Source organism: Lissotriton vulgaris, chromosome 8 (assembly GCF_964263255.1).
Source record: "Lissotriton vulgaris chromosome 8, aLisVul1.2, whole genome shotgun sequence".
NCBI classification, from domain to species: domain Eukaryota; kingdom Metazoa; phylum Chordata; class Amphibia; order Caudata; family Salamandridae; genus Lissotriton; species Lissotriton vulgaris.
In genome coordinates this window covers 596,519,792-596,591,880 of record NC_141696.1, presented here as the reverse complement: position 1 = coordinate 596,591,880, position 72,089 = coordinate 596,519,792, and the positions used below count along the sequence as shown (strand labels likewise).

The following is a 72,089-nucleotide window of genomic DNA, read 5'->3' as shown; positions in this document are numbered from 1 at the left end:
ATCTGCCTGAGCAGACACCCCAACTGTGGGAGTGTAGCCAAGCTTAAGGGCACTTCAAAAAGCAGTTGACACACAACACAACAAACAGCCATGTACCTACCCCCTCCTTCTGCTCTCTCTCCTGCAACTGCCATCGAGGTCTAGGAACACCACCACCAGGACACGGAGCATGTGGGGGTTCCGGCGACGGCGTCCACCATGCTGACGTGGAGGTGACAACTTCAGCTGGACCCGGGCAATACGCCGGGACAAGCACCGGATGTCCTGCCCCCTCTTTTGCATGTTCCTCAGGTGCCAGCGAGGGCCCCCTGCAGACCTGACAGCCCTGACGATGACCTGACAGATTTCCCCCTTCTCGTAGGGTGTGACCTGTCAGGAAGACACAGTAAGACAACATCACTACACCTGCTCCATGTCCCAGAGACACATACTTGCACATCTTTGATAATGTTAACAGGGCATTGGATGCTGACAGGACTTGCATCATTGTCCATGTGAATTTGGCCTGTGTGCAAGCCCCAATGCACTACATGGCATTGAAAGCCAACACATGGTGTAACGGGTGCAACACACTCACTGATCATGGCACACACTGGACAGCACATGCAACAGCAGGGTGTCGGACAGCACGTGCCAAGCAGTCACATATCCCAATCCACTGACGAACCTTCAGCAGACCAGACAGCCCCACCCTGGCTCAGATCACTCGCCAGTCACTGACAACAGTGGATACAACCTTCCCTCTGCACATGTGCCACTTGCCTGTGGGGTGTCACAGGTGTCGTGCTAGTTTAGCAAGTCAGGCACACAGCACTGCTTACTTGTCACATCAGATGGGGAGAGCTGCTGCATATGCCATGCAGCTGTGGTGCAACACATCACATTGACACTCACCAACATGACAAGGCACATTCACACACATCAATGTACATGAGGTTGTACACATCATTTGGACAATCTCACCACAGGTCCCCTCAAGTCATAAAAATCTGTGAGCACAGTCACCTGTCACTCTGGGGAGACCACTGTTCCACCTCAGGACATTTGTAAATAAAGCCACCAAGGTTTGCCACGACTGAATGTGTCATTCACTATGCAGTGAATGTCACAGTAAGCACAATGCAAGTGAGGAGTAAGGGTGGGCGTAGTTCGCGAAGTAGCGCTACGCGAAGCAACGCGAAGTGCACTTCGCACTACGCGAACTTCACGTAGCACTACGCGAGCTGCGTAGTAGCAGGTTCGCACTGTGCAAGATGCGTTTTCAATGATTGCACAGTGCGGACAAGCATCCGGCACTGTGCAATCATTGAAAACGGCATCTTGCACAGTGCGAGCTGTAGTTTTCTGCTGCTCGAGTAGATTATTACTCGAGAGGCAGCTTTCTCAACGCGAACTTGTAGTTTCTCATTGAGAGCGGTCGGGATGTCATTTTGCTTGCTCGTGGTCGCGAACATGACGTTCAGGACCGTGAACAAGCAAAAAATGAGCGCTGCACTACGCTACGCTGCACTACGCATCTTCGCACTGTGCTACGTGCAGCTCGTGTAGTGTGAAGTTGCGCAAACTTCGCAAACTCCGCGAGCGTAGCGTAGTGCTTCGCCCAGGGTTAGTGAGGAGTGAACACACTTGAACTACATCATGGTCTGCATGAGAGACATCAGCATGTACACCCTCTGGGACTCACTCAAACCACATTGCATGTCTGTGTCACCTGGACACAATGCCTGTTGTGACACTCACACAACAGGTGCACAGTCAAAGGTATTGGAGTCAGCACTCACCTGCTCCTCTGGTCTCCCATACAGCTTCGGGTACTGTGGGAGGAGGCTGTCCAGCAGGGTCTGGTTCTCATCCGCTGAGAATGCCTGGGCCCTCTCCGCAGTACGTGCCATGGTAGCCAGAGGATGAAGAGACAGCAGCAGTGTGGTCCACTCCAATGTTGTACAGGCCAGTGCCCTCTCAGGGGTTCATGCTGCCTTAAATCAGTGCTGCTGAGGGCCATTCAGTTTGAGGAGTACAGAGTGATAGGTCAGATTCGTTTGCATCGTACATTTCCTCCTATCCCTTTAAACATACGGCTCTGACACGCATTTGCATCGTTCAAAATTTGAGCTTCAGCTCAACAATCATTTTGCAACATTGTATTTTTTGGGCCAACTGACTTTTGCAGGACACCTGTTGGACACATTGCTACTCAAAACTCAGTATCCATGACACCCAGGATGCATTCAGGGCCTACTACTCGTCCCCTATGTGTCCCCTAAGTAATTTTGAGATCCACACATGTGACAGTGCATTTCACGCGCTCGCGTATGGCACCATTACAATAGTGATACGATGCGCACACACACACAAAAAGTAGGGGTACGGTGCGTTTCACACGCTGATGCGAAGGCAGGTGTACGGTGCATTTCACACGCTGATGCGAATGCAGAGGTACGCTTTGTTTCACACGCTGATGTGAATGCAGGGGTACGGTGCGTTTCACACGCTGATGCAAATGCAGGGGTATGGTGCATTTCACACACTGATGTAAATGCAGGGGTACGGTGCGTTTCACACACTGATACAAATGCAGGGGTACGGTGCGTTTCACACGCTGATGCAAATGCAGGGGTATGGAGCGTTTCACACGCTGATGCGAATGCAGGGGTACGGTGCAATTCACACACTGATGCAAATGCAGGGGTACGGTGCGTTTCACACGCGGATGCGAATGCAGGGGTACGGTGCGTTTCACACACTTGCGTATGGCACCATTACAATATTGATACGAGGCACACACACAGCAGGGATGTAGAGGTACGGTTTGCACAAGGATGTCTATCAAGTACTTGTCATTGCATACTTTCATGTGCAGGCCCTAGGTGTGGCAGCCAGAGATGTAGCACAGGGCATCTAATCTTGTTGCACAATCGATGTGTGATGACCTGTGGACACATGCTATGTGTGATGGGGCACTATGTGGCACACATCACCTTGACTCTTGTAACATGTGTATCATTAGTCCTATTTTGTCATGCACAGCAACACTGGGATGGCACAGTCATCACTACCGGCACCTGTCTCCTCATGCCAGGGACTGGGGCACTTTGTCAACTGACATGTCACGCTCAGCATAACCCTATGTGACTATTTCAGGTGTGTGTCATGTGTAATATTCAGCTTGCTGTTTGTGTTCCGTAAGATGCATCTGCTGTTGGTGCATCAGACATCATATTTCCCCAGGCACACATGTCTGTGTCGTATCAATGGCTGTGTTGTTTTATTGTCATGTGTACACCTTAATTGAAATGTGTTTGATATGTACATTTGACATTCCATGTGACCTGTGCGTGTGCCTTGCGGTCAGCTGTCTGGATGGGATGACATCCTTCCACTGCAAGTATGGTGATGTGTGTCGCTCCCGTGATATCGCGGGCTGTTCACTCAGACCGGCCCAGCAGCTCATTTCAGGGCATGTCATGTTGATTTGTCAATCAACAGGCGTATCTGGCTTTTCATAGAAGTGCCAGCAAGCTGGCATATATTTCCGGGATGTATTGCACTTGCCAGACTCCATAGTGACCTGATGTCTAGTAGCAGTTTTGCATGTGCTATGTACATTGCCATTTATGTTGGCTGACTTTCAATCTTCATTAATCTCAAATATGTCCTGCAGGGCACCACCTGTACCAAGGCCATTCCCAGACTTGGCTACCATGAGGGAACGTGCCTGCATCCGACGTTACAGATTCACTCAACAGTTGATTCAGGAGTTGACGAACAAGCTGGCACCACATCTCCAACCGCAACACAGGTATCCTACTGCACTGACCCCCAAGATAAAGGTGACGGCAGCCCTACATTTTTTTGCTACAGGTATGTTTCAATTAACCATAGCTGATGTTGGTGGAATGTCACAGACGATGTTCAGCCATGTCCTGGGTGATGTTTTGGCAGCCATGTTGGAGCACATTGATGAATTCATCAAATTTCCTACTCCTGAAGAGTTGAGAGATGTCAAGGGTGATTTCTATGCCCTGGGAGCGATGCCACATGTCATTGGGTCCATTGATGGGACACATGTGGCCTTGCGCCACCACAGGCACAGGAGCAGGCTTACTGCAACCGTAAACATTACCATTCAATAAATGCCCTTGTGGTGTGTCTTGCTAACATGCTGATTTCCCACGTTTGTGCACGTCTTCCAGGATGTCTTGTTGGTGGGTAAACTCTGTTTGTCCTGTGTGTTTCAGTATCTTTTGCTCTGACGGCATCTCCTGACCCACTTATTTACATGATGTATCTATGTAGGGGACTCGGGTTATCCCAACATGCCATGGCTAATGACACCTCTCCGTAACCCAAGAACAGCTGCAGATCAGCGGTACAATAATGCACACGGACAGACCAGGTGAGTGATTGAGAGGATGTTTGGCCTCCTGAAGAGCCGATTCCGGTGCCTCGATAAGACCGCCGGATCCCTCCCATATGCACCGGACAAGGTCTGTAAGATCTTCATCGTGTGCTGCATGCTGCACAACATGCCAGTTGAGAAGGCAGTGCCACTCATCCTGGATCCCGAGGAGCAGGAACATCCACCCGTTGAGGATCAAGGGCTTGGTCACGATGCAAGTGATGAGGAGGAGGAGGATGATATCCGGAGGCAGCTCATACGTAACTTCTTCTCATAATTGTGAGTCACTGGGTATGAGTGAGCAAGCTTGTAGCATTGATTGGCATGTGTTGCAATGTCTGGGTCCAGCTGACTGTATGCAAAGTGACTTTGATGTGTGTTCTGATGTGTCACTCGAGTGCTGATGTCATGCCACACAGTAATGCGCAATGACTTTCTATGACATTCGCATGTGTCCTACATTGTTCATGTTTTATAACTGCCCATGTCTGCTGCAAACATTCTTACCGGTGACCTCTTGTGTGTCTGTCATTTCCAGGTTGCTGTGCCTGTTGTCTGCTCATGTCATCTTTGTCCTCTTGCTATTCCTCATGATGATTGCAACGTGGGCTGAATCAGCGTTCCATGAACGGACATGTGTAAATGTCAGTTTAGGTAAGAGATCCAAACAGGCTTTTTGGTGTTGGTACGCTTTGGGAATGTGGGAGAACTGTTTCTGTGCTTGTTGTAGTACCATGCATTCATGTCTCATCACCATGGATCAAATAACATGTAGCAACATCCCATGACAAGACACTCACCCTTCTTGGCAGTCATCTGTAGTGGAGTGTGGACTGTGGTGAAGGCATCAATGTGTGTAAACCTTGCCCCTGACACATTACAGATGCCACAGGTTGAGATTGTGTGGGACATTACAACAACGGCCTCTATGGGGAATTGCAGCCTCTCTGTGTGCAGCAGGATGTGTTTTGCTCATTCCCCTTAATCTTGTGCGCCATTACATTTGGATTTCCAACATCCATGTTGTGAAGGTGGGGGCCAGCGTATGTCCCACATGTTTTGTCAACTGTCCTGTGAGTCTGTTCCTAAGGATGTATTGCCCTTTGTGCCAGTATGTCATGTCACTGTCACATTGCTTCCTCAGGGCCGGTGGAGAACACTGCGGTGCAAGCCTTCTCAGTAAGTGGATGAGAAATTACATTTTCCATGAAGAAAAGAACGTGGCGCTGATGACGTCACGACGTTGCGGGGAAGCGAATGTAAATGCATCAGTGGCACCAGTCGGGTGCCGTTAATTCTAGTATTCTCTTGTGGCGTGCTGCATATCCGGGACACGGTAGGGGGGCTTTTGCACCATCGCTCCTGGTTACTCTCTGTTGAGTTCCGACCCAGCAGCTTGCTGCGTTTGGCATTTCAAAGCCCAGTTGGACGAGCTGATGACTGGCTCTTGCAGGGCTTCCTTGTGTTTACCTAATTCCCTCCCTTGTTGGACGAACTTCTTAAGGCTCTTGCGGGGGCTGGGTAATTTCCCTTCTTGACCCTCACTGATTACCTGGGAGAACTACAGATTGTCTGCTTTGTGTGAGACGCGTAGCAGCGCATTTGAATTTCTGTTTATTGGAATTTATTCATACACTGTGAATTTCTGGGTTACCGCAAAACTCAAATTGCGTTGAAGCAGCCTGCAGAGCGTTATACCCCCTTCATATCGCTGCAATACTCTGCTACCTTTTATGTTTCTTCTGTGATCCCTGTGCTAGTTGCACAATCCTTGGAACAGGATCATAATTTTGGCCATTTCTTTTGCATTTGGCCAACATTATCTTTGGTGTGTTATGGTGTTTCATCACCTTTCCATGTGCTATGAATTCATGTGGATTGTTCATCTCTGTATTCACAGCAGGGGCTTGTAGAGCTCGTCCTGAAGAAAGCTCAAATTCCCCAGTAACGTGGCTCTTAAAACTTTTTTGGGTATGTTGTTAACTGCTGAATAAATACATGGAAACATATAAAACAGCCTTCTTTGTAAGTGAGTAGTAATGTCCTTGTTTGATCCTCAGATCCAGTAGCACTTTCATTACTGTGATCCCAACTAGGATACAGTGGCTGTTGTTTTCCTTTACAGGTATTACTGTTACAGTATAGGTCCTGAGGTATTCTGTGATTCAGTGACAAGAAGTGTTGAATCCTTATGCTTGTTTACCTTTATTTCAGATCTCCCTCCCTGCTGTTCCCTTCCTTTCCTTCCCTCGCCTGATCACCCTTTTGAGTCTGTTATTTCTACTCAGACCAAGGGGCTATCGGGAGATGGACCCCTTTGAGCATCGCACGTTTCCAAGGATTCAAGGCCCTGACAGTCACAGGCAGTCATGTGCCGATTGTTCAACAGCAATACAGGTAGACTCATTACATGACTGTTATTTTCTGCAGAGCAATGCCACTGGCCATAGACATTGGCTCATGCAGCATGGCCTCAACACATACTTGATCCATTTGTCTAGTAAATGTGTTCACCACAGTACAATGTGCCTCATCTCTGTCACCACAGATCTCTTGACACTTTGCATGCGTCATCTATGGCATAATTGTCAAAGATTGTGCATATGGGTGTATGTGTACTTTGGCAACATGCATGCAGTTCTTCATGGATAATGATCCCTATTGCGCATGAAGTACTTGGTTGTGTATGTATTTGTGCAGGTTGCTACCCACAACGGGCATTCAACACCTACTGTCGCTGTGTGCCCTGGTCGCAGCTTGGCCTTTTGGAGCCTGATCCTGTGCCAGTCATTTTTTGTGATTGTTCATCCATTTTCTTTGAGTGACCCATGAGTAACCAGACACTCCTTCCTTTCCATACACCTGTTACACTGTGCCTTTCTAACCTCCTTGTCTTTGTGTGCTAGTTTTGTCCTAGTTTCTCACCCCTTCCTCCGTCAGGTGTTCACGCATTCCTGCTGCTGCCTCCCCTGCGGCACTGCCTCATCGAGTGCCCTGATTCTGCAAACCACACGCCTCCCAGATGCTCCTCCCTCCCTCTACCCATTCTCAATGCAGGCAGCAGCTTGTCTGTGCCACTGTTACACCAACGCCGTGCCAAAGGCAGGACCGTCAGCACCCGTCAGCGCCTGCAACGTGCACAGTGCAAGACCCTCTGGTCCTTGCATGAGCCACGTAACACAACAGACTCATGCTCCAGCCACCCTCCAAGCAATGAACACCTGACAATCAACCACCTTCTATCAGGCAACCTCTAAGCGCACACACAACAGCTTCTCATGCGGGGTGTGCAACTCCTACTGGCTACACCGCGCTGACCTGCCTACCAGACCATGTCCGTACAACCAGGTCATGTGCCTCCTACTCCACACCTGCTCCATCCACCAGCACTCCATTGGACTCTGTTAACTCCTCATCACAACAGCCCCACATATCGCCTTCATTACAGTAACTTGGTTGAACGCATCCTCAGCAAACAACTTCAACATTGCCATCACAGGAGGATACAAGATCACCCGCAGGGACTGCACCAAAAATCCAGGAGAATGATTTGCAATTCATTTAGAAGTACACCCTCAGAGTCACATACAACACCAAGGACACACTCAGCATTGTCAAGCACCTGCACTTCAGGTTTCACACCAACCCCCTGATCACCCTCAGAATAACACTCATCTACAGATCTCCAGGCCTACACCCACAATTCCGCTAAGCCATCAACAACTACATCAGCACACAGGCCCTCACCTCCACAGACTAGATGTGGCTGGAGGACAGCAACTTCTGGCTGGAGGACAACCATACCACCATCCTTCATTGGTACATCAACATTTGCATCCAGTTCTCCGACAAGCAACACACAGCCCCACACTCCGCTACAGATCCCCCAAAGATGCTTGATGTAAGTCACCATAGACGAGCTGTGTGGCACCCTCACCCAGGACACTTCAACCAACACCACTGCCACACCCTGCAACCTCACACACTGGTTCAGCGACTGATCCAACACTCTTACCACATTGGCGGACTTTCCTGTGAAGCACAACAACAGTTAAGCCACCTGGGACAAGGCAGACCTACTGGACTCATACAGATCTAGCCAGACTCTTGTGCAAACCTTGCGAAACAAACACCCATCAGTTCTCTTTCCTCCCTGAAAACCGCCACACACAGACATCACCATATCATCAGCAAGGACAAGAGGACATCCTTCAGGTAGGGCCTAGGCACCAACACACACGACATCAAGGAGCTTATCGGCATCGTGAGTGAACTATCTAACCCCAGCTCTCCATCCAGAAGACATCCCACCCTTGCAAGGCCAAGGTTATCACTCGCAACATTCTTCCACTGCAAGCTCATGGACATACACGACAGCCTCACCACACTGAGTCAGACAGCGCTATTATCTGCGGGACATACCCCCCTCAGGTTCTGGACTCCCGTCAGCAGCAAAGACACCACCCAGGTCATGTGCACCATCCACTCCGGCTCTCCATCAGGACCCTTCTCACACAACATCTCAATCATAACATACCCCATCCTTGAAGCCCACCTCCGGCACGTCATGAATGTCTCCTTTGAGTACGCCACATTCCATGGGAGTTGGAGGCATGCAGAGACCCAGGCTCTTCCTAAACAATGGACGGCAGTACCTCAGGATCTCCTGGAACATCACCCTACTTCCTTACCCGGCAAATGTCATCAAGAAGACAGTCAAGGAGCAACTGACCAACTCCCTCCAAGCAAACACCTCCAGGCAACCCGCCCCAGTCCATCTTCCACAGTAATCACACCACTGCAACTTCCCTCATTGCCACCACCAACAACATCTTGGACCCTGCTCAACAATGGTGACACCACCACCCTCACCCCCCTCGACCTCTCAACAGCATTCTACACCATGTGCTACCACACTGTCAGATCACACATCTCCAACAGTGGGATCCAGAGGAGGGCCCAGGATTAAATCGCCAAGTACCTCACCAGCAAGGCCCAGGGAGTCCGCCTCCCACCTTCACCACGTAGTACACTGGGGTCACCTGGCCCATGCCCCAGGGCTCATCTCTCAGCGTGACGATCTTCTATGTCTCCATGACCCCCCTCTCCACCATCACATGCGCACACGACCTCATCATCATGTCCTATGCCATTGATACCCAGCTGCTCCTCACCCTCACCATAGACCCAGCCACTGCCAGATCCAACATTCAAGAAGCCATGAGGTCCGTTGACAAATGGATGAACATCAGCCACCTGAGGCTGGACTTGGACAAGACTGAGGTCATCATCTGAGGATTGTCCCCTTATGGCTGGGACAACTCCTTGTGTACCACCGGCCTGGGCAGCGCACCAGCACCAATTGGCCACGCATGCAAGCTAGTGTTCATCGTAGACTCCTCCCTCAAAATAACCATGCAACTCAACACCATCTCTACCCCATGCTGCAACACCCTCTGCATGCTGCAAATGATCTGAAGATAGATCCACTCCAAGGCAAGACAGACAGTCACCCAGGTCCACGACACCAGCCGGGTCAACTACGGCAATGCCTTCTATGCAGGAACAACAGCCAAACTCCAGGAGGTGTGGTACTGTAATTCCGGACCCTGCTGTTCCACCGGTACCGAGGTCCAAACACTCGTATCACAAAATATCGTCGTACCATGACGACTTTGGTATCAACGGACCGGTAATGATTAGGACATTATCCCTATGTATTTGCGTCATGATTGAGTGACGCTAGCACCCTTAAATCGTGGTTTCCGTTCCGAACCGTCAGACTCCATTTTGTAAACGGCATCAATCTTATGACTTGCCCTCATATAGTCAATCGATCAGGCCGAGTTTGATCCGGAAGGACACGTCCACCATAGCTGACTTCCCCATGACCTGGCCGAGCTGACTCCACTGCCTCCAGCCAAACCTGTTTTGACAGCTCCTAGCCCAGTGGCCGAGTAAGATATCATCAAGGGTCAACATGCCATAAACCATTCACTACATACAGACCATGTTTTCCATACACATACACCTGCCCATGATTCTTGTTTATGACCAGTTTTACGATGGGAGGGTGCCCGACCTTATTGGTGTTTCATCGATATCTGATGGGAATTTTGGGTCTGGCAGGGTAATCCATCACGATCCGGACATCTAAAATATGTGCTGACCAGCATGACTTCGCTCTTTGTATTATTGTAGAAATATGTGTATAACCATATCATAAACTCAAGAATTCTTGCCCGCAGCTGTTATTTCTGTATATAAGGAGAAGGCTGGTTCTGTAAAAACGAACAGTCTCCTGAGAACTTACAGCCTGTGCTGTTGTAATTCTAGGACACATGTTACTTGGTTGCAACCAATAAAACTCGATCTCTGACTTCACCTAGAAGACTCTTGGTTTCTGTGGTCCGGAACAGGGAGAACTCAGAGGTCTTCGGGTGTGATCCCCTGGCACCACCGGGTCTCTAAAAACCCGGCACCTCAGTTGGCGCCCAACTCGAGGCAATATCAAGCGGTGACGGTCCAAGCCAGATGTTCGTTAGGAGCTTTGTGTGAAAATTCCGGAGGACGGCCAGCCACTTCAGCGACCCCTGCATGTCGACGTGGTTCCGAAGGTCTTTGCTGCGAGGTTCCCCGCTTCCCGACGGCTACGAAGGATTGACTATCGCCCTGTTTTGGACCCAGTGATCCTTGGTAGAGCGAAACGATAGAAGAGTCTTCTGGTGACATCACCGATCTTCAATATTCAGTTAAGTATAAGTGGAGCGTCTCCTAGTCCTTAGTTTGGTTCTTAGTTTTGGTATCCTTGAGATACGGTTTTGTTTGGTACTTGCAAGCACCAAAACCGAGGGATTCGTGTATTCACGACATTATCATAATTAGATAATCCCTTGAAGTTTGAAGCTAGACTAGTGAGCAAAGATGCCTGGTCTTAGCAGACTTGGAAACTTGTTTTGTCTTGGTTGTAGTAAGGACTCCCGATTAGAGGATTCGTGTCCGGTTCCTCCGATTGGAACTCCAACATACGAGCTCTATATAAAGCACGGTGTAGGTCCTATCACGTACAACGAAGTGTGGATAAAATACACCCGCAAGGATGGTGTTTTAAAATGGCCCCAATATGGTAGTTTTGACTCTGAAGTATTAGACAACCTCGAGGTCAAACTGTTTAAGAAGAAAGCCCGGCCGGCGATGTTTGACTCTTTTCGCTTATGGCGCAAAGAAGCCAAACAGAAAGAAATAAAATTAGCAAAGAGAAATAGAAGAGGCATGTCAATGGTGCAAGCCGCCGTTGCATACAGGGATAATGAGGAAGAACAAGAAAGTGAACGAATGCTTAGGAGCAAGAAACTAGCAGTGGATAAATGCTACCCGATGTTGCCCCATGAGGGACAAGATTCAAAGGGAACACCCGAGAAAGATCCATTAATGTCCCATTTATTGAATTCACCACCCCCATATACATCGAGTATCGTTGGACCCCCGAGGCGTATTGTTATACCGCGCCCCGGCGCACGAAAAGCAGCTCTTGCACAAACACCAGCTCCTCTTCAGCTGGTTCCTACTTCTCCGGCGCAGCCTTCTCAAGGGCTGCCGCCTTTGCTACATACTCCATCTACTTCTACAACTTTGCCTACCGCTCCACCTGTTTATCCTGATACTACTTCTGCTACTGCTTCCACTTCCTCTGCTATTGCCTCGACTTCCTCTTTACATCAGCCTGTATTTTCTGGCGCATCTGCCTCGCCGCAAGCTTCTCCTTCTGTCAGACAGAGAGTGGCAAGTACTGTCACTGGTCTATTCTCACCCTTCTTTGGGTCGCCTAAAACGACCCCTAAAACGGGACGTAGACAGTTGCGTAGTCAACTGCCCGACTACGAGGAAAGAGAAGTACTAAATGAGTTAGCACGCAAATGGGTTACTGACACTGCTAAATATGATGTTCAGTCCGTTATGGAAGTTTTCCGTCAGTGGGATGCGCCCACTCAGAGATACGTATTTGAAGAGATGTGTGTATATCTTTGTGAGGATTTGGAGACAAACGATCCCAAGCGCAAAATGCAGGAATTATTCCGCATGCGTTTTAAGTTCTATGAAGGTATGATTGTAGGTGCCGACGTTGAAAAAGCAATAGATCTGTTGTTATCCTATAGGAGTAAGGGAAATGTCTCTAAATCACTGTATGAAGATGACGTGTCAGATAGGAAAAAGGCGCAACAGTACCCCATGAGAGAGGTTCCTCCAGTATGGAGGGAAGGTGATGCGAATGTAAATCCACCGATTCTGCCGCATTTTCAGCATGTATGGGTACATGTCCCCTGGAAAAGATCTGAAGTTTTAGCACTCAAACAGACACTACCTGATCCACTTAAAAACCCAGCTGGGTACTACAAGGAATTATCACAGACTGCCAGCTCATGTATAATGAATTTAGCAGATGTAGACATGCTGTTTGGGAATGTTGTTCCGCAACCTTTATGGAGTAAGATTCGTCATACAGATCATGATCAAGAACTAGGTGATTCATGGGCTAACATTACTGCTACCGATACTAGACAAGTCGGCGGTTCTAAACCAGAGCCTTTAATAGCAGAACTTCCCGGTAGGATTATCGCGTACATGAAGACGTTAATGCCTGAATTATGTGTAAATTGGGACAAGCTATCCGCATGCAAGCAAAAGAAAGATGAGAATGTGTCTGACTTTTTCACGAGATTTGAGGAGACCTTCGTCGACCACAGTGGTCAGGATATGGCTACCGAGGGTGGCCAAAGATTGTTTGTAGACAAATTTGTACATAATCTGCTTCCTGAACTGTGCAATAAATTGAAAGATTCAGAGAGTGCTTGGGCTGTTTCCACTTCAGCGCAGATTTTAGCCACAGCCCAGTACTACGAAAATAGACGCAAAGACGAACTAGATAAGGCAGACAAAAAGACTAAAGACCTAAAAACTAAAGTTCTTCTCCAGCAAGCCTATCCGCCTCGCACTCCTAGTCAGCCCAATTATCAGCAACCACAGCAGTATTCGAGAAACGCGCAAGGAAATGAGTTTTCCCATCAGCGTTCTCCGTATGGCCCGAATCAATGTGCCTATTGTAAAGAAGAGGGTCATTTCAAAAGTAATTGTCCAGCTCTTGCGCGACGTTTAAACGGTGTTTCCGGCGCAAGAGGTAGAGGTGCTCAACAGGCTCCAAGAGGTAGGGGCCGTGGAAATTTCTCCCAGAGTACCATTTCTTTTCCGCCTCAAAAATCCATGAATAGCTTTGACCAACAGAATAATGCGTCTTCCAGGTCAGCTCAGTACTATGCAGATGACTATTACGCAGAAAACGAGAATGAGGGTAATAATTGCTAGGACAGCCATGGACAAAGAGAGGGAGTTGTTTCAGTTCCAGTAGATCAGAATGGACCTTACGTCGAGGTGATTACATCCGGAGTGTCGGAACCATTTCTGCTGGAAACTGGTGCTACAAAAAGTTCTATTATGCACTCAAAACTTCCTGGCGCACCTTTGTCTGGCAAAATAAATGTATCAGTAGGTTTTTCCGGCGCCCCTGTTAGATACCCGATTTCCAGTCCCATGCCCCTTTCTGTTGGCCCATGCGAATTAGAAGCACCCCTCATTCTTACAACAGGTTGTGGCGAAAACTTGTTAGGTTTGGATTTGTTAAAGAGATTATATGCGACTTTGTACTGCTCCCCTTCGGGAGTACAGCTTACTGTAGGAGGAAAAGTTATTTCTCCAATGTATTTGGTAAAGGAGAATATTCCAACCGAATTGTCATCTCTTCCGTATGAACTTTGGGCGAATGGCACTAATGATGTAGGTCATTTGGAGATAGCCCCGTATGTCATAACATTGAAAGCTAACGTCAGGTTACCACGCATTCCCCAATATAGAATATCAAACGAATGTGAAAAGGCTTTGTTAGCGATCATTTACGATCTGATCGAGAAACAGGCAACATTTGTAACAGTCCTGTTTTGCCTGTCTTAAAGCGTACCGATCCTTCACAGCCCCCTGTGTACAGATTTGTGATCGATCTCAGGGAAGTGAATAAGATCGTTGTACCACAGTTTCCAGTCGTCCCCGACATTACTGCCTTATTGACAATGGTTCCAGCTTCAGCCACTTGGTTTTCGGTGATTGACCTGAAGAACTCCTTCTTCAGAATCCCGATTGCCGAGGAGAGCAGAGACATTTTTGGCTTCAATTTAGGAGGACGAAGTTTCCGCTTTAAACGCGCTCCTCAGGGCTACTGTGAAAGTCCATCAATATTCAGTCAGGCTCTGAAAACACAACTAGACACGATTGTTCTGCAGGATGGTGCAACTTTAATTCAGTATGTGGACGATCTACTGATCACTGCAAACACCGAAGAAGTTTGCAAACAAGCGACATTGTCAGTGTTACATCATTTATGTGACATGAAGCACAAAGTCTCTTTTTCCAAATTACAATTTTGCCGACAAGAAGTAACCTACTTAGGTCACATCTTATCGAAGGAGGGAAGGAGACTGACCCCAGAAAGAATACAGGCAATTGCCGAACTGAGTGTCCCAAGGACGCAAAGAGAAGTGCGTGCCTTCTTGGGCATTACATCGTACTGTAGACAATGGATACCGAACTTCTCACTATTGGCCAAACCTTTGCTGGCATTAATGCGTAAAGACACACCTAATCCTTTGCCTTGGTCTGAAGATTGTCAGACGAGTTTCCATAAGTTGCGTGAGGCATTATGTTCGGCTCCTGTGTTGGGCAACCCCGACTACAGCAAGCCTTTTACATTATATGTCCATGAGAAGGAAGGTTGCGCATTATCAGTCTTGACGCAACACTTTGGGGACAAACAACGCCCATGTGCGTATTTCTCTGCGACTCTAGATCCTGTAGCTAAGGCATTACCAAGTTGCTTGAGGGCCACCGCTGCAGCAGCTGTCTGTATTCGACAGTCTGCTGGGTTAGTCATGAATAATAATCTGATCGTTATGGTCCCACATGCAGTAGATATCCTATTAGACAGGACGAAAACACAACATCTAACTAGCGCTCGACTATCCAGCTATGAATTGACATTATTAGCAAGTCACATTCACATAAAGAGGTGTGATACACTCAACCCTGCTACGTTATTACCCATTCCAGTAGAGACAAATGAGGTTGAAAAGCATGATTGCTGCTTTAGGACAGAGGAAGAGACAAAAGGGAGAGTAGACTTGCAGGACACTCCCCTCCCTGAATGTTATGATGCGTTATGGGTTGATGGTTCATGTTTCAAGTTGCCAAATGGTGATACGACTGCAGCATATGCCGTGACAACATTACACACGATTGTAGAGACAGCTCGCATCCCCCACAATTCCGCGCAAGCAGCAGAGTTAGTCGCACTCACAAGAGCGTGTGCGTTGGCGAAAGGAAAACGAGTGAATGTGTATACTGATAGCCAGTACGCCTTTGGCGTAGCCCACAGTTTTGGAAGATTGTGGCGAGAACGTGGGTTCCTGACGTCACATGGTGCAAAAATTCAACACGGCCAGCTAGTACACGACCTTCTCGAGTCACTGACCTTGCCCCTACAAGTTGCGATTGTGAAGTGCAGTGCACACAGAAAGATTCAGGATGATGTTGGTCGAGGGAATGCATTTGCCGATGAGGTCGCGAAAGAGACTGCAAGGAACACAATGAGTCGGATGTATGTTGTAGGTCCTGCTAGATGGACCCCTGATGTGGGTATGTGTGAGGATACCATTGAAAGCGTAAAATCTATACAAGCTGATGCTACTGAAAAAGAGGTGAATGAATGGAGAGAAAGCAAGGGTAGATTAGATGCGAATGGTTGTTGGGTCGAACTGTCAGAACATCAGCGATGGATGTTACCTAACGCCCATGTGCTCGCAGTGGTGACGATGGCCCATGGAATGGCGCACATCAGTGTGAAAGGAATATGTAAGCTGTTGGCCCCAGTATGGCAGAATAGTGGTATCCCAAAATGTGCAGAGAATCTGGTCAGAAATTGTATGGTGTGTTTGAAGCACAATCCCGGTAGGGGAACCCCAACCCCAGTTGGTCATTTTGCGCCTCCAACGTACCCGTTCGAGGTCTTGCAGCTCGATTTTATTCACATGGAGAGGTGCAATAACCTGAAATATGTCCTTGTTGTCGTTTGCGCTTTCTCCAGGTGGGTAGAAGCGTATCCCCTTAAGGACAACACTGCATTGTCAACTGCCAAAGCCCTTGTCAAGGAATTCTTCCCTAGATTTGGCATGCCTAGAATTGTCTGGAGTGATAACGGAAGTGAATTTGTGGGACGAGTGATGAAGAGAGTGTGTGAGTGTCTAGGCATCCACCAGAAATTCCACGCTGCAAATCAACCCCAATCGGCAGGATTGGTAGAGTGCTATAATGGCACGTTAAAATTGAAATTGGCCAAGATCCAAGCCAGCACAGGTCTCAAGTGGCCAGACGCCCTGCCTTTAGCACTCCTGTCTACCAGGATGATTGTCCATTCTAGACTGGGACTTAGCCCATACGAGATCGTGTTCGGGCGCCCAGCAAATATATGGGGAGTACCGAGGCCCAGAAAGCTCAGTGAGATAGAGTACCCTGCACTGTTTGACTATTTGCACGAATTGACAACTAAACTGCATGCTTTACATCAACAGGTCCACAGCTCCTCTCCACCGGCGTCTGATGATCCAGGCCACGCCATCGAACCTGGCTCCTGGATCCTAGTTCGGAACTTCAGGCGAACAAAGAACGAGGAGCCTCGCTGGACCGGACCTTTCCAGGTCTTGCTATCTACCCGCTCTGCAGTACGTGTCCACGGAAAGAAACACTGGGTACACGGCGCCCATTGCAAGAGGGTCCCGCTGCCCCTTCCATACGACCGGTGGGTCCAGCAAGGAGTCGCTGACTCCGAGACAGAGTTCATACCTCGCTTTGTCCCCTTCAGCAATGCACGATTAAAAGGAACGGGTACCGACAAAGAGAGCGATTGTATTTTGCAAGGATCTGTGCCACCGTCAATGCAGTTGGACACTACAGAACCTGAAACATTGTTTGAAGATCACACCGTACATGGGAAAGAACGATATAATCTGAGGCCAAGACCAAGGAACTGACATAATCGAATTAGTGCGATCTTCCTTTTCCCCATGAACTATTTTTGATTTTACAGCTCTCTCGCCCAGGGAACTAGCTCATTTTTGATTTTCGAACCGCCATCCGGTTCTGCTGCTAGGGCCGCGGTTGAAGTCTGAGAAGTGCAGCCGGGGACGCCTAGGTCAACGGTTCTGGTCGGTCTGAGGGAATTACCCCGGACTGGAGCGAGCGCACATCTTGGCAGAAGCAACCTCCCACCGCGGGCAGCAACCAGAGGATGGAGTTTCCAAGGGTAGAGAGACCTGCTAGACACGTGAACTTTAACAAGAAAATATGTACTGTAATGGCTAGCAAGAAATTCTTGATAATATGTATTTTGATGATATGTAGCATAACAATGTTCTTGATTGGTTATACTTTATCCACGTTTCAAGTCACCTTTGTAAACAACACTCAGCCAACACCTCCTCCAACTGTTTCTTTACACTCCTTTCACCCTCTTCCTGAACACGAGTCTGCCAGAAGACTAGAGTTTGTAAATAACTCCTTCATCCAGCTCCTACACCAGCACCAGACTATAATGAACACATCAAATTGCTGGATCTGTGGACTCATGCCGCACACGACAGATAAGGGTATCCCTTACTTCGTCCTGCCATTCAGCTATGACGGTTCTTTGTGGGCTTTCCAGACCATGTTCCTGTTCTCCCTTGAACCATACGTTCAAGGGGAAAACTCAAATAACAAGGCACTAGTGGCAGGAATCAAAAATATGAGTAGAGATATTGACACGGTCAGAGCAACTCCCAAGGATGAGTTTACCCCATACAGTAGGTGGAACATCACCAAGTATGGGATTTCCTTAAGTGAGGGCCAGAAATCGAAGAAATCCTCCTCAGTCTGGATAGTGCCCCACCGAGGTCACTTATGTCTGCAAGGTATTGGCAGGGATCCCAAAGCACAGTTGGGGAAGAGCGTATGCACGGAAACATATGTGTTTGCCTCCCGAACTTCCCCTCCATTCTTGGCGGCTAAAGGCACCTATTTCGTCTGCCATGACAAAGCCTATACATGGTTGCCCCCTGACTTCTCGGGCACATGCTTTATCTCGTTTCTGCTGCCACCTACCTACACGGCCGGGGCAGATTACCATCGGACAAGGACAGTTAGGGGTGTCGTGAGTCACACGACACTGCGGGTCAAGAGTTTGGAGACTTCGCAAAGGGTTTTCTGCCATTTTGGGGGCCTATGGTGAACAGCAGGAACATTCGACAATTAACGAGGATAGTTGAGTCCGCCGTGACTGAAACGGCCGGTGCCCTTAGCAACTTGACAGCTGAGCTTCAGTCGGATCGACTTATGACCCTTCAGAACAGGGTTGCCCTAGACGTCATACTTGCAGACCGTGGTGGTGTATGTAGAGTGATCCAATCTAGTTGCTGCATTTTCATCCCTGACAATGCTCCGACAGTGTACAAGCAAGGCCATCTCCAAATTACACAAAATCTCTGATTCCCTTCACGTGGAGAAAGGGGATTGGTCCCTGCTAGGGTGGTTCTGGGAACTGATCTCTGCCTGGGGATGGAAAACTCTGATCTTCATCGGGATGATCTTAGCCGTTCTGTTTATGTTCTGCCTGTTTGTACAGTGCGCTCCTGCAATATGTGGCCTCTGCGCTACTTCATGTGTAAGGAAGCCTGTATCAAGGGACGAATTGAGCAACAGAATGATGCTACAGCAGCATCTCCATGAATTCATCAATACAGATTTGGACTCAGATTAGCATGAGTTATTGCCTAATATGAGGGCAAAAGGAGGGTCTGTGGTACTGTAATTCCGGACCCTGCTGTTCCACCGGTACCGAGGTCCAAACACTCGTATCACAAAATATCGTCGTACCATGACGACTTTGGTATCAACGGACCGGTAATGATTAGGACATTATCCCTATGTATTTGCGTCATGATTGAGTGACGCTAGCACCCTTAAATCGTGGTTTCCGTTCCGAACCCTCAGACTCCATTTTGTAAACGGCATCAATCTTATGACTTGCCCTCATATAGTCAATCGATTAGGCCGAGTTTGATCCGAAAGGACACGTCCACCGTAGCTGACTTCCCCATGTCCTGGCCGAGCTGACTCCACTGCCTCCAGCCAAACCTGTTTTGACAGCTCCTAGCCCAGTGGCCGAGTAAGATATCATCAAGGGTCAACATGCCATAAACCATTCACTACATACAGACCATGTTTTCCATACACATACACCTGCCCATGATTCTTGTTTATGACCAGTTTTACGATGGGAGGGTGCCCGACCTTATTGGTGTTTCATCGATATCTGATGGGAATTCTGGGTCTGGCAGGGTAATCCATCACGATTCGGACATCTAAAATATGTGCTGACCAGCATGACTTCGCTCTTTGTATTATTGTAGAAATATGTGTATAACCATATCATAAACTCAAGAATTCTTGCCCGCAGCTGTTATTTCTGTATATAAGGAGAAGGCTGGTTCTGTAAAAACGAACAGTCTCCTGAGAACTTACAGCCCGTGCTGTTGTAATTCTAGGACACATGTTACTTGGTTGCAACCAATAAAACTCGATCTCTGACTTCACCTAGAAGACTCTTGGTTTCTGTGGTCCGGAACAGGGAGAACTCAGAGGTCTTCGGGTGTGATCCCCTGGCACCACCGGGTCTCTAAAAACCCGGCACCTCAGAGGACTTGTACACATCCAGGGTGCATCCGCACACCTCATCCTCAACCTACCCTGCCACAGCCACATTACCGTCCACCTGAGATACCTACAATGGCTCACTGTCAACTGCAGGATCACCTTCAGACTCCTCAGCCACACTCAGGAGGCACTCCACAACCCCAGACCCAAAAACGACCTTGGACGTCTCTCATCCAACACCCCATTGCCCCAACTCCGTCCTGCCAATCTTGCCCTGGCCACCATTCATCACATCCACAGAACAACTGCATGTGGGAGATAGTTCTCCCACCTCGCCAAACAGACCTGGGATTCCCTCCCCGGGCACCTCCACATGACCAATGACCTCTACGCCTTCATGATTCTCTTCCAAACCTGTCGGTCCGAGCAGTATGTCAAGCCCCCCCCAGCAGCTTGTAACCATCATGTGTGAGTTTTGTGCTCCATGTATGTATTTGATGATACATTGTGACCTATGTGTATCCTCGACCAGACTCAGATCCCAGTGTATAGATGGCTTGAGTTTGTTCCACACTCAGGCTTACTTGACATGTCCCCACACATATGTTGTTGACTCATGCTAAATGACTGCAACAACAATTTTCCTTGTGATTATTTTGTTTATTTATCTGTCAAGTGCGTGATTCGTGAGTAAGTAATAGGTGCTGTTCAATAATCCAGAGAATCCAAAGTTCACAGAGGGAGATGTGATGCCTTTCAGTTGGAGTCACCAGAGTCCAGACCACAGTGCTTGCAATCATTGATCAGACTGCAACCAGCAAGCCCATGTGGCAGAGTAGGACAGTCAATGAGGTGATGCTGTTGCACACAAAGTCCAGGTGCCAGACCAGGTGACCTGAGAGATGCGCGTGGCCCGCTGCCTCTCACTGTCTTTTCTGTGGATGACCCACCTTCCTTGGGGGACCCTCATATGCAGGCCTTGACGATGCATGGGATACTCCGTCGGATGATTCCTCCTCCTCCCTCCCTGTGCCTGGTGGCGGTCTTCGCCTAGAAATATCTTGCCTGGTGAGACAGGGAGGGTGCTCCATGTTGTCTGCGATCCGACGGAGTGAATGGCTTATGTCCCTTTCCACCGCCAGGAGCTCAGCCAGTCTTGCCTCCATCCGTCCTTGGTGTTCTTGTTGACTGGCGTGTTGCTCGACCTGCAGGTTTTTGATTTCTGTGAGGGCCCTCACTACCTGGTTGATCTCCCTGGTGTCTCGCTGGTATGCCTCCATGATGTTGCGTAGTTCAGACATACCAGGCTCTACAGCTGGCTGGTCAGGTTCTCGCCTCCGCCTGCTGCCACTCCCACCACCCCTGCCAACACAAGCCTGGCCTGCCATTGTGGGCACATCGGGTCGACGGGACCCCTGAGGGATGGCAGTGGTGGTTTTGTTTGCCACCTCCTGGGTACCCGGCGAACCTTGTCCCTCATTGTTAGACTGGCTCAGTTGTTCACTGTGGGCAGGGCTCCTAGATGTCTGTTTGGATGTGGCAGGAATGGTGGTGGTGGTTGGCGCAGATGTTCCAGGTGTTGCACGGGTTTGGGCACCAGAGGTGCCAGGTTGGTCGGGGTCATCCGTGGAGTGGTGAGAGGTGTTGCTGTCGGTGGGATTAGGGTCCTGCGGAGCCTGGGATTTTGAATCATCATCCCCATTGTTGGGGTAGATTCCGCACATTGCCCTGTGGGTGTGAGAGACAGACAATGTTAAAGCCATTTAATGCAACATCCATTTTTCATACACATTGTAGTTGGCACTGTTCCACCTGGTAGTTGTCTATGCTTTGGATTGTCCTCAATGTTCACTTGTGGATGGGTATGTTGTGAGGTCAGATTGATATGTGCTCCAGAGTCATTGACATGTGGGGACATATTTACAATAACTGGCACATCCCTGCATATCAGCAGGGATTTGACAGTCATTGTGCACCACAGATCCCCCACCGTGTATGCAACACATTTACAATGCAGAGCACCATGGGGGAAAAACGGCACAGCTGCGTCACGCATCTGTGCCGTAGAAGTGGTGCATTGCTGGAGTTGCGTCGCCAGCACAATGCAGCTCCAGCAATGCTCTGTGGGGCCCTATCTGCACAATGCTGCGTCAATCCTTACGCCTGCTTCAAGCATGCGCAGGGTTTTGACGCAGCATGGGCTTAAAAGTGACTGAGTGAAATCTTGAAATCTTGGGAGGCGTTCCTGTGCCGGAACGCCCATCCACCCCCCTCCCCCTGCGCCAGAACACCTACTTCTGGCACAGGGCTTTAGAACATGACACATCTCCCAGATGCGTCACCTTGTAAATACCCAGCACCATGGTGCTACTTTTGTGCCGCCGCTGCTTCACTAAGGTAATGCAATGACGCAGTGAAAGAGCCGCAAGGGGCTTGTCAATCTGCGCCGTGCATTTTTTGCTTGGATGCTTCAGCAGATCTGTCTTGGTTTTGTTGTGTTACATGCCTATTGTGACAGTGGGGCACTCGATTACCTGACCCAGGAGGGTATGTTTGTGTAAGGGGTGTGTGTGACAGGCTGTGCTGGTAGTTGGAGTCTGAGTTGGCACTGGGCCTCCCTTGTGGTGTAGCTGTCCCCCATGGAGCATGCTGCCATGACAGTGGTTATGAGTTCCTGTCCAAGATATCTGACCTTGTTGTCTTGTTGATTGTGTTTGCACTGGTCACAGGAGGGCCTTGTGCTGCCTACACCAGGGCCCAGTGTCAGCTATCTTGTCAGCACTTTCCCACTCGCTGTGCATTGAGCATGGTGCATGGGTGTGTACCTGGGCCATATGAGATGAGGGCAATTGGGGATGGGCGTCCACAGAAATGTTTCTAGGTGTGGGCACATTTTTAACTTCATCACCATCCCCCTTGCACCCTTCTCCCCACTGCCTTGCACACTTCTCCCCCTCCCCCTTGTACCCTGCTCCCCCTATACCTTGCACCTTTCTCCCCCTCCGCCTTGCACCCTTCTCCCTCTCCGCATTGCACCCTTCTTCCCCTCTGACTTGCACCTTTGTTTGCCTTGCACCCTTCTCCCCTCTGCCTTGCACCCTTCTCCCCTCTGCCTTGCACCCTTCTCTACCTTGCACCCTTCTCCCCTCCACTTTGCACCCTACTTCCCCTCCGACTTGCACCCTTCTCTACCTTGCACCCTTCTCCACTCTGCCTTGCACCCTTCTCACCTCTGCCTTGCACCCTTCTCCCCTCTGCCTTGCACCCTTCTCTACCGTGACCCTTCTCTCCTCCGCCTTGCACCCTTCTTCCCCTCCGACTTGCACCCTTCTCTACCTTGAACCCTTCTCCAGTCTGCCTTGCACCCTTCTCCCCTCTGCCTTGCATCCTTCTCTACCTTGCACCCTTCTCCCCTCCGCCTTGTACCCTTCTCCCCTCCGCCTTGCATCCTTCTCCCTTCTGCCTTGCACCCTTCTTGCCCTCTGCCTTGCACCCTTCTCGGCCTCACCCTTGCACCCTTCACACCCAATGGAGGGGGCTGACACATGGAGCAAGGGCACCATTTCAATAGCATGATGGACTTAGTCCGGCCCTGACTGAGCCCACACTAGACGCACTGGCGATTCAAGGGGGGGGAAGAGCCCCCCTTGCCCCCCCTGCGGATGCCCATGCAACTGGGTCTTATTTGGAGTCCCACAATGCATTTTGTGACACCCACCCTCCCAGCATACCGGACATCCCTTTTTTGGTCTGTGCTTCCTGTAGCATGGGACATAGCAAGGCTTTGCTTTCTCAATCGGGCATACACATGTTAGTGGCATTAGCATTGTTTTTGGATGTAGTTCAGGGCGGTGGGCGCTTGGGGGTTGGTGCTGGCATTTTTTGTACTTGGGGTGTGGATGCCATTACCCCCATGTTACATGAGTTGTTTTTGTACTCACCAGGCTCTACTACTCCTTCAATTCCATGTACTCCTACCGGTGGTAGCAGGGCCATCACCTTCTCCTCCCAGGGCTGGTACTGTACTGGTCTGCGGGGACCACCACTTTCAGTGTGCTGGCTCTGTGCGTACTGTTCGTCCATTTTCCGCTTGATCATCCTCCGCAGATTGTACCACCTGGCTTGGCACTCCTTCCTTGTACGTCGGATGGGTGCAACAGAATTCACCCTATTGACTATCTTCACCCACAGGTGGGTTTTCTCAGCTATGCTGGTCCATCTGACCAATGTGCCAAACAGCTGTGGCTCGACTCTGATGACTTCATCTACAAGGATCTCCATCCCCTCCTTTGTGAACTTTGAATTCTTCTGTGCGGACATGGTTTGGGGTCACCATGTGCATGGATGTGGGTGTGTGGGTCTGAATGTGAAGGGGGTATGTGTGAAGGTGGATGTGTGCAGTTGGTGGTATGTTGTCAGTGTCTCTTGCAAATTGGGTCTGTTGCAAAGGATCATGGTTTGTGTGTGTGGGCCCTTTTTATTGGTCCATTTGTGGGTGGGACTTAGTTTGAATTTTTGGTGGGTGTGTTATAAGGGGTGGTTCTGAGTTAGCCCCTCTGTTTGCCTGTTTGGATCTGCTCAGGACATTAATTTCCATCGCTTGTACACTGGAGACGTGTTTTGTGGTGTTGTGTGACTCGTTTTCACCCTCCTTGTGCTGTTTTACAGTGTCCTTGTGGTTCAGTACGGCTCGTTTACTTGTATTTGCTTCTGTTTATTTGTGTGTACAACGGAACGTTCTCGCGGTACGTGTCGTTTTCAACCTCCTTGTGCTGTTTTAAGGGGTTTGCGTGCACTTCGTTCAGTGTTGATTCGTCTCGTATTTGATTTTGTGGCTCGCTCATACGGGACTTTTTTATGGGGTTCGCGTGCGCTTCGTTCAGTGTGGATTCGTCTCGAATTTGATTTTGTGGCTCACTCATAAGCGACGTTTTTACGGGGTTTGTGTGCGCTTCGTTCACTGTAGGCTCGCTCATACCCGACGTTTACCGTACAAATCGCAGCTCATACGCAACATTTTCCGTGCAAATCGCAGTCTGATTCCCCGGTCTGGATCGTACTTGTCGGGTTGTACAGCATGTTTACGATTCGTATGGTTCACTTTCAGGGTCCGTATTGTACGGATTTCCCCTTGCTTTTCGTACGGTTCCCAACAATTCAGTCGTATATTTTTCGTACGAATCGTACTATGCGATTCCGACGGAATTGTACGATGCGTATGGAAATGGCTACGGATTGGATTTGTCGTACGGATTAGTTTACCAAATCGTAATCGGCCCCAAAAGGTTGTTTTTGGCTACTGAGCCATGTCATTGACCCTGCCACTTCACTAATAACTGTTTAACATCCAAATACAGTAATATGCAATTGAAAGGTGACCAGTCGATATTTGTGAAGGACCTTCCTCAGGAGGACAAGATGTGCTGCTGCGTTTTTAGTTAATTTTGATCTGGTTGAGCTAGAAACAAATTCGTTTTTGGTAAAATTTGAAAATTATGCAGTTGATGTGGAATTATGTGACCAATGCGGCAAACTCACAATTATGCATAAGAGCTCATGGCCACAAAATCACATTATTCAGAGGCCCTGAACCGAGAAGTAAAGTGATTGCCTAGATTTATGTAGTTTGGTCAAGTGGGAAAGGTGGAGTTTGAGCCAGTTTTCCTGGTCACCCACTGTGCTATTAAGCCACTAAAATCTCCTTCTTCCTCACATTAAGAAGCATGCTTGGATTTAATTATTTCGGGAGTTAAGTTAATACACTGACTTCATTAAAAAAATTCATCGCATGTGAAATTGTGATGTAAAAGGTTTTTGAGGGAAAAGATTAGTGTTGGGGAAGGCCAGACGCTTTTTTTATGTTCTTATCACTGCCTTTCCAAGACTTACAAAATACATTTTTTATTTCAGAAGGGGCTCATACTCCATAGAAGGTTATTTTATAGATTACCCAAATATTCCTCATCCCACAGAAGTTTCTCACAGGTTTCGAATACATCAATGGGAGACATGAAAAGTGGAATTGGGCTGCAGAGAGAAGAGCTGAGTTTATGTACAAATTGAGAGGCAGATTTACTTTGAATTCATGCAATGCAATCCAGCAAGGCAAGTTGCAGTGTTTTGTTGCGTGGATGAGAGAGAGCTGATTAGCACCATATCTACTAAGATATGGTACTCTTTAGCTCTCTCTGTGAATTGTTACACTTGAGGCTGTTTAGAGCCAAAGCAGACCCCCTTGTACCATGGTGGAAGGTTGTCTGTGTTACAGGCAAGATTGTTTTTGTGCAGGAAGGTATATAATAAACGTTTCTCCTCATTACGCCTCACTTTGGAAGCATTGCATTTAGATGCATACCCATATTTACTAGCTATAGTTAATCTGGGAATGAGCCCACATCTATAAGGAGATGCATGGGAACACCCATGAAATGCCTTCCCAATGTAAAGTAATGCAAGGCAACTCTATGTGCTTAATTGTGTTAATTTTTTTAAAATTCTGTTTATTGTTTTTCAATCATACAAAGAACATCAGGAGCATCATTAAGAACAGTAATTAGTACATTATCGGCTTGTTTGCATCCCTAGTACTCATAGCATTAGTCCTCATCACGTAACATTTCAAGGTATATCATTATATCAGCAGAACATCAAGAGGCAAATGGGAGTGCATCAGTGCAGTACACAACAGTCTCAAAAACAGGCTGTCTCCATTACATCATTTTCGTGTCATTGCTTGCATATACGGTAATGTAGCCCATACTAGAATGCAAATTATTTAGGTCACAGTTGGCCTCTCTATTGTGCACAGTGGAAGACCCTCCCACCGTTTGTGTATACTCCGGACCTGTTAGTGCGTAGGTATTTCTGTGTCGGGCGTTGAGGTCCCACTTGGGTGTGCTAGTAGGTAACATGTTAAGGGGGCCCAAATATCCCTGGGCCTAGAGGCACTAGGTAGCAGTTCAGCGTATATGGTGAGTCGTTCTTGGCAAACCATTAAATCGTCATTCCAGCCCTTAAATTTGTGTGCCCGTCCCCTGTCCCATCGGCAGGCCACCCGCCTCTTAGCCATGAGTAGTGCAAGGGCGACATACTTGTGATGTCCGCCTTTATTGGTTTGACGTAGCCGAGCAGAGCTATCAATGGTGTGGGCTCCATGCGCGTGTTTGTCATCAGTGCCAGAGCATCAAAGACGTGCCCCCAAAATTCATTCACTCCCGATCATTCCCAAGCCAGAGGGAGAAAATCTGCTCCAGGAGCTCGACACCTGTCACATCTGTCTGAGTCTCTTAGATGGTATCTGTGCATCTTGGCTGTGGTGTAATATAACCTATGCAGAAACTTACAGTGTATTATGCGAAGCCTGTTACTGGCCGAGACCCGCTCAGTCTGCAAGCAACAGTATTCCCAATGGTCATCTGTCAGGGCGAAACCCAGCTCCTCACACCATCGTGTGCGGGATATCGTATCCGGCAGTTCCCTCTGCGTGTACACTGCCGATATTTCAGGGAGAGGAGGTGCTTAGCCGTCGCACTCTTAAGTATCAGCTGTAGTGTTGCTAACACCTGTGGCTCTGCTGGGAAGTCCGGGGTGAGAGACCGTATCCCCTGTCTAAGTCCAATGTACAGAAAAACATCAAGCGGAGTTTGTTGCATGCCCTGAAATACATGTTCAGCAGTGCGGAAGTGGCCATTATGGTATAAGTCCCCCAAATGTACGAATGTGGGTACGCTCTCTAAAGTTGTGACATATTGTTTCTTGGAGAAGGGGCATACTAGGATGATTAGTAAGAGGTAATAATGGAGAATACAGCATGGGATCATTCAACATGCACCCTATGCGTTGCCATGCTGCAATCGTTCATGTAAGGGTGGTCGGCATCGTGTCTCTAGAGCTAACCGATTCATATAGCGCTCCGTCTATTGGGATGGGGTGTGAGAGCCAATGTTCCGCCGCAACCTGTGGCATATACCGTGGCTGTTCCAAGTAGAACCATGCGTAATGGGCTTGTGCACTAATGTAGTATAGTTCGAAATTTGGTATTCCAAACCTTCCCTGTGAGTACGGTTTAATAAGTACATTCCATTGCAATCTTGGTTGCTTACCCCCCATACAAGTCGTGTCAGCTCCGACCTGAGTGTCTTAAAAAAGAAAGTTCCTGGATAATTTAGAATATTTAAAAATAGATAGAGCAATTGAGGAAGTATCACCATTTTAATTAAGGATGCCCGGCCCGCCATGGAGAGGGGTTAAGCAATCCAGCGGGTGACACATTCTGCTATGCGGCTCATTGCAGTGCCATAATTTAAGAGCAGCAGCTCCTCTCTGTCCCTGGTGACACGTATTCCTAAATATCGCAATTCCTCATCAAACCCCTCTGAGGGATAATCCAGCGGAAAGCGAACAGTTGCAGTCGTCAAAGGGAATATGCAAGACTTTCCCCAGTTAATTTGGATCCCTGACAGTTTCCCAAAAACAATAAATTCCCTGAGGATCGAATTCAAATTTTGCTGCGGGTCCCGGATGTATAGGGTCATATTATTGGCATATTGGGATATGAGTATTTGCTGCATATTACAACGCAGATCCTTCTCATTGTGGTGTTGTCGCAGTTTCGCCGCTAAGGGCACCACTGCAATAGTAAACATCAAGCGGGATAATGGGCACCCCTGCTGGTACCCCTGGTAATTTGGAACGCCTGGGACATGAGACCATTAATGAGCACCTTAGCAACCGGCAGTTGGTATAATAGCCTAATCCATGAGATGAAGAGGGGTGGGAAACCCATTAGCAGCATTACCCCAAAGATGTAATCCCACTCAATTGAATAAAAATCCTTAGTGGCATCCAAACATATGGCAGCCAGGGGCAAGTCAGGCAAGACGATATTTAGAATAGCAAACAGTGTTCGCAAGTTATGGGAGGTGGCCCTCCCGGGCACGAAGCCCGACTGATCAGGGAGGATCAGATTTTCCATCAACAGGCTCGATCGAGTAGCAACTAGTTTGCACAGTATTTTGGCATCACAGTTAAGGAGGGAGAGCGGCCTATAGGAGTCGCTTTGCCAGGGCGACTTCCCTGGCTTCAATAGCGAAATTATAAGAGCCTCCCTCATGGATGCAGGGAGGCAGCCAACCTCCAGCGATTCTCCATACACCTTGCGTAGAATGGGGGCCATTAGATCTATATATGTTTTGTAAAACTCTATAGGAATTCCATCCGTTCCCGTAGCTTTCCCTGATTGCATGCTCATAATGGCGTCCCTGACCTCGTCCAGCTCAAAGGGGGCACATAAGAATGTCTGTTGCACATCGCTCAACCAGCCTAGCGCCACATCTCCCACATAGTTCTCTGGATCCAGTCATTCTTCCTATTCATAGACTAAAGGTGATTGTAATGGCGTGTAAAGGCACTGAGGATGTTGGCCGTGTCACGATAGACCATCCCGTCTAGGTCTTCAAGTTCCAATACATAGCTAGAGTAGCGAGGTTTCTTAATCGTGTGTACCAGTGCCCTACCTGGTCTATCCCCCTCTCCGTAATATCGGGCCACTCAGTATTTACCCCAAAACGGTGTTTCCCTCTGTGCTGTGTCCATATACTCCGTGAGTGTCTCCCTAAAGTTAATTGGGCGGAGCTGTTCGGGCCCGCAGCCAATTCCGCTTCGAGTGATTTAAGCTCTGCCTCCAGCTCACGTAATGAGTTAGTTGGTGCACAGTCTAAATATCGATTCCTAAATATCGACCTACAGTAATATTGAGTTGGAAATATTGAAGGTACAGAATATCGAGGTCAAGAATATCGTTGGACAGAATATCGACCCTAAGGTAATGTAATATCGAATTTTTTTATATCGATGTAAGTAATATTGAAATTAGTAATATCGATATCAAATATATTGATGTTACTAATCTCGTGTTACTAATATCAATATTTGTATTATTGTTATGTATTTGATTATTTATTTAATATGTATGTGTTATATGTTTTTTGTTAAGTATTTTTCTTGTTTTAAATTATATGTGTACAATTTTCATATATTAATAATGTTATTTTTAAGTCAATTTTATGTTTTAAAACCGGAGCGGGTTGTGGGTTTATAGGGGAATAGAGTGGGAAGTAGTTTAATTATAGTAAATTAATTATACATTTTTAGGAATTGTAAATTAACGCCTTAAATGCGTCGGTTTTTCCGCCGCGGTGTGGGTGTTCTGGAAAGTGGGCGGGGCTGCGTCGGCCGTGGGCCGCCGGCAGCACTAGGGAGGTAGTGCTGCCGTCAGCCAACGGCCGACGCCAGCACGCAAGGGGTTAATTTGAATAGATTTTTGCGTTTAAGTTATGTAGCGGGTTATACCTTTATAGGGGAATTGGGTGGGAAGTAATTTAATTGTAATTAAGTAATGATTTATTTTTATTGATAAATATTTTATTTTTAATGAATTCTTAATTGGTAATTAATTATTTTAATTAGTAATTAACTTTTTTAATTGGTAATTATTTTTTAACTGGTAAATATTTTTTTGAATTAGCAATTTAGATTTTTAATTTGGAATTAACTTTTATTAATTGGAAATTATTTTTTATTAATTGGTAATTATTGTCTTTAAAATATTTTTTGGTATAAAAAATAATTTACTTGATTAATATTTTTGAATTGTTAATCATTTTTTAATGATTACTATGTTTTTGTTATGAAACATATTTTAGTGTTCAATATTTAATTTTTGGTAACTAATATTTATTAATATTTATTGGTATTTATTGTTAATTTATTGCTAAATAATTGTTCAATTGTAATTATGTTTTAATAATTATTAATGGGTATTTCTGAATGATGAGTTATTTACAAAATTAAATTAATAATTATTTTAAATACAAAATGTATTCATAAGTATGTTAACACTACGCTTTCCAACGCTTTCCCTACTGTAGCACTCTCTGGAGTGGGAATAGTAATTTTAACCCTTACCCTATCCAACGCTTTCCCTACTGTTGCACTCTCTGGAGTGGGAATAGAAATTTTTACCCCTTCGCTATCCAACGATTTCCCTACTGTTGCACTCTCTGGAGGGGGAATAGTAATTTTTACCCCTACACTATCCAATGATTTCCCTACTGTTGCACTCTGGAGTTGGAATAGTAATTTTCACCACTACGCTATCCAACGCTTTCTCTACTGTTGCACTCTGTGGAGTGGGAATAGTAATTTTCACCCCTACACCATCCAACGCTTTCCCTACTGTTGCACTCTCTGGAGTTGGAATAATAATTTTACCCCTACGCTATCCAACGCTTTCCCTACTGTTGCACTCTCTGGAGTGGGAATAGTCATTTTTACCCTTACGCTATCCAACGCTTTCCATACTGTTGCACTCTCTGGAGTGGGAATAGTAAATTTTACCACTTTGCTATCCAAAACTTTCCCTACTGTTGCACTCTCTGGAGTGGGAATAGTAATTTTTACCCTTACGCTATCCAACGCTTTCCCTACTGTTGCACTGTCTGGAGTGGGAATAGTAATTTTTACCCTTACGCTATCCAACGCTTTCCCTACTGTTGCACTCTCTAGAGTGGGAATACATTTTTTTACCCCTTTGCCATCCAACGATTTCCCTCCTGTTGTACTCTCTGGAGTGGGAACAGTAATTTTTACCCCTACGCTATCCAATGATTTCCCTACTGTTGCACTCTCTGGAGATGGAATAGTAATTTTTATCCCTACGCTATCCAACGCTTTCTCTACTGTTGCACTCTGTGGAGTGGGAATAGTAATTTTCACCCCTACACTATCCAACGCTTTCCCTACTGTTGCACTCTCTGGAGTGGGAATAGTAATTCTTACCCCTACGCTATCCAACGCTTTCCCTACTGTTGCACTCTCTGGAGTGGGAATAGTCATTTTTACCCTTACGCTATCCAACGCTTTCCATACTGTTGCACTCTCTGGAGTGGGAATAGTAATTTTTACCCCAACGCTATCCAACGCTTTCCCTACTGTTGCACTCTCTGGAGTGGGAATAGTAATTTTTACCCCTTTGCTATCCAACACTTTCCCTACTGTTGCACTCTCTGGAGTGGGAATAGTAATTTTTACCCTTACGCTATCCAACGCTTTCCCTACTGTTGCACTGTCTGGAGTGGGAATAGTAATTTTTACCCTTACGCTATCCAACGCTTTCCCTACTGTTGCACTCTCTAGAGTGGGAATACATTTTTTTACCCCTTTGCTATCCAACGATTTCCCTCCTGTTGTACTCTCTGGAGTGGGAACAGTAATTTTTACCCCTACGCTATCCAATGATTTCCCTACTGTTGCACTCTCTGGAGATGGAATAGTAATTTTTATCCCTACGCTATCCAACGCTTTCCCTACTGTTGCACTCTCTGGAGTGGGAATAGTAATTTTTACCCTTACGCTCTCCAACGCTTTCCCTACTGTTGCACTGTCTGGAGTGGGAATAGCAATTTTTACCCTTACGCTATCCAACGCTTTCCCTACTGTTGCACTCTCCAGAGTGGGAATAGAAATTTTTACCCCTTCGCTATCCAACAATTTCCCTACTGTTGTACTCTCTGGAGTGGGAATAGTAATTTTTACCCCTATACTATCCAACTCTTTCCCTACTGTTGCACTCTCTGGAGTTGGAATCGTTATTTTTACCCCTACGCTATCCAACGCTTTCCCTACTGTTGCACTCTCTGGAGTGGGAATAGTCTTTTTTACCCCTACGCTATCCAACGCTTTCCCTACTGTTGCACTCCCTGGAGTGGGAATAGTATTTTTTACCCCTAGGCTATCCAACGCTTTCTCTACTGTTGCATTCTCTGGAGTTGGAATATACATTTTTACCCCTACGCTATCTAACCCTTTCCCTACTGTTGCACTCTCTGGAGTGGGAATAGAAATTTTTACCCCTTCGCTATCCAACGATTCCCCTACTGTTGCACTCTCTGGAGTGGGAATAGTCATTTTTACCCCTACGCTATCCAATGAGTTCCCTACTGTTGCACTCTCTGGAGTTGGAATAGTAATTTTCACCGCTACGCTATCCAACGCTTTCGCTACTGTTGCACTCTCTGGAGTGGAAATAATAATTTTTACCCCTATACTATCCAATACTTTCCCTACTGTTGCACTCTCTGGAGTTGGAATCGTTATTTTTACCCCTACGTTATCCAACGCTTTCCCTACTGTTGCACTCTCTGGAGTGGGAATAGTCTTTTTTACCCCTATGCTATCCAACGCTTTCCCTACTGTTGCACTATCTGGAGTGGGAATAGTAATTTTTACCCCTACGCTATCCAACGCTTTCCCTACTGTTGCATTCTCTGGAGTTGGAATATAAATTTTTACCCCTACGCTATCCAACTCTTTCCCTACTGTCTGGAGTGGGAATAGTAATTTTGAGTTCTACGCTATCCAGCGTTTTTATTACTGTTGTTTTTTTGGGGCTTTTAATAGTAGTTTTATTTATTTAGCTATTTAATATTTTTTGTATTATTTTAGATAATGTAGTATATAATTAATTTTAAAAATATTGAAAATATATATATTTTTTTTAATTTATTAAACATAATTATTAACTTTTTATTAATGTTATTGTTTTTTGTCTGTAGATGTATTTGTAATTTATTATTTGTATTAATTTATAAATTATTAAAATAATTATTAAAACTTATTAAGTAAGTGTATATTATACATTTTATGTAGATGTTTAATTCATGTTTTATTATTGTAGATGTATTATTTAATAATTTTAAACATTATTAGATATTTTTAACTGTTTATCCTATTTATGAGTATTATTTACTTTATTTTACACTTCTTTTATTAACTAAAAAAAACCTATATTTTTAACTACGATATTTTTAACATCGATATTTTTGCTTCAATATTTTTGTACTTACCATGTTGTAGATAGGATGTCGATATTCTTGCCTTCAATCTTCCTGCGTCGATATTTCTGTAGGTCGCTATTTTGTAGGTCGATATTCTGTCAGTGATCCGAGTTAGTTATGTCTTTAAGTGTGACCTTGAATGCCTCCCAAATGGTTCCTACACTGTCCACCTACCCTTTATTTCGCACGTGAAAATCCTGTACTTCTTCCCGCTGCTCTTCCTGAAAGACTGTGTCTAGCAAAATAGGAGCATGAAGTCGCCAAATGCTGTGCGGTGTGTCAAATTCCGAGAAGGACAGCATGCGTTTTACCAGGGTGTGGTCCGAGTACGTTCTGGCCAGGTGCTGTACTAGGAATTTTGCAGGGCCCAACCCTCGGGACAAAAACCAATAATCTAGTCGCGCCCATGACGCTGCCTGTGCTGTGTAATGCGTTCCCTCATGTGCGTGTGGGTGGGCATGTCTCCAAGCATCAATCAGTTGATAGGTGGTTATAGTGTCATGTATAATTGTACGCGCTTTGGTATAGTGATGAGGGGCAGGGTGTGACCTATCCAAACTTAGGTTATACGTAACATTAAATCTCCACCCCAAATAATGTCACTGGAGCCTACATCAAATATCTTGGCCCATAGTGAGATGTAAAAATCCGGGTCATCTACATTAGGCCCACAACAACAGGCTAGAGTGACAGAAACAGACCTCAGCCGCCCCCATGCCAAGAAGTAACGACCCTGCGAGTCCCAGGTGGCTCCCACTAGGTGGAAGGGTACCTGCCTTTTAATAAGGATCACCATTCCCCTTGCATAAGAGGAATAATAGGAAAAGATTCTGTGCACCGCCCCTTTGCTTGCAAAGTTGTTTGGTTTCTGAGGAGTGAAATGCGTTTCCTGTAACATAGCTATGTGCGCCTGATGCCTTTCCAAATATGATAATATATGTCTTTTCTTCCTCGGGTCTCCCAAGCCCCTAACATTCCATGTGATAACATTCAGTTTCTCAGAATCTATATCAGTCATAGGGGCCGATTACGATGCCATCGCTCGTGGAAAAGGGACTGCCCGCCATAGGTGCGGTGGTCCCGCAAAACGAATTAGGATGCGCCGACCACACTGGCGGTCGCACCCTGTATATTTAAATTGTGGCGGGTGGAAACATACATGCTTTACATTTGCATGTACAACGTGGCAGGCACTGTGCGGTGCCTGCCACCTTGTACATACAAATGTAGGGGGGTAACATAGGTACCCCCCAAATGCAGCAACCCACGCCCCCACCCCCTTGGGGGCCTGCAACAGGCCCCTGACACCATTTGCCGCCTGTCTTTGGGCGGCGTGAACTCCGCCACAAAAGACAGGCATCCTAATGCCCACGGCGGTGCCTGCACAGCACCGCCTCCATAGACCCATTGTACCTGGTTCCGCAAGGCAGGCGGAAAAGGCCGCCTTGTGGGACCACGGCGGGCGGGCTTTCCGTCCACCAATGTACCTTTCCCCTTCCCACCGCCATCCTAATTGTGCAGTGGGAATTCGAAGGGTGAAGACGGGAAATCCGCGACCGCCGGGCCAGCGGTCCTCACCGTCGGCCCAGCGGCCGCGGATTTCCCGCCATCGTAATCGCCCCATACTTCTGGACATCTGCCATCAACCTGCACTGTATCCAAAAAATGCAGTTCAAACCGTGTACTCTAGCACAGGGTAATTTCTTAGTTCGCTGTGGATGCTCAACTAGTAACTCGCCTGTTGTCCTCACTGACCTATAGAGGATGGACTCCTGATGTGTGAGTGTCATACAAAGAACAAAACATACCCCCTGTACTCCCACCCCCACCCACAGAAGTAGTCCCTGCAAGTAGTATGCAGTGGAAAATCCCGGGGGAATGCCCATTGGGGGCCATCTCTAGGCGTCAACACAGATACCTCTTGCCCATAGAGCCCACCGCAGATGGTACAGCCGGGCTCTTGAGGGCAGAGGGTGCCCGGTGCACAGTAGAAATAGCTCAAAATGGCCCATCATCCAAATAGTTTGTGTGTCCCTTGAAGTAGGACCTACTACCAAACAATTATCATGTCTCGAGTCATAATTAGTGTGGCAAAAAGCAGCAAGGACTGTATCATTGTGAATCATCTTCTGCTCCCATCGACGAAGACTGTTGTGATGCCACCATGCCTCCGTCAGTGCGATTCGTGCACCTTACATTCTTGAGGAATTCCTCCACCTGTTGCGGCTTGGTGAAAAACCGTTGCTTGCCCTGATGAGTAACCCTGAGACGTGCCGGGTATAATAGCTCATAGTCAATTTGTGCCTTTCGCAGCTTATTTTTGAAGTCCAGAAACTTTCGCCTCTCTTCCTGGACTATAGGTATAAAATCCGGGTAGATGGAGAACGTGTTCCCATCATACGACAGGGTCTGTTACTTCTCAAAGCTCGTAAGGCCACGTCCCGGTGCCTATAATTCAAAAGTCTCACTATTATGGGACATGGAGTGGTACCGGGCGGCGGACGTACCCCGAGGGATCGATGGGCACGTTCTACAATGTACTAGCTGGAGAAGGACTCAGCTCCGATTGCAGACAACAGTTTCTCGACGTATTCTTCCATTTTTCCAGTGTTGGTCGATTCAGGAATTCCTAGTATGCAAATATTATTGCACCTGCTGTGCACTTCTAAATCCTTGTTCTTTGCAGCAATAAGTTTCAGGAGTTTATTTATGTGGGCAAGCTGCGTTGTATTTCTGGATGTTGTGTCCTCGGTGTCCAAGATGCGCCACTTTGTTTCCTTTATATGATTCTCATGCCCTTCCAGCTTATGTGCAATGGCGTCCATACGTGACAGCATTCTATCCACCTTGTCCACGATGGTGGCGGACCCCTGTCTGACCTCCTGCAGGATACTCTGCACATCAGCAGCCTATGTGGTAGCAACCCCCTGGGCCTGGTCTCTCCTGTCGAGGTCCTGGTCATCCTGCAAGTTCCGGGCAGCTCGCTTTGCAGCCTCAAAGTTCAACTTCAGTTGCCTGGTATCTGGTTTTCCCATGACGACGCAAGGGTTTAGCTAGGTTGTGTGTGCCCTTTGCCTGCGCACACTCCGTCCCGCAGCGGGGTGGCCCAACAGCGCCCTCAACAAATAAAAACAAATGAAGCACCAGTGCAAGGTGGCATAATGGTTCACAGCCAGCAGATCGCAGCCATCTCAGGCTGGCAGCCACAATCCAGACCGCACAACATAGAGGGGCTCAAAGGCTGTTGTCAGGGCAAAGTTTGCAAATTAAGCAGGCAGCCACAGGGATAACTCCAGAGCACTAAACATATGTGTGACAAATTCAACAATTTCCTAGAGCTTTAGCGCAATGGTGCAATAACAGTCATCCACAGAGCAAGCCCCATTCAGATGTCCGGTTTGTTTTGGGGGGAAAGTCGGGGTACTATTCACAGGATGACGCTGTATCAGGAGCCTTCCCTCCTAAACCTATTTCACATCCAGGAATAGTTCCCCCTGGCCACAATAAAAGCAGGTGTGACAGCTTCGCTGAACGATTTCCCCAGCTCCTCACTCCACAATATGGCGACTGGCAACGCTCTATCACAAAATGGTGCCAATCCAGGGGACTCAACAGCTCACAGTCTTACAGTGGAGCGGGGCCGCGCTGTCAAAGAATTAAGGCCCTTTCACACTCCAGCGGGGGCTGCAGGTGAGAGTCAGACCAGGCGCTGGTGCTCAGGATGTCAAAGGCAGCGGGGCCAGCGTTAGTGACACTGGGAGCCTCAGGTGCCCCAGTCCCAGCGAGGTAGAATGGCTGGCATGCGTGCGTGGTTGGCGCCGTATGTCAAATTAAGGAGGTAGCTGGGAGCAGCTGAATCACTCGGGACACTTCGAAGCGCCGAACTCTTTATCAGTATGGCGGCGGAGACGCTCCCCGCCGCCGAGAAGCCCAGGCCGTCCGCTGCCGGCAATGCGCCCCACCGCTCACCTTCTGTCTTAGCTGCAGAACGGGCAGGGTCGACCGCCCCCGGCTGCTGAAGAGCAAAATCCCTTGTTACCAGGTCCTGTGCAGTCACGATCGCGTGTAGGACTTCGGGGCGATATCTCCGCTGCTGCTGCCTGAGCCGCGTCACATGGCCTGGATGCCTTGTGCGCAGCAGTGGGTTCACTTAGTCGCTGAGGTCGTTCTGAACCGCCAGGTAGCTCCACTCACTCCCTCAGTCAGATCTTTGTAATGTCAGAACGGGAGCAGGTTTGGCCCAAATCTCCTGATTTTTGCAGCAAGTCATCAGGTAGCATAGGTCTTTCAGCTAGCAGCTTTACAAAGCATCGATGAGGCTATTAAGTAGGATAAATGTAAGGATGAAGACACCGGGCTGCAGGAGCCTCACGCTTGTCTGGCCATCTTGCGTGTGTGCCACCTAGCACCCCCTGAATTGTGTTACTATGTATTTACTAAACCACACAAAGCAGTTTTGCATGGCTTAGTGGGAGTGGGAGTGGGAATAGTCATTTTTACCCCTACGCTATCCAATGATTTCCCTACTGTTGCGCTCTCTGGAGTTGGAATAGTAATTTTCACCACTACGCTATCCAACGCTTTCTCTACTGTTGCACTCTCTGGAGTGGGAATAGAAATTTTTACCCCTATACTATCCAATACTTTCCCTACTGTTGCACTCTCTGGAGTTGGAATCGTTATTTTTACCCCTACGCTATCCAACTCTTTCCCTACTGTTGCACTCTCTGGAGTGGGAATAGTCGTTTTTACCCATACGCTATCCAACTCTTTCCCTGCTGTTGCACTCTCTGGAGTGGGAATAGGTATAGAAATTCTTTATTTAGATATAACACAGATATCTTTAAAAGAGGATTACATAGTTCACGTTGTATACAACTCATTAAAAATAAAAACAGCAAGACAGTCAATTAGCCAGCCATGATAAAAATAGGGGTCTTCCGCATCCTCAGCCTCCTAGGTCCATAAAAAACTTTTTTTTTTTTTTTTTTTTTTAAAGGATAAAAACCAGAAGAAAAAATAATACAAAAGTTAAAATCTAATATACAGGGAACTTCACCCCATTTTCTTTACTCTCACTGAATTGGATATCAAACAACTAAAAAACGACCCAATTCTCCTAGGGGTACTACTCATATTCTTTTCGTTTCATCCCCCTAGAAATTTGGGATGTATCAAAAGGATCATTAAGTAATAAAAAGGAAAAAGGAAATAAGAGGGAGGATTTAGCAGGACCTCTTTAACTTAAAATTGCGATATGCTTGCTGGATGAACTTTGTAAGTCTGATATTTAAGTCAGTGTTTTCAGGGTTCAGAGCCACAATGATGGCTTGCCTGCAGGTTCGGGCGCCCAACCTATTCCATTCGGCTTTTAGTTTGCACCTGCGTTGGAGGTTAAAGGCTGGGCAGAGGCAAACCACGTGTAGCAATGTTTCGGCTGTTTTACCGCACCCTCTGCAGGTTAGATCTTCCACTGTCCGTCTCCAGGGAGGTAAATCTTGCAGAAAACGCCAATCACCCATTCTAATGGCTATAAGGGTGCATTTTAGATACAGTGAATATGTGCAGGAAAAGTAAGCGGCGGGGAGTAGCCGACTGTAAGAATTTACAAGGGCCCAAGAATGGCTGCGTTTTGAGAAGAGCGCTTTGTCTGTGATAAGTGATCTCATTCTTACACATTTTTTGATGGCGATTTTAAACGCTGTCTGACTGGGGTTAAGAGCCCATAGGTCACCTGCTGACATTTGTAGAATGTAGTCCTTAAAAAGGCGACCAAACGTTCCACCTGGATTTTTCTGGGAGATTTCTAGCCAGACTAGAGATTCTAGTGAGCCTGGGTTAGCCTGCCTCAGCTTGTGACACAAGTTTAGGTATGCACCAATATTGAAAACCTCATAGTTTGGTAGCCCCATCTCCAGTCTTATCTGTGCAGCAGATGCAGAAGTTGGCAACTGGAGGACCTTTTTATAGATTTTGGTGGTATGTTGGTTTAGGGCCGTATTCAATTTACCCTTGAATGACTCTATCCCGTATGATAGGGTGGGGCTGATTTTCGCTCTCAGGACTTCCAGGAGGGGCGAAAGAGTTGGACCTGAGAGATTTTTTGAAAGCTTGGTTAAAGATACTGCAAGAGTCGTGGCTTTAACTGCAATCTCATGGCGCTGTTTTAAAAGGTTGCCCCTTGAATCCAGGTGGACACCAAGATATTTATACGATTGACCTATCGCAAGGCTTATGTTGTTAAAAGTCCACCCACCGCAGACATGTCGTTTCTTCCCAAAGGGGACTACTTGGGTTTTCTTTAGATTGACTTCTAATTGATTCGCTATTGTGTAGCGAAGCAGTGTGTCAAGGAGCCTTTGCAGCCCGACCTTGGTAAGGCTGAAAAGAACAAGGTCATCGGCATATAACAGATTACTGAGTGCCGTGCCGCCCACCTTTGGAGGATGACTATTAGTTTCATCCAGGGTCTGTGACAGATCTGCTATAAACAGGTTAAACAGAAGGGGGGCCAGCACGCATCCCTGTTTTACACCTCTCGTTGTCATAATTTTCCGCGAGAGATGCATGCCGGACCCTAACTTCACTCGTACCCAGGTACGGGAGTGAAGTTGAATCATGGCCTCCAGTAGTTTGTCAGGGATCCCCCACTTCCTTAGCTTTTCCCATAGAGCCGCCCTAGGAACCCTATCAAATGCTGCTTTGAAATCAACAAAGCAGCATAGCACTGTCCTGGATGTTAAGAGTGCTTTGTCGACAATGGTTGACACTGCTAGGAGATTGGTCATAGTCCCTGAGTTGGCAACGAACCCCGTTTGATTCATCGGAATCCGGTTGTGTTCCATTGCCCATTGCTTCAGGTCCTCCAAGAGGAGGCCTGCATAGTGCTTAAGCCTCAATGTCCAAAAGAGCTATGAGTCTGTAGTTGTTAGGGGCAGCGCGAGATCCTGATTTATAAATTGGATGTATTATTGCACCCCGCCATGAGTCTGGGATGGTTGCGGTTCTCAGGGCGTAGTTGAAAAGGTTTGTTAGAGTTCCTGACCAAAAAGCTACATCAGATTTGAAAAGGTTCTGTGGCAGGCCATTTGGGCCCGGTGCTCCATCTGATCTTGCTTTAGTCACAACCGTCGCTACTCTGTCTTGGGACACCTGAAGATCCATATTGAGAGAGCTTGACGGCTCAATGGGTGTATTCCGCTGGGTGGTGGCCCCGATCACGGTCTCTCTCAACGGACCACATCCTATGGGTCCTAGATGTTCTGGGGAACTGAAATGGTCTGTGAGGAATGATGCCCATTCAGACTCTTGGATATTTGCTGATCCGAAGCTGGTGGTGCTCGGATTGGTGTGGTTTATTAGGGCCCAGAACTTTCTTGGGTTTTTGCTCTTACTCTCCCACACCAGTTTGCACCAAAATTGATTTTCGTATTTCTGTTTGTCTTTGAAGGTCGCCAACCTAAATGACTTTTGGGCAGCTTGATAGAGATTTAAACATTCGCTGTTCCCAGGATATTTTGCAAGTGACCGCAGGGCCTTATTCCTGGCTTTCTTAAGTAACTTTGACTGTAATGAAAGTTTAAAATTGTGAGGCTGAGTTGTCCTTCGGGCCTGCTGTATTACTGGAAAACAGTTGGTCAGATGGGAGCACAGCGTTGTCCATATTACGATAGGGGAGGTATCTTGATAGTTTCCGCCTTTTATACATTCCATGCATACCTGTAGGATAATTGGGCTGATATCATCGCTCCACTTAAGGCGCTTAAGATTTTCCGTATATGTTCCCAGACACGCTGAGGGTGCGGGTTTGTGCTTCACTGTGTTTGTGTTAAGGGATATGACCTGGGGCCTGTGGTCACTTTCAGAACGTGGAAGGATACAGAAGCTGGTCAGACAATGAAGCAGGTCCGCGTTACAGATGGTGTAATCCAGATAAGAGTGTTTGCTACCGTTAGTCCAGGACCAATTCGGGGGGATATCCCCCGAAGACCTGCCATTCATTACCAGGTAGCCGGCGCTGTAGAGTTTCATCACACAGATCTCACCCAGACCGCAATAGGCTTGATTGGTTGGTTTGATTTGTGTCAAGGCCTCAGTAATGGGGAATAAGAAGGGCCCGTCGGTGTCTGCTAAGTCCCCCTGAAATAAGTTGGTATTAAAATCCCCCGTGACAATGCAGTCTGAGTCGGGGTGTTCCGCAGCTATGTCGCTCATTATTTCCGTTAGGCGTGCCAGGTGATCTTTTTTTGTACGTGTATTGGGGTTGATATATACATTAAAAAGAAGAAGTGGGTGCTGTTTTTGCCACGAGTTAATTTTAACCCCGAGTAGCCAGTCTTCCTTGATACTTAATCGTGAGATTGGGCCTTTTAGGTTATTTGATATGCATATTGAAAGGCCACCTTTGGCATGGCCGTAGCGGCTGTCCCTGAGTGCGTGTTTCCATAATTCAATATAGCCAATGACAGGAAATCCTTCTGTAGCCCAGGTTTCCTGTAGGGCTATTACGGCATGTTCGCATAGGAAAGAAAAAGTGTCAGGGTGCGTAATTTTCTGATGAAGGCCGCTAATGTTCCAAGAACATATAAGAAAAGTGGGATCAGCTTCTGGAATAGGAGCGGTTGTAGATGGAACTACTGGTGGAATTGGCATTGCTTGGAGTTTGTAGTTATGGGCAGAAAGCTCTACTTCAGAGGGTCAATCTGAGCTTTTGGTTGACAAGATTGCTGGGAGCCATTCCCAGCATAGACTTGTGTTGGCGTTGGAGGCCACCGTTGGAGGAATATTATACAGTTCCTCGGATCCTGCCGCGTTTTTTAAGATCGAATACGGTCTGAGATAGGGCGCTGGTCTGGTAGTACCAGCATTTCGAGGAGGTGTCGGCTGGATTAGTAGGGAGGTGGGGTAACCTGGAGTGGAATATGGATACACTCTGATGCCCCAGTCCCGAAGGGTGGTCTTGTGGTTCAAAAAGACTCCTGCCCAGCTGGCCGACTTGAGTGACACTAGCGTTACCTCGGACGGTTGGGTGCCTCTTGGTGGGAGAAATTCGATAGATTCTATGTTCTCCGATGCCAGGCCTGCGAACCCCGGGATGCCTTCCACGAGTTTTATTATGTTAGATCTGTTGAGGATATCTTGTCGACCCCTTGATTTATATTCTGGTGCCAGTAGGATGTGAAAGAGTGAGGAATCATTTTTATTCTCTTCTTTGGGTATGCTTGGGGCCGACTTGTTGATTTTATTAGTAGACAGGCCTGCGTCTGTTTTCTGCACCTGTTGCATTGGACAATTAGGAACCTTCAATGAAGGATGACTGGTTTTGGGCACAGTTGTTTTTTGGATGTAAATTGTTTTTGTGAAATTCATTCTTGTTTTTACAGTGTCCACGCGGGGAGGAGTTGTGGCCGACATTGGGTTAGATTTTATTAAAATAACTGTGGGCCCTATTGGGCTTGGCTCAACAGTTTTGGTCATTAGATTTTCCACAGCTATGCTTGATTCTTCGGTTGCTGCTCCCGTAGCTGGTTTGGTAAGATCTTGGATACCCCCCGAGGATGGCTGGGTGGCGCTTGCTGGTGAATCCCCTTTTGATTTGGGGGCACTGGGACTTGTTAAAGTTGGTGGGACATCCATCTCACTTGTGGCTTTCTTATCAACTGCCTTCGCAAAGAGGGGAAAGAAGTCCTGGTGTGCGGCATTTGCTTTGGCTCTTGTTTTGTTTCTATGTTTGCGCTGTCGTTTGCGCTCTCTCTTGCTGCATGGTGGCGGGGGGGCTGACAACGCTTCTGATTTGGAGGGTACCAAGGCCACTGGGCTGGCCATTGACCTGGTCACAGGGTTATCCATGCAGGTTGTGTGTCCGTTGGAAGCCCCGGCATTTTCACTCGTCACTTCAGTTCGGTCAGAACCCGTTGTTGCTGGTTGGAGGTGTCCGCTTTTTGGCTGATCGTTTAGCTGGTTTGTGCTTGGTTCTGTTCCACCACTTGGCTTAAAGCCTTTATTAGTAATGGACCATGGGTTAGTAGAGGCTTGGTCCGTTACCGATTGTTTTTGCTGTTGCAGACCAGAATTTGTGGATGAGTTACCCCCCTTCAGCGACTTAACTTCCTTTATGACACTGGATAGAAAGTCTGGAAGTGAAGAAAGTGAGTCAATGATTGGGGAGCAACAGCAGACAGACTGTACGAGCTTGGTCGAGGCTTGTGCTCCTAATATTAAGTTGTTCAATTTGTCGAGTTTGTTATCTATCCCTGCCGTGAACAGGGCTAGAGTATTCAAAAGGTCGACCTGCACGTCCAGTTTGTCCGAATGATAATTTAGTGCGTTAACTGTTTGTTGAAACGTTAGGAGGAGTTGTGGCCAGACTCCGGTTACTGTTAGGTCATCTTTGTTAGAGTTAATGTTTGGCGTATGATTGGGGGAGTTTTGGGTGTTTTTGAAAAAGAATGACAGATCCGCTAAGAGCTGGTCGTTCGGATCGGTTTTCTTGGCTGTTTCTCGAGGGGATGATATTTTTGCTGCTGGTGGTGAGAATACAGTGTGCTGAGGGCTTGACACAATGTTGTCTATGCGCTGGGGACTTAGCGTGACCAGGAGCTGATTTAGTGTGTTTATGACTTGGGGTGAATGGGACGTTTGGAGAGTGATATTGCGCACATGGGGATTTTGCACATGAATTTGTGCAAGAGTTGATTGGCAGTGGGGAACCATTGTAGGTTCATTTGACGGGGCGTGCTCTTGTTGAGAGGTAAGTGCAGGGGACTCTGGCCTCTGTTTGTGATCTGAAAAGGAACTTGGGTTAGGTTGCAGGTCCACCGGGGAAGACTGGAGCGGGCATACTCCTTGCTTGTCTGTTCCAGCGGATAAAAGTTGCTGTCCTAATTGCAACTGTGGTTGAAAAATGACTGCAGGGTTTTGTTTAGGGCTTACATCCCCTGGCCAAGCCGAGATAGAATCGTTGAAAGTTGATCCAAAGATATACTCTCCCGGGGGTTGGGCAGACTTTTTGGATTTCATTGACCACTGTAATGGGGATAACAGTTGTGAATGAGGCACGCTTATTTCGGCCGGTTGGTCCGGAGCACCAAGCCTTGCTGCGTCCTGGGGCTGGGACTGTGGATGCGTATCCAACGTGGTTGGTGTTTTCTTAAAGTAGGACAACAGGTTTGAGTGCTTCATGGTTTTTGGCATGTCTGAACTCTTGCCTTTCTGACTTGAGTGGCAGCAACTGGTTGGAGAAGCTTTTACCGCTGTCACTATTTCCTCGGGACCCAGGAGGGTTGAATGGCTACCCGGATGGGGTTTCTCTTTGGGTGCCGGTTGTTTTGTAATCCTCCGTTTGGGTGCCGCTGGGGTCCTTCTTACTTTCCCCGATCTCATTGCCTCAATTAAATGGAGATAGGGTAAGCTACCAAGGCTGATAGGAGCCTAAAAGTAGTCCAAAATAGTACAAAAAAGGGGGTTGCTATAGCCTTAAGTCTCCGATAGCTATGCAATGGCTCTGCTGTTGAGGAGTTGGAAGGGATTTAGTAGCCTTGGAGCTCTGGCGGGTCTGGTCAATGTGTTCAGTCTGAGGGTACTGCCAGTTCAACTGGTACAGATCTCTCCGTCCGGGTCCGCTATGATTGGTAGTGCAGTATTCCTTTCCTTTTTGTTCCTTTCCTTTTTGTTCTTTTATGTTCTCCGCATCTGTTCTCCACTAACTTCCGTTTTGGTTGATCTGGTCTTCGGTGGCTGCCCAGCTAGATGATGGGTAGCTATTTAAGTGGCACTGTGGCCCTTCACTGGGCGCGCACAGGTGCTTTGTCTGCGCTTAAAGGTACCTTTGGATGTGGCACCCCCACGCCCTTTGCTCCCTAACCAGCCCCTTCCGCCTAACCCACGGCCGCCCGCCAAGCCACACACCTCAAGACTGGGCTCAAAACTGGGCTCGGAGTCTGAATACAGATGGGAAGTTGGTGTGTGTCAGACCGACTCAGCTTGTTAGTATCCTGAGCTTGCTGGGCTCGCAGCTTGGCTGGCTGTCACTGGGCAGGCTCGGGGGAGGAAGGAGGGCGTGGGGAGCAGCCCCAGAGCTGAAAAGGGCGGCCAGATACCTCACACGGCCGACAGCCAGGCTAGTAGGTGAGGTTGCGCGGGAAAACCGACACAGGGCGCTGCAGGGGAAGCTTGCTCGCCGGGCGGCCTTCTGGAGTAACTCATGAGCAACACAAGAGAGACCTGGGAGGTACCTGGGTGGTTGTACAGGGTGTACAGGGTTGGGGATCTCTCAGCAGCAGGCAGGCAGTGGCTCTACGCGACGTGCGTGCGGTTCAGGGCAGAGGGGGAGGGCTTGTATCGCGTTTGTTAGCAGCTCCTACTGCCGGTTATCCAGCCCAGCCCAGCCCTACCACAGCTAACAGTGGTGGGGCGCCTCTCCGCACCCTCACTCCCTCCCACACGCAATTAGCCGACTTACCGGCACACCACCGCTCTGCTGGAGTCCCCGACCCGATCCGGACCTCAATCGGCTCCCAGCTCCCGGCTCCCGGCTCCCTGACCGCACAGCTCGCAGCAACCCAGCTGCACGGCCTCCGCCAGTCTCCGCCCACCTCACACTCACCACACCTGCCCGTCGGCACGTCCGGGTAACAGCCGCACCTTCCGTTAGTAGGGCGCGGCCTCGGTACAATTCTGCGCACTGCTTGTGGCACCTGAACATGAATAGGAATAGTATTTTTTATCCCTACGCTATCCAACGCTTTCCCTACTGTTGCATTCTCTGGAGTTGGAATATACATTTTTACCCCTACGCTATCCAACGCTTTCCCTACTGTCTGGAGTGGGAATAGTAATTTTAAGTTCTACGCTATCCAGCATTTTTATTACTGTTGTTTTTTTGGGACTTTGAATAGTAGTTTTATTATTTAGCTATTTAATATTTTTTGTATTATTTTAGATAATGTAGTGTATATAATTAATTTTAAACATATTGAAAATATGTTTAATTTTTTTAATTTATTAAACATAATTATTAACTTTTTATTTATGTTATTGTTTTTTGTCTGTAGATGAATTTGTAATTTATATTTTGTATTAATTTATAAAATATTAAAATAATTATTAAAACCTATTGTTAAGTAAGTGTATATTATACATTTTATGTATATGTTTAATTCATGTTTTATTATTGTAGATGTAGTATTTAATAATTTTAAACATTATTAGATATTTTTAACTGTTTATCCTATTTATGAGTATTATTTACTTTATTTTACACTTCTTTTATTAACTAAAAAAAACTATATTTTTAACTACGATATTTTTAACATCGATATTTTTGCTTCAATATTTTTGTACTTACCATGTTGTAGATAGGATGTCGATATTCTTGCCTTCAATCTTCCTGCGTCGATATTTCTGTAGGTCGCTATTTTGTAGGTCGATATTCTGTCAGTAATCCGAGTTAGTTATGTCTTTAAGTGTGACCTTGAATGCCTCCCAAATGGTTCCTACACTGTCCACCTACCCTTTATTTCGCGCGAGAAAATCCTGTACTTCTTCCCACTGCTCTTCCTGAAAGACCGTGTCTAGCAAAATAGGAGCATGAAGTCGCCAAATGCTGTGCGGTGTGTCAAATTCCGAGAAGGACAGCATGCGTTTTACCAGGGTGTGGTCCGAGTACGTTCTGGCCAGGTGCTGTACTCAGAATATTGCAGGGCCCAACCCTCGGGACAAAAACCAATAATCTAGTTGCGCCCATGACGCTGCCTGTGCTGTGTAATGCGTTCCCTCATGTGCGTGTGGCTGGGCATGTCTCCAAGCATCAATCAGTTGATAGGTGGTTATAGTGTCATGTATAATTGTACGTGCTTTGGTATAGTGATGAGGGGCAGGGTGTGACCTATCCAAGCTTGGGTTATACGTAACATTAAAATCTCCACCCCAAATAATGTGACTGGAGCCTACATCAAATATGTTGGCCCATAGTGAGGTGTAAAAGTCCAGGTCATCTACATTTGGCCCACAACAACAGGCTAGAGTGACAGAAACAGACCTCAGCCGCCCCCATGCCAAGACGTAACGACCCTGCGAGTCCCAGGTGGCTCCCACTAGGTGGGAGGGCACCTGTCTTTTAATAAGGATCACCATTCCCCTCGCATAAGAGGAATAAGAGGAAAAGATTCTGTGCGCCGCCCATTTGCTTGCAAAGTTGTTTGGTTTCTGAGGAGTGAAATGCGTTTCCTGTAACATAGCTATGTGCGCCCGATGCCTTTCCAAATATGATAATATATGTCTTTTCTTCCTCGGGTCTCCCAAGCCCCTAACATTCCATGTGATAGCATTCAGTTTCTCAGAATCTATATCAGTCATAGGGGCCGATTACGATGCCATCACTCGTGGAAAAGGGACTGCCCGCCTTAGGTGCGGCGGTCCCGCAAAATGAATTAGGATGCGCCCGCCACACAGGCGGCCGCACCCTGTATGTTTAAATTGTGGCGGGTGGAAACATACATGTTTTACATTTGCATGTACAACATGGCAGGCACTGTGCGGTGCCTGCCACCTTGTACATACAAATGTAGGGGGGTAACATAGGTACCCCCCACTTGCAGAAACCCACGCCACCAGGGGGCCTGCAACAGGCCCCTGACAGCATTTGCTGCCTGTCTTTGAGCGGCGGGAACTCCACTGCAAAAGACAGGCATCCTAATGCCCACGGCGGTGCCTGCACAGCACCACCTCCATAGACCCATTGTACCTGGTCCCGCAAGGAAGGCGGAAAAGGCCGCCTTGTGGGACCACGGCGGACGGGCTTTCCGTCCACCAATGTACCTTTCCCCTTCCCACCGCCATCCTAATTTGGCGGTGGGAATTCTAAGGGTGATGACGGGAAATCCGCGACCGCCGGGCCAGCGGTCCTCACCGCCGGCACGGCGGTCGCAGATTTCCCGCCATCGTAATCGGCCCCATACTTCTGGACATCTGCCATCAACCTGCACTGTATCCAAAAAATGCAGTTCAAACAGTGTACTCTAGCAAAGGGTAATTTCTTAGATCTCTGTGGATGCTCAACTACTAACTCGCCTGTTGTCCTCACTGACCTATAGAGGATAGACTCCTGATGTGTGAGTGTCATACAAAGAACAAAACATACCCCCTGTTCTCCCACCCCCACCCACTGAAGTAGTCCCTGCAAGTAGTATGCAGTGGAAAATCCCGGGGGAATGCCCATTGGGGGCCATCTCTAGGCGTCAACACGGATACCTATCGCCCATAGAGCCCACCACAGATGGTACAGCCGGGCTCTTGAGGACAGAGGGTGCCCGGTGCACAGTAGAAATAGCTCAAAATGGCCCATTATCCAAATAGTTTGTGTGTCCCTTGAAGTAGGACCTACTACCAAACAATCATTGTGTCTCGAGTCATAGTTAGTGTGGCAACAAGCAGCGAGGACTGTATCATTGTGAATCATCTTCTGCTCCCATCGACGAAGACTGTTGTGATGCCACCATGCCTCCGTCATTGCGATTTGTGCACCTTACGTTCTTGAGGAATTCCTCCACCTGTTGCGGCTTGTTGAAAAACCGTTGCTGGCCCCGATGAGTAACCCTGAGACGCGCCGGGTATAATAGCTCATAGTCAGTTTGCCCCTTTCGCAGCTTATTTTTGAAGTCCATAAACTTGCGCCTCTCTTCCTGGACTATAGGTATAAAATCAGGGGAGATGGAGATTGTGTTCCCATCATACAACATGGTCTGTTACTCTCGAGGCTTGTAGGGCCACGTCCCGGTGCCTATAATTCAAAAGTCTCGCTATTATGGGACATGGAGTGGTACCGGGTGGCGGACGTACCCCGAGGGATCGATGGGCACGTTCTACAATGAACTGACTGGAGAAGGCCTCAGCTCCGATTGCAGACAACAACAGTTTCTCGACGTATTCTTCCATTTTTCCAGTGTTGGTCGATTCAGGAATTCCTAGTATGCGAATATTATTGCGCCTGCTGCGCGCTTCTAAATCCTTGTTCTTTGCAGCAATAAGTTTCAGGAGTTTATCCATGTGGGCAAGCTGAGTTGTATTTCTGGATGTTGTATCCTCGGTGTCCAAGATGCGCCACTTTGTTTCCTTTATATGATTCTCATTCCCCTCCAGCTTATGTGCAATGGCGTCCATACGTGACAGCATTCTATCCACCTTGTCCACAATGGTGGTGAACCCCTGTCTGACCTCCTGCAGGATACTCTGCACATCAGCAGCCTGTGTGGTAGCACCCCCCTGGGCCTCGTCTCTCCTGTCGAGGTCCTGGTCATCCTGCAAGTTCCGGGCACCTCGCTTCGCAGCCTCAAAGTTCAACTCCAGTTGCCTGGTATCTGGTTTTCCCATGATGACGCAAGGGTGTAGCTAGGTTGTGTGTGCCCTTTGCCTGTGCACACTCCGTCCCCCAGCGGGGTGGCCCAACAGCGCCCTCAACAAATAAAAACAAATGAAGCACCAGTGCAAGGTGGCGTAATGGTTCACAGCCAGCAGATCGCAGCCATCTCAGGCTGCCAGCCACAATCCAGACCGCACAACACAGAGGGGCTCAAAGGCTATTGTCAGGGCAAAGTTTGCAAATTAAGCAGGCAGCCACAGGGATAACTCCAGAGCACTAAACATATGTGCGACAAATACAGCAATTTCCCAGAGCTTTAGCGCAATGGTGCAATAGCAGTCATCCACAGAGCAAGCCCCATTCAGATGTCCGGTTTGTTTTGGGGGGAAAGTCGGGGTACTATTCACAGGATGACGCTGTATCAGGAGCCTTCCCTCCTAAACCTATTTCACATCCAGGAATAGTTCCCCCTGGCCACAATAAAAGCAGGTGTGACAGCTTCGCTGAACGATTTCCCCAGCTCCTCACTCCACAATATGGCGACTGGCAACGCTCTATCACAAAATGGTGCCAATCCAGGGGACTCAACAGCTCACAGTCTTACAGTGGAGCGGGGCCGCGCTGTCAAAGAATTAAGGCCCTTTCACACTCCAGCGGGGGCTGCAGGTGAGAGTCAGACCAGGCGCTGGTGCTCAGGATGTCAATGGCAGCGGGGCCAGCGTTAGTGACACTGGGAGACTCAGGTGCCCCAGTCCCAGCGAGGTAGAATGGCTGGCGCGCGTGTGCGGTTGGCGCCGTATGTCAAATTCAGGAGGTAGCGGGGAGCAGCTGAATCACTCGGGACACTTCGAAGCGCCGAGCTCTTTATCAGTATGGCGGCTGAGACGCGCCCCGCCGCCGAGAAGCCCAGGCCGTCCGCCGCCGGCAATTGTTATTTCTTAACCCTGTCCTCCCCTGTGCCCTGGTTACCTCTCTGACGCGAGAGCCCCCTTTGTCACCTCTCTCCTTCCCATTGGTTCCCCAACGTTCCACCTCTTCTCCCCATTCCAAGGAACTGCCTAACTGTCACTAGAATGATAATCTTCCTGACCATGCACTGACCTGGTGTGGGGCTGTTATATGAATAAACTTAATCGCAGTTCAAACTTCCTGCGTCCAGTATTCTACTTTCAACAGTGGCGACGAGGTAAACCTACAGCCCCTCACCACAGATTAATTGATTTCTACTAAAGTCGGAACGTTCTCTTGGCATACGGAAACCAGCCTTCCTACCTGGGTTCCGCGAAGTGCTCATCGGGACACCCTGAACGAGATGTGGGCGCCTTCATGACTTCCCTGCTAAGACACCGGAGATCAGAGCATCTGCGTTGCCATACACTGCTTCTCCTTGTGGGTCTGCTGTCCTCCGCGTTGAATTGCACTGTTGCCTTCCAGTATTGGCCGTGGATGACGACCCGTCAGTGAACCTTGCCCCGAGGTCGTGTGAAGAGTGCTAAGCGAGAGCGATCTCTAACGGCCGTTCCGCTGGTAAGGGCCAAGTCGGACAAGTGTGGGTGCCTGAGCACGCTTTGCACGGCACGTGTGTTGTGGTTCCGGCAGCAGCGCCTGTGACTTTTGAGACACGCAGTGTCAATTTCTTCGTGAGCATTTGGTTGCATGAGGGAGTCTGGCGTTCTGTGAGGCGCGCAGCGACATTTCCAGTCAGCTGCCTTCGCGCGTCAATTTCCTGTCAGCCTGGTCCTCCTGCGCATGCTCCTGCATGTTCCACGTCACTGGAACGCAGCGTCTGGCGCCATCTTGTGACAATTTCCTTCGGAGATCGCATACCATCGTTTTTGACCAGGCACACACATGGTGATGTGCACACCTATGTAATTCAAATGGATATATTTTCTTCTCACGCAAACGTGTATTTGAAATAGATTTAGATACAAACAACCTTCCTTTTTACACAAGTTTGTACCACTGTGTTGACAAAACTGATACCCCCAGCCTGTGAAACATTCCTGTTTTAACTGAAACTTACATTTGGGCAATTTGACATTCATTCATGTTTCAGTACATTTCAAATTCTTGAATTAACTCTTCAAAGGCAAGTGGCATGTGTTAACACCCCAGGAACAACTGTAACGTAGAATTCCGCTTGCGCTTTCAAACCTGAACCTTGTTTGTCTTCCTTCTTCAACTCATTCACAATGTGTGCCCTCAGTTCGTTAAATCTTGCGCAACCCCAAGCCTTCCTACCTCTTAAAGGTGCTCCTTGTATGCCATGGAAGGAGTGGAAACAGTATTTCACTAATTACATAGAAACTGTTGAAGATGAGGATTTCACTGCTGAAAAGAAAAAAAAAGTATTATTGTACTGCTTAGGTCCCGGGGGTGTCAAGACCTATAATAACATTGAAAAAAAGCAAGAGAAGGAAATGATGTTTATCAACATGCATTAGATGACTTGGATGCTCATTTTTCACCTATTGTTTGTGTTGCTGTTGACCGGTATAAATTTTCAAGAAGAAAACAGGGCAAAGATGAGAGCATTGATGATTATGTTGCGGCCTTGAACAACCTGGCTTTAACCTGTAGATTTGGTCAATTGCAAGAAGAATTTGTCCGTGATCAAATCATCATGCATGCGAGTAACCCCAACATCCAAGACAAACTATGGGTTAATGGAGAATCTTCCTTAAAAGAAGTTGTTGCTCTAGTTAAAAAAGCTGAACTTACAGGCAGATGTGCCAAAGCAGTTTTAGATGAGCCAATTGTAGTTAAAGCAATTCATTCTTCTAACGCAAACAAACTAAGACAAAAGGTCAGCAATAAAGAAGTTGTGCATGAGTATCATAAGAAAAGTGAACCTTACAAATCTAGGCACAAAAGTGAAAAAAGTCACAGCAGTAAATACAAAAATCCACCTGAACTCAAATGCTATTGATGTGGTTCTCCTAGCCATTAGCAGATTCCAGAAAGTGCCCTGCAAGGGTACACAGTCAAAATATCGAGTAGGAAATATCGACCTACCATAATATCGAGTCTGAAATATCGGAGGAGCATAATATCGAAGTCAAGAATATCGTAGGACAGAATATCGACCCAAGGTAAGTAATATCGAAATTCTTAATATCGATGTAAGTAATATCGAAGTTAGTAATATCAATAGCATATATATCGATGTTACTAATTTCGATGACACTAATATCGATATTTGTATTATTTTATAGTTTTTTATTATGTATGTGTTATATGTTTAACTTAAGTATTTAAAATAATTACTATTATATGTGTATTAATTTTATATAATAATAAATTAATTTATAAGAAAATTGTATGTTTTAGTACCGGAGCGGGTTGTGGGTTTATAGGGGAATAGGGTGGGAAGTAATTTAATTATGGTAAATTGATTATTAATTAGTGGATTTATTAATACATTATAATTAATTGGTAATTATTTGAAAATAATAGGAAAATAATTATAATTAATTTATTAATTGATATATATGTTCTGTAGCGGGTTGTGGGTTTATAGGGGAATAGGGTGGGAAGTAATTTAAATATGGTAATTTGATTAATAATTAGTAGGATTAATTAATTAATTATAATTAATTGCTAATTATTATTAATTAATTGGAGAAAAAAAATTAATTGATTAATTGATATATATTTTCTGTAGCGGGATGTGGGTTTATAGGGGAATAGGGTGGGGAGTACTTTAATTATGGTTAATTATTTAATAACTAGTAGGAATTATAAAATAAATTTAATTAATTGGTAATTAATTTCAATTAATAGATAATTAATTTTAATTATTTGCTAATTATTTTTCATTAATTCATAAATGGATAAATATGTTCTGTTGTTGGTAGTCGTTTTATAGGGAAATATGGTGGGAAGTAAAGAAAATTTAATTAATTAATAATGTATTAAAACTAATTGTATTGTTAATAATATAATTGTTAATTAATTATTAATTGGTAATAAAATATTATGAAATGGTATTATTTTAAAATTATTTTAGGTAAAATATATTTTGCTAAGCATGTGTTTTATAATTAAGTATAGGTATTGTATATGGTTTATATTTATTTAATAGTTTATTTTTTTATAATTACAAAAATCGTTTATTTATAAGTATGTTATTTTAACCCTTATACTATCCAACACTTTCCCTACTGTTGCACTCTCCGGAGTTGGAATAGTATTTTTTACCCCTACGCTATCCAACGCTTTCCCTACTGTTGCACTCTCTGGAGTGGGAATAGTAATTTGTACCCCTACGCTATCCAACACTTTCCCTACTGTTGCACTCTCTGGAGTGGGAATAGTAATTTTTACCCCTACACTATCCAATGCTTTCCCTACTGTTGCACTCTCTGGAGTGGGAATAGTAATTTTTACCCCTACGCTATCCAACGATTTCCCTACTGTTGCACTCTCTGGAGTGGGAATAGTAATTTTTACCCCTACGCTATCCAACGCTTTCCCTACTGTTGCACTCTCTGGAGTGGGAATAGTAATTTTTACCCCTACGCTATCCAATGCTTTCCCTACTGTTGCACTCTCTGGAGTGGGAATAGTAATTTTTACCCCTACGCTATCCAATGCTTTCCCTACTGTTGCACTCTTTGGAGTGGGAATAGTAATTTTTACCCCTACGCTATCCAATGCTTTCCCTACTGTTGCACTCTCTGGAGTGGGAATAGTAATTTTTACCCCTACGCTATCCAATGCTTTCCCTACTGTTGCACTCTCTGGAGTGGGAATAGTAATTTTTACACCTACGCTATCCAACGTTTTCCCTACTGTTGCACTGTCTGGATTGGGAATAGTAATTTTTACCCCTACGCTATCCAATGTTTTCCCTACTGTTGCACTCTCTGGAGTGGGAATAGTAATTTTTACCCCTACGCTATCCAATGCTTTCCCTACTGTTGCACTCTCTGGAGTGGGAATAGTAATTTTTACTCCTACGCTATCCAACGCTTTCCCTACTGTTGCACTCTCTGGAGTGGGAATAGTAATTTTTACCCCTACGCTATCCAGCGCTTTCCCTACTGTTGCACTCTCTGGAGTGGGAATAGTAATTTTTACCCCTACGCTATCCAACGCTTTCCCTACTGTTGCACTCTCTGGAGTGGGAATAGTAATTTTTACCCGTACGCTATCCAACGCTTTCCCTACTGTTGCACTCTCTGGAGTGGGAATAGTAATTTGTACCCCTACGCAATCCAACGCTTTCCCTACTGTTGCACTCTCTGGAGTGGGAATAGTAATTTTTACCCCTACGCTATCCAACGCTTTCCCTACTGTTGCACTCTCTGGAGTGGGAATAGTAATTTTTACTCCTACGCTATCCAACGCTTTCCCTACTGTTGCACTCTCTGGAGTGGGAATAGTAATTTTACCCCTACGCTATCAAACGCTTTCTCTACTGTTGCACTCTCTGGAGTAGGAATAGTAATTTTTACCCTTACGCTATCCAACGTGTTATATAATTAATTGTAAAAAAATTAAATGTTTATTTTATTTTATATATTACTTACATTTTATTTATGTTATTGTTTTATGTTTGTAAATGTATTAGTAATTTAGAGTATATTTTATTAATTTATAAATTAGTAAAATAATTATTAATACTTATTGTTCAGTACATATATATTATATATTTACTGTATATCTTTAATTAATGTATTATTAATATATATGTATTATTTATTAATTTTAAACATTATTAGATACTTTTAAATATGAATATTTGATTTAATAGTGTTATATACTTAATTTTACATTTATATATTAAAAGAAAAAAAATCGATATTTTTAACATCGATATTTTTTACATCTATATTATTTTTTCGATATTTTTGTACTTACCATGTTGTAGATAGGATGTCGATGTTTTTGCCCTCGATATTGTTGACTCGATATTCTTGTAGGTCGATATTTATGAGGTCGAAATTCTGTCAGTGATCCCCCTGCAAGATATCAGGAATGCTTGTCATGCGGTTTGACAGGTCACATCGCCAAGGCCTGCAATAGGGCATCCTTTAAGCAAAGCAGACATGTCAGACACATTCAGGATGAGAGTGACTCTTCAGAAGAAAATTCTGAGTACTCGGATTCAGATAGCATCAACTACGTGTTCTCCATTGAGTATGATGTATTGCAGCTTACACCCACTAAAAAAAAGAAACCTATGTGCGATGTGAAATTGGGAGGGGTAACTGTAAACTTAATGGCTGATTCTGGCTCCCCTTTCACAATCATCAATGAGAATGTATGGAAACAATTGCTCACTGATAAAATTGGAACATCGCTAGAGAAGTCGAACATCATTGCCAGAAGTTACACTGGCAACAACATCGAATTTCTAGGAACACGTGAATTAGAATTCGAGTTCAAGAACAGGAAAGCTTGTTGTAAACTCTTCATTGCAAAAAAAGGACCGTCTGTACTTGGCTGGAGTGATCAAGCCGATCTGGGAATAATCCTCAACCCAAACAGCGCTGACCCTGTTTTGTCAGTTGATGAGTCATGCAAGAAAACCTTTCATAAAGATTTTCCTGAAGTGTTCTCTGGAAAAGTTGGTCTTCTTAACAGTTTTGAACACAAAATTGAACTTAAAGACTCAGCTGTTCCATGTATTCACAAAGTAAGACACTTACCTGTGTCAGTAAGGAGTGATGTTCAAACAGAATTGAATAGACTGGTCAAAGAGGGAATAATTGAGGAGGTTGAATCCGCGGAGTGGGTTTCTCCCTTAGTTGTGGTCAAACGTCCCAGTGAAAAAATTAGACTGTGCATTGACCTTAGGGATCTTAACAAAAACATTATTGTTGACCAGTATCCCCTACCACGTATTTGTGAAATGTTTAATGCCACTAATGATATGTGTATTTTCTCCATAATAGATTTGAAATCCGCGTATCACCAGATACCCCTACATGTGGACAGCAAGAAATACACCACATTCATCACCCCTTTTGGTTGTTACCGTTTCACTAGGGTACCGTTTGGGTTAGCCTCTGCCGCAGCGCTTTTTCAAAGGGTCATGACTTCCATCTTGGAGGGCGTTGCAGGCATCAGGTTCTTCCAGGACGATATTTTAGTCATGGGCGGCAATCAACTGGAACATGACACGCGCTTAAAGCAAGTCTACAACGAACACAAAATGTATGGTCTTACTGTCGAACTAGATAAATGTAAAATATCTCAGGACAAAGTGGTTTATTTGGGGCACACCATTAGCCACGAGGGCATCAAACCAAAACAAGGCTTAGTAGATGCCATTCTTAATGCTCCCTGCCCATCCAGTAAAGAGGACATCAGAGCCTTTCTCGGATTAACGGAGTATTACTCCAAATTCATAAGGAATTTTTCAGAAAAAATGTACAGTCTAAGACAACTACTGAAAAATAAAACAAAATTTGAATGGTCCCCAGAATGTCAGAACACCTTTGAAACGATCAAAAAAGAAATAGGTGAAGCACCATTCCTCAAGGGATTTGATCCCAAAGCAGAAATCTATGTCACAACCAACGCAAGCAACAAAGGATTGGGTGCGGTGTTAGCACAGAAGGATAATTCAAACCAGGAATGGGTTGTGACTTTCGCATCCAGATCACTCACCCCTGCTGAGGAGAAGTACTCTGTAATAGAACGTGAGATGCTTGCCTGTTCATGGGCGCTCAACCACTTCAGAGCATACATATGGGGATACAATATACATCTTCGCACAGACCGCAAGCCATTGATCAAAATCTTATCTGCTTCTGGTTTGCAAAATGCCTCACCACGACAAAGTAAAATGTCAATAAAATTATTGGACTACAACTACACAGCAGAATATTGGCCAGGTATCAAGAACAAAGTCGCTGATTTTCTCAGCAGATTACCCCTGTCACATAATGAGAATATGAATACTCCTGAGGATGATGAAAGAGTGGCTCTACTCTTCAACACGAATTTTGAGGGAATCTCTACTGGAGAATGGGAGAATCACATGTCTCAGGATTCAACGTTAAAAGACGTATGTAAATTTGTCAACACTTCTTGGCCAGAGAAACGCCATCTTCAGGACAACATTTAGGTGTATTGGGAAATAAGGAATGAAATCAGCTTGGAAAATGGTGTGTTATATGGAGTCGGAAAGGCCATAGCCCCCATCACTCTCAGAGACAAAATCCTGAAACTTTGCCACATTGGTCACCTTGGCATTACCAAAACAAAGCAAAGAGTCAGAACCTATTATTGGTGGCCCGGTATTGACAAACAAATTGAAATCCTCATAGAAACTGTGTCGAATGCAGTGATTCAGATAAAACTCTCAAGACTTCCAAAGTGTCCCTTTCTCCACTCCACCCTCCCCAAATGGCCTGGGAAAAATTAGGCCTGGACATTGCTGGACCAATTGAAGGACACGATGGAGGAATCAAGTACATCATAGTGGTCATTGATCACTTCTCCAAATGGCCGGAAATAGAAATTGTTTTTGAAATAGACAGTTCAACAGTCATATCCTTCCTGGATAAATTGTTCCTAAGTGAAGGTCTACCAAAATTTATTCTCACAGACAATGGTCCACAGTTTTGCTCAATGACGTTCAAATCATTCCTTGAAAGGAACTGTATCACCCACCACACTACTTCTTTATACCATCCAGAAGGTAATGGTCTTACAGAACACTTCAACCGTGTCCTGAAGGGACACATACAATTGTCAAGGAATGCCAACCTTAACTGGGAAGAAGAAGTGTTCAAACTCATCTGGGCTTTCAGAATATCTCCTTGTACCAGCACCCGCAATGCACCTTTTGTGCTCATGAGAAGCAGACAGCCCCTGAGCATTGACCTAGGATGGATGCCTGTTTCAAAGCAACTTGAATGGTCGCCAGATGTCTTTAGGAACAACATAATCAAGGCGCAAAAATACTACAAAGAGTGGTATGACTCTAAACATAGTGCAAAAGAACACTCTTTCAAGGTAGGGGATCTTGTGAAAGTTTGTTTAGAAAAAAAAGTAAGGAAAGGAGAAAGCAGATTCACCTCTTCTCTTCACATCAATGAACTGTATAACAACGCCGCTAGGCTCGGTGATGGGAAAGTGTGGCACATGAGTAGATTGGCAAAATGCCATCTTGAAGGCAAAGCTCCAAATCAATTGCAACCTAATGTGCATAGCAAAGATTTGTGGGTTGATTATGATATGTCTAGTTCTGAACATAGTTGCATGCCCAGCAATGAGACTTCACATGTTCTCCCACCTGTCTCTGACTTTGCTGATTGTCATTCATCAGACCGGTCTGTTGATGTCAGTCCTCACACTCCGATACCAATGCGGGGTTGTCATGGCGACGCACACTCTGACTCTGAAGTCATGTCTGACAGTCATAGCTTCAGTGGTAGGTCAGGCAGAACCAGTAATGATCCTCACTCTGACACCGATTGTGTTCCTGAGCCTCACCGTGTCATGGGAAGGTTTGGTCGAACCATTCGCAAGCCAAAACGTTATGAAGACTTAGTATATGATTAATGTTCACTGTTCTTCCCGCATGACTATATGTTTCACTGCTAAGTGTTTAATCCTTTAAAAACTCTCAAGAGAGGAAGATGTGTTATATCTTAACCCTGTCCTCCCCTGTGCCCTGGTTACCTCTCTGACGCGAGAGCCCTCTTTGTCACCTCTCCCCTTCCCATTGGTTCCCCAACGTTCCACCTCTTCTCCCCATTCCAAGGAACTGCCTAACTGTCACAAGAATGATAATCTTCCTGACCACGCACTGACCTGGTGTGGGGCTGTTATATGAATAAACTTTAATCGCAGTTCAAACTTCCTGCGTTCAGTATTCTACTTTCAACAGCAATGCTCCCCACCGCTCACCTTCTGTCTTCTCCTGCAGAACGGGCAGGGTCGACCGCCCCCGGCTGCTGAAGAGCAAAATCCCTTGTTACCAGGTACTGTGCAGTCACGATCGCGTGTAGGACTTCGGGGCGATATCTCCGCTGCTGCTGCCTGAGCCGCGTCACATGGCCTGGACGCCTTGTGCGAAGCAGTGGGTTCACTTAGTCGCTGAGGCCGCTCTGAACCGCCACGCAGCTCCGCTCACTCCCTCAGTCAGATCTTTGTAATGTCAGAACGGGAGCAGGTTTGCCCAAATCTCCTGATTTTTGCAGCGAGTCATCAGGTAGCATAGGTCTTTCAGCTAGCACCTTTACAAAGCATCAATGAGGCCATTAAGCAGGATAAATGTAAAGATGAAGACACCGGGCTGCAGGAGCCTCACGCTTGTCCGGGCATCTTGCGGGGGCGCCACCTAGCACCCCCTGAATTGTGTTACTATGTATTTACTAAACCACACAAAGCAGTTTTGCATGGCTTAGTAGATACTGAAAATGATTTTGTATCGGGGCTGCACCACAAAAGTGACGCAATAGGAGGGGAGGAAAGCAGAGCAGAGGAGAGCCCTGTTGCTCCTTCCTCCTTCCTTTCCCTGCAGAGGTACCAACAGAGAAAATGGCGAGAATGGTATAGCCACTGGGCAAATCTGAGCAGGTGCACCAGCAGTTCTTCTTCCTTCTTCTGCTCCTTCTGGCTCAAACTACATCTGCTACTGGTAGTACTGTCCCCAGTCCTGCTGCGGTTTTTATGAGCAATACACGTTCACTTCGTAATTTCATCCTCAGTCTCAGAGACGGCTTGCTTCTTCAGTTCTCCTGCACAGCAACAGTATGCAGGGCCAGACTTGCCGTAGTGTTCACCGGGCGTATCCACGGTGGGCTGCCAGGGTGGGGGCCGGTTTTGGGCCCCTGAGGGCTGTTTTTGTTTCTGCTGGCCAGCAATATTGGCCCCCGGTAACAAAATCGACAGAAACTGGGCATAGCAAACAGCTTGGGGGGACCGGCCGAGCAGTTTTCCAGGGCTGGTTTCTGTTCCCAGTACAGCCCTGACAGTATGATTGGAGGCAATAGCGTTAAACAGAGACATACAACCCCCAACTCCTGCCCTCAGTGACAGTCCTGACAATACAGGTAAGGCAAAAGTACCTACCTAAAGGCAGGGACACTATGGTTACTGTGGGGATAAGGTGGTACAACAGTAGCAAGATCCACCTAACCGTGACACATGTGAACCATGCAGGGTAATGGGCACCCACTTGGGGCATTGTGATATTGGTATGATAATGCTTATCTAGCTGATGCAAATTTGAATCTGAGGATAGCAAAAAACGAGATGCACGATGTGCTTGTATTAATCTCAGCACTGGTAATTGCTGTAAGCCACAATCAAGTCCATCAATTTTTGCTCACCATGTCACATCAGACGGGAACCAGCCGTAGGCAAATCAGCCGTATCCTTACTCTAATAGGAACTGTCCAGTCCAAACTGCCAAGCTATGTCCACTCTGAATGGAAACAAGCTCTGTCCCCTCCGAATAGAAACAAGCAACCCCAGACTGGATTAGGCATACTTGGGCCTTGTCAATAGGGTGCAGCTTGAGACCTAGGGACTTTTCACCCTAGGCTCCATGTCTGGGAATACCTATTGCACTGAGGGTGTTATTTTTAGGAAAACAAAAAAGTGATGGGTGGATAGCTTGAATTTATCTCAGCCACCTGTAATTACTCCGGGCCTTAATCCAGTATATCATTTCTTTGCCCACCATCTCAACTCAATTGGGAGCGAGCCATATGTAAAGCAGTCTTAGTCCTGCTTCAATAGGAACAGTACAGCCTAAACTGCCACACCAGGTGCCCTCTGCACAGGAACACAAGTAGCCCCAGGCTGGTTTCTGCTTATCTGCGCCTCATCAGCAGTGTGCAGGTTGATTCCTTAGGCACAAAGAGCATGGGACCCTGTCTTAGTATACCCGTCACACCTAGGGCGTTGCACTAAGGTAAAACAAAAGAGAGTTTGGTTGATTTCTTGATTTATTCTCAGCCAGTAGTAATTACTCTAGGCCACAATTCAGTTTAGAATCTTCTTGGCCACCATGCGTTCTCAGACAGGAATTAGACATATATTCAAATCAACCTTTGTTTTACTCGAATAGAAACAGTTCAAACAGAACTTCCAAACAAGGTCCTCTTTGAATGGAACACAAGCAGCCCCAGATCAGTTTAATCCTATTTGGGCCTCGTTAGTAGGGTGCAGCTTGAGTCCAATCACACAGGGAACATGGGACCTACATTTGGGCATACCCATTGCACCTAGGGCATCTCGCTGAGGACAACAAAAATATGATGGGTTTGCTTCTGTTCTGTTCTGTTTATTTATTTGTTTGATTAATTAAAATCTTACAAAACGGATAACATTTATACAAAACTTAAATACTGATGCATTGCATATATTCAAATACTTCTCATAAAACAATAAAAAGTACTCTGACCCTTAAAATTATTCCATTAATCATCTTGAGAGTAGTTACACACTATTCAAACACAAGCGTCCAACTTTTTCTTAGCCAATATAAGAAATTTCACAAATGCTGAATTAATTGCTAAGTCTTCGGGATCTAAGCTTACCATAAGACCCTGTCTACAGGTCCTTATACCACGTTCATTAAATAGTTTCTTAAGTACAGCTTTTCTTTCAACTTCCAGGTTCGGGTAAAGGCACATTAGGTGTATGATGTTTTCTTGACCAGATTTACAAAGCGTACACGTCCCGAATTCTTCAGGTCTTTTCCATGGTGCCAAATGACATGAGCCTGGAAAGATACCAAACCTAGCATTCATAAAGATTTGTTTATTGTTTTTCGTCCATGATGTTTCCAAAGAGGTTTGGATCTTCTTTTTCTTAAAACCATTTACTATTGGCCACGCATGGTGTCTTTTGATGAAATTATCTTTGTCCTTTATCAAAGAAAGATAGTCCGTGATTTTGTTTACTGTCTTCTTGAAACTCTCCTGTTTGACCATGTTGTTCCAAATAGGAGCTAAACCATAGTCCTTAATTGCCGATTTTAAATAGGCGGAAATAGTTAGGGAACGGTTGGTGCTTACTTCTTGCCAGAGAAGGTGGGACATTTCGTTGTCATAATCATTTTTTATTCTGTTCCACACTTTCATTATATTTCCTTTTCTTGCACAAGATTGGTCGTTCAGACCAAATTCCAACCTTACTTGTGAGTGTGAGGCATTCTTAGGGAGTGAAAATATATGACGATAGGTTTTTGCTACCGAGGTGTTTAAAATCTCTGCATCGCTCCCGTTGAGCACCTCACTCCCATATGTTAGAGAAGGCAATAGTTTAGCTGTTATTGATTTTAATAAAGGGCGGTAAGACAAATCTCCAATGGATTTCTAGATAGATCTAAATGCGGCGGTAATAGAATTCGCTTTCCTTGTAATTTCACTTTTCTGATGAACGAACTTACCATTATCACTGTAAGTTACTCCCAAGTACTTGTAATCATTTACTTGTTCCAGTTTTTTACCTTCCAAAAACCAGGTATGCGCATGCTTTAATCGTACATTTTTGGTGATTACCATCATTTTAGTCTTTGCATCATTTATGTGCATACCGTTTTCCTTGGAGTATTTAGATATGCCGTTGATCAGTCGTTGCATCCCCACCTTTGAATAGCTCTTTAGAACAACATCATCTGCATATAGCAGGTTTGATATCAGAGTTTGAGCCAACCTTGGTGGGTGGGCATTGATATCATTTAGGTCAGAAGTGAGATCGGATAAAAATAAGTTAAAAAGTAGGGGAGCTAACACACAGCCCTGTTTAAGCCCATTCGATGTTGGAATAACTTTAGTTACCGTTGAGCCATTACCCATCCTCACTCTTACCCAAGTATCAGAATGCAAGAGTTTCATCATTTTTAAAAGTTTGACTGGAATTCCTTGTTTTGAAAGCTTGGTCCAAAGAAGCTCGTGATCAACACAGTCGAAGGCAGATTTAAAATCTACAAAACACAAATATAAAGGTAGTTTTGCAATTATTGCCTTTTCGATTATTATTGCTAAAATTAAAAGATTTGTTGTTGTACCAAGGCCTTTAACAAAGCCTGTTTGGTTTGGGGGTATTGCCTGCACTTCTTTTGCCCACTCAGTTAAGTTCATTAAAAGAATACTGACAAACCACTTTGCATCTGAATCCTGTAAGGCAATTAGACAGTAATTTTCTGGCTGTTGCTAGTTGCCTTTTTTAAATATTGGGATTATAAGCGAACCTTTCCACAAGTTTGGTATTTCCCCTCTCCCGACCACATCATTAAAAACAGCTGTAAGATGATCTGACCAGAAGTCGGGCGATTCTTTAAATAAAGCAAAGGGAATGCCATTCAGCCCAGGGGCGCCATCTTTTTATTTTTTTATCAATCTTGCCACTTGGCTGGTAGTTATAGTCACATCTGTCTCTCCTTCTTTGCAAGTCTTTGTTAGAGAACTTTAAACATTAGGTTGTATCAGAGAACGTTGGTTTGGATTGAGATGAGTTTGTAGAAAAGTTACCCATTTTTCTTCGGATAAACTTGATCCAATTCCCAGATTCTTTGGTCTAGATAAGCCATTAATAAGTCTCCAGAACTCCCTTGAATTTGCCATTGAGCTTGCATGAAATATTTTTGTCCATAGGTCCTGTCTTGCTTTGTTCTTATCATTCCATATAAGTTTCCTTAGTTTACAATTGATATTCGTCAATGAGGCTCCTATAACTTTGTTAAACGGAGTCCTCTTTAGGTGTCTTCTCAGCCTGTTTCGTTGACTTCTAAGTTTCCTTATAGCATATGGTAAAAAGATAATATTTACTGCATCTTCCCCTTTTTTGCAATATGAACTTTTCCTTTCTTGGGTGATTATGGATGGTATATTATCAGTGACTACTTTGTGAGGGAAGTTTTCCCATTGTTCAATGGGATTTAAACTTTTTTTGACCATGGATTCCGTCACCAGCTTTTTTGCCCTTGCAGTGATCTCATCCAAGTCTGCAGGTTTTCATATTAATTTCGTATAATTAACAGAACAGATTTCTCCAGGTATTGTCTGGAAAGATTTAGATTTTGGTCATAATATATTGATGTCGATAATTTAGTGGCTGTGGTCACTTTCCATCACTTTATTCAAGGAATAGGATATCACCTTATGGAATATAGTTAAAGACGTCAAGGTGTAAATAAATTCGTGAAGAGCAATTTTTTAAATGAAATGAGCAGGCCGGTGGAGAGTCAGTAGGAAATCTGCCGTTCAATATTCTTAGACCTAACGCTTCCATATCCCTCACCAACTTTACCCCGATTCCTCGTTCTGCTGTTTTCCATGCAGGTGATCTGCCAGCTCTTCCCTCTTTTTACAATAACTACGTTTTCTTGTAATTTAATATGATTCAGATCTTTCAGCGTTTCATCTTGTTTGGTGCAGTTTATCATTAGACCTTTATTTCCCATTTCATTATCTACTGGCCAAACATCATGTTTTTGACAGGTTCTTAATGGATTGGATGGGTTGTTTTCTTTGCATTCGATCTGAATTTGGACAAGTTGACTCGAGTGGCTATGCACGTCATTCTCCTTGGGCACTAAGGTTCCTCTAAGACTCTTGTGGGATTGACCCTGTTATCTTTACTCATACTCTGGGTTTGATCATGATCAATTCCAAAAAGAGTACAATCATTCATTATGCATCCATTTGAATTAATTTTATTTATTGTTGGATGATCCTCCTGTAGTGGCTTAGGTTTACCCTCATATACTCTGGAGAGTAGATCAGAGGTTGCAATTGCCCTAGTTGTTTTATCTTCATACAGTCTTTGTTTTAACCTAGGAGCAAATGGTTTTGCGAAAATGTCGTAATATGCGGTCGCTTCAACTGTGTTCTTTGAGCTGTTAGCACGTGTCGTCCTTGGATCCCCTCTAGTTGAAGTTATTTGATCGACCTTTTTGTGGTTAATAGTCATTATGATCTCTTCTACGTTAATAGTTGTTACTTTAGTTTCTTGCTTCCTAAATTCTCCTCCATTTGCTGATATTTTCTGTTCGGTGTTTTGTTTGGAATAGTAGAGGGTCTGCTAATTGAGGGATCAGGCGTTCTAGTTCTTCCTTTGTTGGTTTTGGCTATTTCTATTTCAATAGATAGCCTATTTTCCTTGTTTACCCTATTTCTTGCTTTCCTTAATTTCTTTTTTTGTCTTTTAGTTAGTTCAAAGGCCACTATATCCTCTTTTCCGGTATTTTGGACACTTGACAAAACTCTGGGGCAGTTGTTTTCCTTGGTATATAATGAGTCATCTATTGGTTTTGCTTGGTTATTCAAATTAGACTTATCATTATTTTTAATGAACAGATTGGTCGGTTGCTCCTGTGTATTTATCGATATTGAATTTTTCCTAGGTTGGCTTCCCAACCCCTTCCTATCTTCTACAATCTGTTTGTAAATAACATGTTTGAAATCCTCCAGTATTGTGCTTACTACATCTGGAATTGATTCTAATTTGGTTATTATTGGAGCATATGTGCATTCAATGCAGGTTGGAGCTTTGCTTGAATTAATCTAAGTCACTAACAATTACTGTAGGCCGCAATACAGACCATCCTTTTTTTGCTCCCTATGACACCTCAGATAGGAAGCAGCCATATGTAAATCATCCCTGCTTTGGCTCAAACAGAAACAGTCCAGCCCGATCTGCCAAGCAATTCCTTTATGAAAGGGAACACAAGCAGCCCCTGACAGGTGCAGTGAATTTGCGTCTCATCAATAGGGTCCAGATCGAGGCCTATGGCATAGTAAGCAATGGACCTGTGTCTGGGCATACCTGTCACACTTAGGGAGTCACACTGAGGAAAACAAAAAAGCGATGGGAAGATTGCTGAAGTAATCTAAGCCACATGTTGATGTCATGTGATATCAGTTAACCCCTTGCATGCTTGTGACGGAACCATTCCGTCACAAGCCTCGGGTGAGCTGTGCTTGTGACGGAACGGTTCCGTCACGGCCCGCTCGCCGCACCTGCGCGGCGCGAATTCCGCACCTGCGCTGAGGTCACAAGCACAGCTCACCCGCGAGCCGTGATGGAGCGGTCCCGTCACAAGCACGGAACCGCCGCGCGGCCGCCCTACCCCCTTAGAGCTGCGGCGGAATAGCCGCCGCAGCAAAGGGGTTAAAATCTTACTTTGCTGATATTGGTGTGGTATCTGTTGTCAGTGTTTGCAAGGGAATCTTGTTCTGCTAACACCTACTGCAGTACAAAAGGGGGTGGTGATGGACGGAGCATCTGAATCAATCTAACACTCACACCCAGTCAAAAGATCTGGGTTTATTCCATCACGTTCTTTAGCCCACTCTGCCACCCCAGTTCAGACATGGCTATATGCAAATCAGTCTTACCGTGTGCCTCATGGGAACAGTCCAGCCCCATGTCCACATCCCCCTTTTGTACCCCTTTTGGCCGCCATAAGTGTGGTAAGATATGCTCAGACGTGAGTCCCTTGCTCACTTTGCCACTGTATTCAAGCAAGCCGGGCTGAAGACAACTGGAATGCCAGAAACCGGTCCTCGGAAGCTTGTTTCCGGTCCAGGGAAGACATGGCTTGGCAGTTCGGGCTGGACTGTTCCCATGAGGCACAGGGTCAGACTGATTTGCATATAGCCATGTCTGAACTGGGGTGGCAGAGTGGGCTAAAGAACGGTGATGGATTAAACCCAGATATTTTGACTGGGTGTGAGTGTTTGGTTGATTCAGATGCTCTGTCCATCACCACCCCCTTTTGTACCGCTTTTGGCCGCCATAAGTGTGGCAGGGTATGCTCAGACGTGAGTCCCTTGCTCACTTTGCCACTGGATTCAAGCAAGCCGGGCTGAAGACGGCTGGAATGCCAGAAACCGGTCCTCGGAAGCTTGTTTCCGGTCCAGGGAAGACATGGCTTGGCAGTTCGGGCTGGACTGTTCCCATGAGGCACAGGGTCAGACTGATTTGCATTTAGCCATGTCTGAACTGGGGTGGCAGAGTGGGCTAAAGAACGGTGATGGATTAAACCCAGATATTTTGACTGGGTGTGAGTGTTTGATTGATTCAGATGCTCTGTCCATCACCACCACCCCCTTTTGTAACACCTACTGCAGACAGGCATGCAGGGTGTGCAGAAGGGAGTGGGCAGCCTCCTCTGTTGGTCATATTCTGTGCATGCATGGGGCAGTAGCACCATGTATGAACCTTGCCCTCCCCTGCAATGTTTAGCCCCCATGTGTGTGCCTGCCCCAATGAACTCTACTCTCCCCCTTGCACCCTATGCTCCCCCCTGTACCCTGTGATCCCTTCCTTGTGCCCTGCACTCCCTTTCCTTGCACACTCCTGCCATTGTTCCCAATCTTTAACCCTGTACTCCAACGATAACTAAGATGGTTCCCTCTTATATCCTGTGCTTAGACCCTCTGCTCCCTTGACATAGGCAATCATTTTGGCTTTAGTATACTTAAAAATGGTTATCAAGTGTCAATAACATTCATCAAAATTATGTGTTGAGTACATCTCTGAGGGGGGGCGAGTTGAGTTTTCGGGGTCCCATTGAGTATAGCATTCCCATGGTCAAGTTTAGAGAGGACCAGTGATTGAACGACCCATTTGAAATCGTCTGATGGGATGTAAGATTTAATTTAGGGGGTCCCAAAGGTTTACTTAGGGGGGTCTGTGACGGTCTTACAAAATAGAATAATATTAAAATTTATAAATTAAGTATATACAAATAAAGAAGCAAAATTAAAAATGAAAACACTTTTTCTATATTTGATTGGGAATGTAACAAAATATTTCAATATTTGAGAATTTGATTAGTACATACTCGTTTCTATGTTTTTGTGTAATGTTTTGAGGTTCAAATCATAGAAATTGCTTAGGCCAGTGTCCCCACTTCCATAAATGACGCAATGTGGGCCCGGGGTCCCTAGATTCCAGTAATGATTGAGGGGGGAGGGGGGGGGGGGGGGGTCCTCGGAAGTCAAAATATTAAGAGGAACTGGATTCGAAATTAACTCTCAAGCTGAGGCTATGGAACGCAGGAAACATTAGTTGGCCAATCCCGCCATCTACTGGCTGTTCAATGCAGCACAATGAACGTTTTTTAAAGTGATATTAAATAGGTCCTCCCAGTTCCACGGATATTATTTAGAAAGAACTGTGATAGTGGAACGAAGTGCAAACCTACAAACGGGTTTCACCCACACGCTAAAATACAAGCAATACAATTTGATATCCTTATCATGAAGCGATGTTTGTACATTTGTTCTTAAATACGGATTATCTTTACTTCAAAACACAAGTTACGATAACGTATTGCATTTCACATTCATCTACAGATTTTAAAGAAACATATCCTATACCAATAATCTCCTATCTACTTATGTAAAGTCACCTGAAACGGCATGATCTGCGGTATAAACATGCCAAAAATCTAACATTTTATAAAAGAACATAGGTGGTAAAACAAAAGGAGATCCCAGTGATGAGAATCGTTGTGGCTTCTTAGCGAAAACACACTCACCTTCTTCACCCAGGAGAAGCAGTCACTTATTAAGGACTTGCGAAGCCTCGGGTAAAGCAAGTTGTTGCAAGGCAACACAAGTCCTTAACTCTGGGATTTACTAAGTCACACAAAGCAACGTTGTGTGGCTAAGAAAATACCAAGGGCCAGATTTACAGCCCCTTGCGCCACTTTTGCGTAAATTTTCCCATGTTAAAAATGACAAGGGGCTTGTAAATTGGCCCCCAATTAATCCAGTGCATTGCATAGCACTGCCTTGCATTACTTTGCTTCCAGTAGGCATTACATGGATGGAGCATGGGCGTTCCCATGCATCCACCCATGAAATTTGACGCAGACCCACATTTACAAAGACTTGGAAACGTGGTTTTATGCCAAAATGGTGGAGTTCTGGACTTTTATTAAGGTCCAGAGGTGTCAGGGACAACACCCGAAGACCCCTGAGTTCTACCTGTCTTGGTGCACAAATAAACAGAAACACGGGCTTCTCGATGGTGGCGTCAAAGACCAAAGGTTTATTACTGCAGGGACACAGAAGTCACAGAAACTACACATGGGCAGATTCTAGGAGCCTGTTCGATTTGCACAAAGTGGGTTGCTCCTTAAATATACGATTTTTAGCTGTAGGCAACATTCTTCTCATACTCGTACATTTCTTAACCTTTATGTCATAAACAATAAATATTTGGCGTTACACAGGTATCGTCAACAATATCTGATGTCAAAACATTACGAATGAGAGGTTCCCACTGTTCGATCATAATCCCATGTCATCTTTTCATTCAAGAGCCGGACCGCCTCATCGTAAATTTCGTTACCTCCCCCTAATAAAGGCCCAGAAGGAAAGGAGCAGGGCCAGGTGCAGAAGATAGAAAAACAGGATAAGAGATGTTTGTGGGTCGTAAATGGGCAAGGCTACCAACTTCGGCCGCTTAATCATGATCAGGCCAACGAACACGAGAACCAGTATAGCAGGACTGGCCTCAGGCAGAGGAGGCAGCTTTTGCCGAGTCATGCGGCCACAGCGTTTCTGACCTAAGGTGCACGTGTCACTAGCAAGGTGAATCGCCGGCTAAAGCCTACGTGTCCTTAAGTGAATTAATTGATCAGAGGTCACTGCTTGTCCATTGACTATGTGAGGGCAAGAATACAAGATGGATGCCATAATCTAAAATGGATGTCCTCGGTGTATCGGAAATGTGGTTATAACAGGAGTGCTCTTGCTCGTAGTATAGCGAAAACACCAGGATATACTAAATGGACCATTTGCGGTTCACTGGTACTAAAATTATGGGTTTACGACGATGTCGAAAACACGGGTTCAAATCGTCACGGAACCTCAGACCCTCCTTTTGCCCTTACATAGGAATTACTCAGTCTATGTCAGAGTCTATCTCGATGTTCAATAGGTCAGTGATATGTTACTGCAGCATCATCCTTTCTCGCACCTTGTCTCCAAACACGGGTGGTTTTCTAAAACATGTTGCAGCACAGAGGCTACACAAAGCGGGACCACATTGGATAATAAGGCAACACGAGAATAGGAATACTAGGATAATACCAATGACCATCAGAACCTTCCATCCCCACGCTGATAGTAAAGTCCAAAGCCATTCCATTAAGGACCAATTTCCCTTGTCTACATGAATAGAGTCGGAAATCTTGTGTAGCTTAGAGATCGCTTCGTATACTGTCGGAGCATTATTGGGGATAAAAACACAGCAGCTCGATTGGATCATTCTGCATACCCCACCTCGATCTGCAAGTATTACGTCAAGAACCATACGATTCTGTAACGTCATGAGACGATCCGCCTGGAGCTCAGCTGTTAAATTACTAAGGGCACCAGCAGTTTCTGTAATAGTAGATTCAACTACCCGTGTTAGCTGACGTAGATTTCTACTATTGGCCATAGGCCCCCAGAAGGGAAGGAAACCTTTGAAGAAGTCTCCGGCTTCCTGACCAGCGGTATCTTCTTTGCTGAAAACACCTCTTGCTACTCTGGTCTTGTGATAATCTGGGGAAGCAGTGTATGTCGGAGGCAACAGTCGAGCAATATAGCATGATCCCGAAAAGTCAGCAGGCAACCATGTATATGCCCTATCCTGACATATGAAGTAGGTACCCTTAGCAGTTAGGAAGGCAGGGGAAGAGTTTGACGGATACACGTAAGTTTCAACA

The 72,089-nt window shown here is 45.9% G+C and overlaps 1 protein-coding gene across 1 annotated transcript; it reads right to left on the bottom strand.

The window, feature by feature from the left end:
- Nucleotides 1-20,877: 20,877 nt before the first annotated feature.
- LOC147697771 (uncharacterized) lies at nucleotides 20,878-57,472 on the bottom strand. The gene is made up of 3 exons (XM_086933338.1): nucleotides 57,426-57,472; nucleotides 52,682-52,771; nucleotides 20,878-21,913 (listed from the first exon to the last, which is right to left on the bottom strand). The coding sequence occupies exon 3, from the start codon at nucleotides 21,907-21,909 to the stop codon at nucleotides 21,109-21,111; it is 801 nt and encodes a 266-aa protein (XP_086789464.1). The 5' UTR covers nucleotides 21,910-21,913; nucleotides 52,682-52,771; nucleotides 57,426-57,472; the 3' UTR covers nucleotides 20,878-21,108.
- Between the last annotated feature and the right edge of the window lie 14,617 nt (nucleotides 57,473-72,089).

Bases quoted from the DNA above. Each gene is read 5' to 3' on its own strand.
- LOC147697771 (XM_086933338.1), bottom strand. From the start codon at position 21,909: ATGTGCGGAATCTACCCCAACAATGGGGATGATGATTCAAAATCCCAG.